General features: G+C 34.4%; 5 protein-coding genes, 1 long non-coding RNA gene and 1 other non-coding gene across 11 annotated transcripts; 5 read left to right on the top strand and 2 right to left on the bottom strand.

The window, feature by feature from the left end:
- Positions 1-8,602: 8,602 nt before the first annotated feature.
- Positions 8,603-9,680, top strand: LOC130939495 (glycine-rich cell wall structural protein 2-like). Its single transcript, XM_057867596.1, has 3 exons — positions 8,603-9,299; positions 9,385-9,445; positions 9,536-9,680. Exons 1-3 carry the CDS (start codon positions 8,603-8,605, stop codon positions 9,678-9,680), a joined length of 903 nt encoding a protein of 300 aa, XP_057723579.1.
- Positions 9,681-34,282: 24,602 nt separating this feature from the next.
- LOC130942586 (small nucleolar RNA R71) lies at positions 34,283-34,390 on the bottom strand. Its single transcript, XR_009071152.1, has one exon. It is a non-coding gene; the product is annotated as a small nucleolar RNA R71 (small nucleolar RNA).
- A 16,073-nt stretch (positions 34,391-50,463) lies between these two features.
- LOC130939494 (putative glycine-rich cell wall structural protein 1) lies at positions 50,464-51,517 on the top strand. Its single transcript, XM_057867595.1, has 3 exons — positions 50,464-51,136; positions 51,222-51,282; positions 51,373-51,517. The coding sequence occupies exons 1-3, from the start codon at positions 50,464-50,466 to the stop codon at positions 51,515-51,517; spliced, it is 879 nt and encodes a 292-aa protein (XP_057723578.1).
- A 2,358-nt stretch (positions 51,518-53,875) lies between these two features.
- On the top strand, positions 53,876-56,974 carry LOC130941667 (glucan endo-1,3-beta-glucosidase 2-like). The gene is made up of 4 exons (XM_057870227.1): positions 53,876-54,007; positions 54,831-56,084; positions 56,477-56,504; positions 56,599-56,974. The coding sequence occupies exons 1-4, from the start codon at positions 53,941-53,943 to the stop codon at positions 56,759-56,761; spliced, it is 1,512 nt and encodes a 503-aa protein (XP_057726210.1). The 5' UTR covers positions 53,876-53,940; the 3' UTR covers positions 56,762-56,974.
- Positions 56,975-57,724: 750 nt separating this feature from the next.
- On the top strand, positions 57,725-60,755 carry LOC130941245 (uncharacterized). Its single transcript, XR_009070593.1, has 2 exons — positions 57,725-57,831; positions 59,206-60,755. It is a non-coding gene; the product is annotated as an uncharacterized LOC130941245 (long non-coding RNA).
- Positions 59,017-61,467, bottom strand: LOC130941244 (GDSL esterase/lipase At5g37690). Of its 4 annotated transcripts, none has more exons than XM_057869672.1 (6): positions 61,161-61,467; positions 60,627-60,754; positions 60,399-60,525; positions 60,198-60,310; positions 59,496-59,733; positions 59,017-59,388 (listed from the first exon to the last, which is right to left on the bottom strand). In XM_057869672.1, exons 1-6 carry the CDS (start codon positions 61,408-61,410, stop codon positions 59,177-59,179), a joined length of 1,068 nt encoding a protein of 355 aa, XP_057725655.1. In that variant the 5' UTR covers positions 61,411-61,467; the 3' UTR covers positions 59,017-59,176. The 4 variants fall into 4 exon arrangements, with proteins under 4 accessions (XP_057725655.1, XP_057725656.1, XP_057725658.1 ...); XM_057869673.1 differs by having other exon boundaries at positions 59,496-59,745; positions 61,284-61,465; XM_057869675.1 differs by having other exon boundaries at positions 59,496-59,745; positions 61,305-61,465.
- A 4,388-nt stretch (positions 61,468-65,855) lies between these two features.
- Positions 65,856-69,694, top strand: LOC130940423 (DNA-directed RNA polymerases II and IV subunit 5A-like). 2 transcript variants are annotated; one of them, XM_057868554.1, is made up of 5 exons: positions 65,856-66,111; positions 67,338-67,419; positions 67,564-67,960; positions 68,982-69,095; positions 69,204-69,694. In XM_057868554.1, exons 3-5 carry the CDS (start codon positions 67,580-67,582, stop codon positions 69,327-69,329), a joined length of 621 nt encoding a protein of 206 aa, XP_057724537.1. In that variant the 5' UTR covers positions 65,856-66,111; positions 67,338-67,419; positions 67,564-67,579; the 3' UTR covers positions 69,330-69,694. The 2 variants fall into 2 exon arrangements, with proteins under 2 accessions (XP_057724537.1, XP_057724535.1); XM_057868552.1 differs by having other exon boundaries at positions 67,335-67,419.
- The last annotated feature ends 1,905 nt before the right edge of the window (positions 69,695-71,599 follow it).

Genomic DNA, 71,599 nt, shown 5'->3' with positions numbered 1-71,599 from the left:
CCCATGCATTATAAAGGGATTCATTATCCTCTTATTTAAAGCCTTGGATGTCCAGCCTTAGCTGTGTCATCCTTTTTGGAGGGTAAAATTGATTCAGAAATTTGTCTGATAACTGTCTCCATGTTTTTATGCTTGCTGTGGGTTGGTTATTCAACCACCTCTTAGCTTGATCTTTTACAGCAAATGGAAACAGTAATAGTCTGTAGACATCCTGATCCACCTCTTTATCATGTACTGTGTCAGTAATTTGTAAGAACTGTGCCAGAAACTCAGTAGGTTCTTCCTGTGGAAGACCGGAATACTGGCAATTTTGCTGTACCATGATAATGAGTTGAGGATTTAGCTCAAAGCTGCTTGCTTTGATGGGAGGTATACAGATGCTACTCCCATATGCAGTTGTAATGGGGTTAGCATATGACCCCAGAGTCCTTCTGGACTGCTCAATTCCACTTAGGTCCATGATAGAGAAAGGAAAATGATATGGATTGCCAGTAGATTATTATTTTTTTTATTTTTTTTTAGCCGAAAATATAAAATAAAATCAATGGAAAATAGAAAAAAAATTCAAAAACCAAAATAGAATAAAATCAAAGCAAATTGAAAACTAAATTAAAAAGATTTTGGAATTAGCAATTAAAAATATATGATTGAAAATTTGTTTTGAAAAGGATTTGATTTTTTTTTGAAATTAGGAGAGAGAAAAACAACAAAATGACACCAAACTTAGAATTTTTAAAAAAATCAACACAAATTTTCGAAAACCTAAAGGAAAACACAAAGAAGACACCAAACTTAGAAATTTTAAATATCAAAAAGGGACTAAGGACATGCAAATTCGAAAATTAAAAGAAAAACAAAAGCATGCAATTGACACCAAACTTAAAATATGAAACTACACTCAAATAAAAGACTCTAAACCAACAAAAATAAAACAGTCCTAATCTAAGCAACAAGATAAACCGTCAGTTGTCCAAACTCGAACAATCCCCGGCAACGGCGCCAAAAACTTGGTGCACGAAATTGAAATCACACTTTCGCAATCCCACACAACTAACCAGCAAGTGCACTGGGTCGTCCAAGTAATACCTTACGTGAGTAAGGGTCGATCCCACGGAGATTGTCGGCTTGAAGCAAGCTATGGTTATCTTGTAATTCTTAGTCAGGATATCAAAAATTATCAGGATTGATTGTGAAAAGCAAAAGAACATGAAATAAGTACTTGTTTTGCAGTAATGGAGAATAGGTTGAGGTTTTGGAGATGCTCTGTCTTCTGAACCTCTACTTTCCTACTGTCTTCTTCTTCAAACACGCAAGGATCCTTCCATGGCAAGCTGTATGTAGGGTTTCACCGTTGTCAATGGCTACCTCCCATCCTCTCAGTGAAAATGTTCAACGCGCTCTGTCACAGCACGGCTAATCATCTGTCGGTTCTCAATCGGGTCGGAATAGAATCCAGTGATTCTTTTGCGTCTGTCACTAACGCCTAACCCTCAGGAGTTTGAAGCTCGTCACAGTCATTCAATCCTTGAATCCTACTCAGAATACCACAGACAAGGTTTAGACCTTCCGGATTCTCTTGAATGCCGCCATCAATTCTAGCTTATACCACGAAGATTCCGATTAAAGAATCCAAGAGATATCTACTCAATCTAAGGTAGAACGGAGGTGGTTGTCAGGCACACGTTCATAGTTGAGAATGATGATGAGTGTCACGGATCATCACATTCATTAGGTTTAAGAACAAGTGATATCTTGGAATGGAAGCAAGCATGATTGAATGAAAAACAGTAATAATTGCACTAATCCATCAAGACACAGCAGAGCTCCTCACCCCCAACCATGGGGTTTAGAGACTCATGTTGTAGAAGATACAATGAGAAACGTGTAAAGTGTCATGAGGTACAGATACAATGTTAAAAGGTCCTATTAATAGTGAACTAGTAACCTAGGGTAAACAGAAATGAGTAAATGACGTAAAAATCCACTTCTGGGTCCACTTAGTGTGTGCTTGGGCTGAGCATTGAAGCTTTCATGTGTAGAGACTTTTTCTGGAGTTAAACGCCAGCTTTTATGCCAGTTTGGGCGTTTAACTCCAATTTTTATGCCACTTCCAGCGTTAAACGCTGGGAATTCTGAAGCTGATTTGCAACGCCAGTTTGGGCCATCAAATCTCGGGCAAAGTATGGACTATTATACATTTCTGGAAAGCCCAGGATGTCTACTTTCTAACGCCGTTGTGAGCGCGCCAATTGGGCTTTTGTAGCTCTAGAAAATCCACTTCGAGTGCAGGGAGGTCAGAATCCAACAGCATCTGCAGTCCTTTTAGCCTCTGAATCAGATTTTTCCTCAGATCCCTCAATTTTAGCCAGAAAATACCTGAAATCACAGAAAAACACACAAACTCATAGTAAAGCCCAGAAAAGTGAATTTTAACTAAAAACTAATAAAAATGTAATAAAAACTAACTAAAATATATTAAAAACATACTGAAAACAATGCCAAAAAGCGTATAAAATATCCACTCATCAGGGTCACATGATAAAAGAGGAGGACAGTGCATCTGAAGCATCTCTTAATATTATTGCATAGTGACGTAAGCACTTAGGTCATAGAGCACCAACAATGTAGCTGGTGCAAGAAATCAAACATTGACGTAAGCAATGACGTCATAAGAAGGGTAAGGATGGGAATTGTCCATCAAACTCAACCATTATAAATAGAGTGCTTAGGCAATTGTAGAAAGGTATCAGAAAACAGAAATCAGAAGGCTAAGAGTACTTATATGATAGGAGAGCAAGGAGGAAGTTGCCGAGGCGATTCTGTAGTCTGACAAAAGAATTCCCTTAGGAAAAAATAGTTTTAAACTCCCCTCTGGAGTTAATATCTATAATCTCCCCTCTGGAGATAAAAACATCTTATGTAAAATATACTAAATAAAGAAAGTTTTTCTCCAGAAAGGTACGCCTTTATCCTAATCTCTTAGTTATGAATTATTTAGAAAGCTTAGAATTAACGGAAGAATCTGATTATTATAGATTATCTGCCTTATTAGATAATGAAAAACAGGTTGTTCTAAAAACAGAATTAAATCTCAAATCAAATGAAAATTTTAATAAACAAAATCTTTTAAAAGAAGTTTTTAATAGAAAAAATATAATATACTATGGAAAAATTCAACTTGAAGCCCCTATAAAGATAAAATCCGCCAATGGAGAACTTGAAATAGCTTTGATAAATGATGAAGAATTGAATAAACAGATTGAGAAAATTAAGGATCAACAAAAAAGATCTAAAATTGGATGGATTCATATTAGTACTATACAAGTTTTAATCAAATCTACATATATGAAAGGAATTAATTCACCAATAAGCTTAGCAATCTGTGACAAAAGAATTACTGATGACCCAATAGATCAAATAATTGGAATTGTTCATGGAAACTTGGCAAACGTAAATGTTAAATTCAATGCCCATCTTGGATACGCTATACCTTTATCAACTGAAAATCTTGGAAGATCTATAAGTTTGGCTTATAAATTTCATAGAAAGAATCTAATGGAACAAGATGACGAACCATTTTCAATTACATATGCAATAAATTATGCTTTAACAAATAGCCATCATAGTATAATATTTAAAAACAGAGAAAGAATTTATGTTGATGAATTATTTCAGAAAAATGTAAAAATAGAAATACCAAGATATAAAGCTATTGAAAACCCAGTTCTATTATTAAAAGAACCATCAGGAAAATTAGTTTCATCGAATTTTCAAATAAGAAAATCCAAAATTAATAGCCCTTTAAGTTTATCTAAGTTAAAAATTAAAGAAGAAAATTCTGAAATAAAAGAACTAACAAAAAAGGTTGAAAAATTAAATGAAACCCTAAACACTAAATTATGACAATAAATAAAGAAGAAATATATGTAACTTATCAAGACAAGAAACAAGAGCTCTTTGAAAGAAAAAATCATTTGAATTATTTACAGTTTTCTGAAATAAATCAAAGAGCATTTGAAGCCCTAAAAATAATCTATGACAAGTTGAAAAGAGAAGTTGAAGAGTTAGAAAAATTAATAGAATCTCTAGAAAATAGTGATGAATCAATGATAGAGTTTGCAGAAATTTTAAAATAAATAATGAAGCATAAAAAGATTGAAAAACCAGAAAATAAAATAAAAAGAAAAAGGACGAGAAAATTAAAAAGTAAAATAAAGGAGTATAAAAAGGAATTAAATAATCTTCAGATTGAAATTGATGATCTTATAATAAAAAGGATAGAAATAAGAATAAATATAAACAAGTTAGATTTAAACTTAAAAAATTTATAAATGCCTGGAAAACCATATTATGACTTAAAAGAATTAAAGCTGTTGAAAGAAAAAATGGAGAATGAAATTGAAAAATTAAACAGATATTTAGAAACAAGAGAAAGTGTAGAAATAAAAGAAGTTATTGAGAATTTAAGAAATTATATTAAAGAAAAAGACAAACAGATAAAAGATTTTATATACAATTATCCATGCAAAAAAGAATATTATAAACTAAAACAAGATTGAAAAGTTATAAATCAAAATTATAAATATACATCAAGGACTAGTAATAAATGTAAGAGAAATAGTAGAAATGGTCAATACTTTAGATTATAAATTTGCAAATTGTTTTTATCAAAATCTTTTAAATAAAGCACCACCAATTGAATCCATACAAATTATAAACTTATTCAAAGTAAAATTTGAAGAGTTAATAGAAATTTCGAAAAAGAAATTAAAAGAAAAGTCGACGTTAAAAAATTGGTATCAGAGCCAAGTTAACGATTAAGGGTAACACTTTTTCTTTAAACAACACTTTTAGTGATACGCTTTTAAATCAATAAAACAAAAATCTGTAAATCTGTATAAAAATACATCTTTACGGTAGATGGACCTTAACTAAATTGATGTCCAAATGCATAATTATTCAAAATGGCATAATTTATATATTATTTATATTAGTTTTGTAGTTCATTCTTTATATTTGAATATAATATATTTAATTATTTGAAAAGTTTATATAAATATTATAATAATATAAAAATATAAATGTATACAAATTATAAAAATAATATCAGGATGATTTTAGTTCAATTAGAGGAGCGAGAATGATGTATCTCTGCCTACTCTACTTAGTCATCTTAATTTTTAAACAAAGAAAAAAATATTATGTTTTTATTATATTAAATACACACTCTCAGTATTGACTTTTAAAGTCCAAAACAACACATTTTCTTTTACTAATAGTATATCACTTTCTTAAACTTATTATTAACAATTCATTATTTTCAAATTATTTATTTATAATTTAAAAAATCAGACAAGATAATCGACCGATTCAACTGGAAATCGACGATGACCAATCCAATTTCAACAAAAAAACAAAATATTATAAAAAATTGGTCAAAGAGTCAATTAACACCTTTCATTCTAGAGACGTTATTATAAAAAGCGTCTTTAACTAAAATTATGTCGTCTAAACGTATAATTATTAAAAATAGCATAATTTATGTATTATTCATATTACTTTTGTAATTATTTTTTATATATAGTTGATTAAAATATATTTATATTATTTGAAAAGTTTATATAAATATTATTTTATAATATAAAAGTATACATGTATACAAACTATAGGAAGTATAAAAATAAAAATTGTTATAAAAACATTAAAAATAAGTTATTATGTATTATATTTTTGTATAAATATATATATTATTTAACTCAATTTTAATTATATTTATATTTTAATATATATTATATTATATATAAGAGAAATTATCCACATACAAGTATTTTTTATGGAGGTCACTCAGATAAAGATGTCTAAAACGTCTTTTTTTAAAGATGTTTCTATGTTATGTTTTAATTGGTTTCTGTATAATTTATTCGGTGTTCCTCATCACATATTATTAAATTCCTCAAGAGATTTTCTTTCCAAAACCAATAAAAAACATTTAATTTGGACTAAAACAAAAAAAAATAATAAATTAACTATTAGATTTTTTTAAAAGATTATTTACATAAAAAAATATATCACATTCATCAATATATATACATAAAACAAGCTCTTAAAATTTTTATAAATAAAAAATAATTAATTTTTATTCGTATAATATATAAAACAATTACTATATTATTATTATATTATAGGTTAAAATTTACTAATTGAAATTTTGTTTTTATTTTTAATATAAGCATTAGAAATAAATAAATTTTTTATAACAAGATGTAATGTAACAAAATATATATAATATTAATTAATTTTTAAAAAAATTCTAAAAAGATGGTTTTTTCTAATAAAGTGTTATTAAAAAATTAACATTATAAAAACTAATTTTAACCAATATGATATAATAGGTTATTAAATATATTTAATACAAAACACATTGAATATAAATTTTTATTGAGTTTAAATTTTAAATAATTTTTAATTGAATTTCGAATATTTTTATTTTAAAGAATTAGAATATTTTAACATCATTTTTTCGTATCTTTTTAATTGAGTCTTTGATTTTTTAAATTATAAACTTTATTTATAATTAAGAGTAATATTTTAACACCACCAATTAGTCACACATATAAAAATACAAGAACAATTCTATTGTTATAATTATAATCTAACTTTATAAGCAATACAATACAATAAAACTATATATAAGTAATATAACTAAATTTTATCTACATCTATAATCACATTTCATAAATAATATAATTAAATTATATTTATGTTTATAATTAAAATATGAATAAAAATACAAAAAAATATCAGGATGCTTAATTTTTTTCGTTCATAATTTTTTTATTATTTTTGTTGTGAAAATTTTAATTATTTTAATAATTAATTATTTTTAAAAAAAAGATAACTGAATAACACAAAAAAGTCTTATTAAGAGTAATTTATTTATATATGATTAAAAAATAATTGAATAATTATATACGATAAAAAATTAATATTATTAAAAAATAAAAATAAAATTTATTTTAAAATTAAAAATAAAGTTTATTTAAAAATAAAATTAAAAATCATGAGTTTTTTTCTTTTTTCCAAAATTTATCTACGAGTAATTCTATAAATATTTTATGATAAACAAAAATATTAAACTCGTACTAAAATTTATTCTAATAAAATTTATTTTTATTCTACTAAACGTAAAATAAATTATTGAAAAGAATTTTGTTTCCTCCATTAGAAAAGAATGATAAACTTCCATACTTCTATTATGTTATGGCAATAATTTGGCCTGTTATTTTTTAATGTACATAATAATAATAATAATAATAATAATAATAATAATAATAATAATAATAAAAAACAAGTATATCACAGTAAAAAAGGAAGTATGTCACCAAATAATTTATCATTCCGAATTATATATGAATCAAATTGATAATATGAGGGCTAATACTACAAAAATCGATAACAAGGTTAGGGACTTACAAAACCTTTCTTAAGATCATAGAAAAAAAAACCGTTTATATTTGTGTGATATATAAAACAATTATCATATTATTATTATTACCTTATATATATATATGAGCAAAAAAAGTCCAACTATTTTAAAGTAAAATTTTCTTTTAATATTTGATTAAATGTTCTTGTATTTAGTACTTTTTTTTTCACTTCCTATTTTTCACTTCCTTAATTTCAAAAATGTATAAAATTATTGTGTTAAATTGATTTGAAGTTAAATAAAAATATTGTATTGAATTTGTTTTAAAAAATATTATAGAACTAATTTTTTTTCAATAAATCAATATTTTAGACAAAAATTTAATTTTTATACTATTAAAATTTATAGCTTAGGATTTAAAATTTAATATTTAGAATTAAGGATGTTGGGGCAAAAAATAATTAATTTCGTTAGTGTCAGCATTGAACTTGTTTTAATATTAAATTAAAATAACTAACAAAACTACTGTTAGAAACTTTTTGACTATTTAATAAAAAAAAAAATGAATAGTCAAAATAAATGAGTAAGTCTCATATTAATTACCCCAGAAACAAAAGTTATTTATACTCTGACCATAACTTTCCCTTTTCATCCAAGGTGAGACTTTATACCTCTCAGAACTTATATATAGTGCACAATCATAATAATATTGCAGTAAAATCTAATAGAAGTCTCAATCCCGGTTCAATAATCTTAGGAGTGGAAGCTTAGGAGGGCAGTTTGTAAGTAGTGTTATGAAGACAAAATAACTGAAGTGAGGAATTTGGAAATAATAAAGAATTAAGAAAAGAAAGAAGACAGAGGAAGTTGGTTAGTTTGTTAAGCTTGGCGGGAAAGTTAGTTGGAGATATTTTATGATTGGTTATCGATGAGAATGAAGTAGTACTAGTATATAAGGTGGTAGTGGAGTCAGAGTGTGTGTATTTTGCGCTCTCTTGAAATAATTCTGATTTCTCTCTCTCTCTCTCTCTTCTCCAATTCATTCTCATTCCATTTCTTCCATCTTTCTCTGTTTCTTCAATCATGAGCGACCTTGGGGACAAGTATTTGGCGTTAGCAGCTGTGATTCTCGCTATTCTCCTCTGGAAAGGCTATCAAAAATTAAAGAGTTGGGCAATGCAACGGGAATTGGACCGGCGATGGGGCGGTGGCGGCAACCGCAACCGAGCAGGTCATCATCCACGCGGTGCTGATCTTGAGCAGGGAGCCCGAGGGGGCGGTGGCAACGGAGCAGGTCGAGGTGGCGGTGGCAACGGAGCAGGTCGAGGTGGCGATGGCAACGGAGCAGGTCGAGGTGACGATGGCAACGGAGCAGGTCAAGGTGGCGACGATGGCAACGGAGCAGGTCGAGGTGGAGGTGGCGATGGCAACGGAGCAGGCCGAGGTGGCGATGGCAACGGAGCAGGTCGAGGTGGCGGTGGCGATGGCAACGGATCAGGTGGCGGTGGCGACGGTAACGGAGCAGGCGGAGGTGGCGATGGCAACGGAGCAGGCGGAGGTGGCAATGGCAACGGAGCAGGTCGAGGTGGCGGTGGCGATGGCAACGGATCAGGTGGCGGTGGCGATGGTAACGGAGCAGGCGGAGGTGGCGATGGCAACGGAGCAGGCGGAGGTGGCAATGGCAACGGAGCAGGCCGAGGTGGCGATGGCGATGGCAACGGATCAGGTGGCGGTGGCGATGGCAACGGAGCAGGTGGAGGTGGCGATGGCAACGGAGCAGGTCATCATCCAGACGGTGCTGATCCTGAGCGGGCAGGCCAAGGTGGCGATGGCATTCAAGAAGCTGACTTATGCCACCATCAACTTCCCGATAGTGAGTGAATTTTTGCATGAAATTCTTGATTCCATTTAAGTTGCATGCTATACGTACATTGTGATGATAATTCTTGATTGAATAGGATCCTCAAATGAAGCTCCAAGAACTGCTCAAAAAGTAAAAGAAAGCGATGCAGCAGAAGAGTAAGTTGTTGGTGATATCAATTGACATGCTTCATGTTATTCCCTTGTGCCAACCAATTCCATATTCATTTTATGTTACTATTAATGCAGATACGAAGTGAGCGGCAAATTGAAGGCTAAGAGTGGTCTATACAATTTGACTGTTGTCCTTCTCAAGCTTTTGGCACGAAAGAAACCAAGTGATGATGAGCAGCAGGGCGTATCTTCTGAGCCTTTGTTGAATGCTGTTGTTTAATCACCCAACTACATTACATTCTTTTAGTCTACTCTTTCTATCTCTCTACGTGCACATTTAATTTCTTGCAAGAACTCCTCGTAAATAAGCACGCCTCCCATTATTGTTTACATACATTTTCTTCATAATACATGACGGTTTTTTTGAGCTATACTTGCTTCTTTTATATTTCTTTCATTTATTTACTGCTTCTTTGGTCTTTACATATGATGGATTATTATTGCCTTCTTACTGCAAAATACATGCATAAATGAAATTGTGTACATATCAAATAGAATGTGATTAATTCTTATGTATCTCTCTCGGATACGTGGGTTTGACTTTCGTTTTGTGTCAACATTGGACAGAGTTATTTTTTTCTTTCAAATCGATAATGGATAAAAAAAGGGACAATTATTTACTACGTCTAAGATGAACAAGTAAAAAAGGCAACACAAAAAATGAAATCCTGTATTTTATCCAATTAATCAGTAGCCACTACTAATTAGTAGGTACAAAACCCTGGAATAGCGGGTAGATAGATTGGATTGATGCTGTTCAATCCCAATCCATAATTATCTGCTAATGTGCCTCTTGGCCAGTCACAAAGGGTAGGGAAAATATTTTAGGTAGATAAATAAAAGGTGTCAGACACCCTCTCAATTTTTTTTTCTAATTAAATTTGATATGAACTTCATTAATTTAAAATTTAATTGTCTTACATATATATTTTTTTATTTTTTAAAACTCATTTTCTTTACTTTTATGTCTAAGTATACAAAAGATATGCATTAAAAAGTGATGCAAATAATACATCTCTAATTTTCCCCTCCTCTTATGCGAAGCTAAATCACTATATAATATTGGATGAATTACAGATTTATATCTCCCATTATTCTTGTTTCGGTTTGGCTAGAGTACAATTTGAATTAATAATGGTAATTTAGTAATGGTGCACAAAAGTAGCTGCACCTTAAAAAAAACCCACATTCAAATCACTAAAAATGTAAGATCTGTTCATAATAAATGTCATACGTAATAATAAAAATAGATTCATGTATGTAAAATTGTAGTAAGATAGTATCCTTATAGGGTGATGTTAGGTAACCAAAAAATAATTAAAATATAAAAATATCACATAAAAATTCTCATTCTTTTGATAAACAAGTGATATACATTTTTTTATTATTTATTTTCATTATCACTCATTATTTTATTTTACTGTATGTTTAGAGTCATTAATATTATTTCCAAAATCAATTTCAATTTCTCCCAAATTAAATTTCTAATATCTCTCAATCACATTAATATCTATTAAAATGCAATAATTCTTTGCAAAAATTATGAAAATTAAATTAAAAAATTTTAACAACTTCTACTATACAACTTATTTTACATATAGACTATTAAAAAATAAAACATAAAATATAAACAAAAATTTAAAAATAAAATTTTAAAAATAATTATTAATTCGTTATATTAAAATTAATAAACAAGCATAAATATAAATATTAAAATAATTAAAATCATGACCTATTAGTGCACATATGAGATAATTTAAAAAATACAATAAGATGTATAATTTAAAATTTGATAATATTAATTATAAAAATTTATTAATTATAGACATCATATAGGTATAAAATTATGAATATTATGAGTACAAATTATAGATGTTATTAACATGAAATAATGGATGTTATGTGTATGAATCTATGGATGTTATGAGTAAATTTATCAATTGAATAAATTAATTTAAGAATTTGATATTTTTTAAAATTCAATTATGATCAAATTTAAAAACATCTGTGTTAATTTTATAGTTACTTATGCAATAACTAGAAAATGATATGTGTATGGATGTAATATCTAATAAACATGAATTTAATTTATAGATGTTAGTTGTATGTAATTATGGATGTTATGTATATAAACGTATGAATGTTATGTGTATGAACTTAGTTAGTACAATATAATTATAAATACACATAAAAGCACACAAAAAAATTAAAACAGTTTTTATCATACCTCATCAAAGCTAGTGTAGTTTTTCATATTCTCGAAAATTGATTGACCGGCAATAACCTCGTCGAGTGAGTCCATCTGTTGTTCAAATTCTTCAACACTTTATACCCTAGGTACCGTATTAAGGTCGAATTCAAATGCCATATTATTTGTAATGATAAAGATGATTTCTTATAAAATTTTTTGACCTATTCTAATTGTGTTTGCAATGGTATTAGAGTTGTGAATTTTGAATGAAAATAATTGAATTAACAGAAACAAAATCATATTAGAGTATATTAGAGTAGCAGATTTTGTATCTCTCCATTGAATGATGATGAATGACTTAAAAAAATAGAAAATTAATTACAATAAAAAACGATAATAATAATAATAATAAAATAAAAAAGCATATATAATAATAATCAATTACAATTATTGAATTAATGTGATATTATCATATTTCTATTAGGCGAAAGAATAAAGCAAGAATTAATTACAATAATAAATCATAACCGTTATTAAATATTATTATTAATCTTTATATGAACATACCAAAAGAACTATATATGCTATTACGTGTGTCTTAGGATAATTAATGTCATATAATTATTTTTATTTTATTCTTAAATATAAAAATTAAATTATAAAAAAATATTAAGTATTAATTATAAAAATATCTAATAACAAAGAATATAAATAAAAGAAAGAATTCACGTTATTGTAACGGCTAGGATCACCTCCACATGCACTTAATCAATTATATATGAACAAAAATGTAATCATTGTTGGTTATTAACTTATTATATCAACTTATACTCCTTCGTTGTTTATTCAAGTCATTAATTCTCATTTTAGTGCATGTCTACTTAACATTTAAAAATAGTTAGAATCTTTCGCTAGAAATATTAAATTGATGTGAACCAATTTAATTTTTATATTTTAGTGAATAAAATGAGTCTCATCAATACAACTTTATTTAACAAAAATATTATGTAATAATATTTGTTAAAATTAATTTATTAATATATTTTTTATAATAATATGAGTAAACATTTAAAGATGTTTAGGAAAAAATTAAATAATAACATCTTTATCACCATTTCCATTACATTATTCTACATTTACACTCTTCTCACCTTCCTTTATGTTAGTATTTTGACAATACTTATAAATAAAAATGGATTCTTGCCCTAACTTAGAAGAGTGTTAGGTCAACAATTTTTGTGATTTGTAATCATCAAATAGTTTTTAATGATAATTTTAATGGTGTGAGATTAGTATGAAATTTTATCTAATGACTTACTTTTCTTTGTTAATTACATACTATCCAAAATTTAATAAAATTGCTGCTCCTAGACTTTTTCTAATGTTAATGAATGCAGCGCAATGAGTGGGAGATTGAGTGTTGTGCTTCACAAGCTTTTGGCAAGAAAGACATCGCCAAGTGGGCAGCAGAGCCTAGCTTCTGAACCTTTGTTACGTTGAATAATGCAAGACCTGCTGGTTAATTAAGCTACACGCTCTATATCTCTTTGTACCTACTCTATCTGCCTATCTGTACGTACATTTTAATTTCTTGCAAAAACTTGTTTACATACGTTTCATTCATTTGTTCATAATCCATAAGGGTTTTTGAGGTATACTTGCTTCTTTTATATTTTCTTTCATTCATTTACTCTTTTGATTTGCTGCTTGTTTGGTCTTACTCAAAACACATGCATAAATGAGATTGTGTAGATCAAATAGAATGTGATTGAAAAAAGAGAAATTATTGCAGTAGCAGCTTATACACTACATTATTCTGATCAATAATAACTAATTACAAAATATCTGTAACTAACTTCCCCGCCAAGCTTAACAAACTAACAAACTTTGCTGCCTTCTTACAAAGTAGGCTCTTAAGCTTCCACTATTAATACTATTCACGCTAAGTTCCCTGTGGAATAACTAATTAACGCTTTGATTCTCTTATCAGAACACTACATCATTTTCTCAAAATTTGTTTGGGAAGCGGGAAGCCCAAAGAGGGGACTTGTCTTTCATGTTTAAATTGATAGCCAAGTTATGTGCTCTTCCAAATCTAGCTATATTTTAAAATTATTTAATTGATGGGATAATAAAATTAAATTTTATAGGTTAAATCTCTTTTAATAATATATTTTCCACATATTAAAAAAAAAAAAGGTAAGAAATATCTTCCAACAAAAAATATAAAATATAATGAAGAGTACATTATCGGATAATATATATTATTGATTATGTTTGTAATGTAATTCTAAATTTCTTTATATATATATGCGCGTGCCAAGAATATTCTAAAATAAATCAAAAGATATTTTGGAATGAAATTAAATTATCATATTCGTTCGTTAAATCGTAAACTTGAATTTAAAACTTAAAATTGACTATGTAAAATAATGACTAAATTAATAAAGTGATTTTTACCATCTCTAAAATTAATGTACCTATCCAGTTTTTTAACCTAAATACTTTACACTCAGAATAATAACGTCAAAATTTTGACCCATGTATTTATTAGCAGTGGATTGATTAGCATGCTTGAACATGGCTAGAACCAATAATAAGATGCTTGTTTTCAATTGTAAAATTAATAGTAAAATCTTTGACACTCATCCAACAAGATCAATAAAACAAATGAATTATTTCTGTAACAAAACACATTAAAATATGAAATTAAAATATAAAATGATCAGATACTTATTCGTTTTTAGTATCTACCAGTAAATAAGTTTTTTTCTATCAAAATCGAGTCAGTCAACTAATTAATTAAGAGATCAAATAAGAATAATGCTATATATTTAAATTTTTTTATTAACTAAATTTAATAAAGTTAGTCTAACATAACTAAAATTAATTATGATTAACATTATTTTAAGTCTTATTATTTAATTTATTTGAACTTGATTTATAAATAGTTTTATTAGATAGATAATAACTTTTGTAAACAATAAAAAAAATAACCATCTAATTAAAAATAAAGAACATAATCATCTGCATACTTATTGAATTGAACATTCGACATATTTATTATTCACATTGTTTAGTATTTTCATTGTCTACCTATATTTTTCTTTTATAAAAAGAATTAAATGTGTAGCATTACTCGATCAAAAATACATATTTTTAATATTCAGTTATATTTGTCTTTTACTTTCTAATAATATAAAACAACTATATTATATATATGAACAAAAAGACAAATGAATATTTCTGTAACAAAACACATTAAAATATGAAACGATCACACACACATATATTCTCTCTAAAATAATATGTAAGTTATTTTTTTTGATGTATTATATTCTAATGGGAGTTATTTTTTTTGATGTATTATATTCTAATGGGTGTTTATTTATTTTACAAGTCATATAATCAAACTTGAGAAATAAATAAAAAGCAATATTATATTATCAATATAATAAATTTTTTTGAATAATTTATCAATAATATTTAAAAATATTAACTTAAAATATGATATTAAATTACTAATTAAATTAAAGGTATTGAATTGTGAACTAAAAATATTGATGAATAATATAAACTAAAATTGCTGAAATTTAAACATTTTTCATAAATAAATAAAAGATAAACATACATTGGAAGAAGGATACAGTATTGCAAGTTTATTGCTTGTAACTGCATGTATCTGAATAAAAACACGACAAAGTATTATTCATATTTCTATAATATATCTAACATAATCTAAGAATAACTAACGATACTGTTAACTTAATTAAAAAAACGAAGAAGAGAAATGCAGGATAAGCAATGAGAAGAAATAAAATAAGAATAAGGAAGAGCCAGGGAAGGAATTCAACAAAGTCGAGATTGTGGTTCAAAAGAAAAGAAAGAAAACGACTATGACATGTCACATTCGTTTTCAGGTGCATATTAGACTCTACGGCCACCGTCACTGCCAAGAGGACAGCCGCAAAAGCAAAAACCGCAGAAGTTGTAAACCAACCCCACCGAAGATACAAGTCAAATTTGGTTTTATTGTAAAAAGATAAGGCACGGGTAACTTCTGCTAAGAAGGCAGAGAACAAGAAGAAGAAGAAGGAAAATGTATAAAAAGTAACGACAATGTTGGTGCAACCAAAATTGATGTTGTTATGCGACTGTTTAGGGGTCCATAGCAAACCCATTAAAGCTCCCGAAGCCAAAAAAGTGTTCAACTTTACCATGCCCTTACAAGTTTTGGCAACTATAGAACTAAATGGAGAAGGAGAACTCATTTTTGTAAACCACATAACTAAATGCTCAACTCACTTGCTTTTAAACCTTAAGGTTTAGAACCATTCTCCTCCTCATCCGAGAATAATGCCGTGTAATAGATTGTAGTCATAACTAATTACTACGCTTTGTTTGGAACTACGACTAGGAAATAATAAAATGCTTTTAATTATTTTATAAAAAAATTAGTATAATTTATACCCACATCTTTACCATAAAAGATATCCACGCATAAATTATTATAGTTTATATATTTTTACTATCTTATATCAAAATTAAATAAACAATATATTGTTTCAGGTTTTGCTGCATTTTTTGTTTGTTTGTTATTTTTACCATAGTTATTTTTTTTTCTTTTTTTACTAAAGATAAGAAGATTCGAATTCGCGACTTCTTAAATGAGTATGAAGAGACTATACCATTTGAATTATAACTCATTGGTATAGTTATTTATTTGTTAAGTATTTAATTTGAGAATCTTTGATGATATACGCCTAAAAATATTAGCACCTAATAAGATTCTTTATTTTAATCTATTAAACATGAATACTTCGTTAAGTTATTATATGTTTAGGTATAGGACACATTTTAAATATAACTTATATTTGATATTCTTTCGATATATATTTAATTGTCTTAATAAAATTTAAAAATAATTTTTTAAATATACTTAAACACATTTAAATATAATTACGTATTAATATGTTTAATATTATTCATGACTAATATATTTGAATTAGTACGTACAAAAAATTATCTAACATAATTTATATAATTAAAAATATTTAAAAATTTAATTTATAATATCATATATTATTATAATCTATCTAAACATTTCTTTACATTATGTCTCATATTATGTTGTGTTGCATATCTCTCCGTCTATGTTAATATCTATGCATCTATCATAGATTTTAATTAACAAAATTTATTATTGTCTTATTTAATTTATTTTCTTTTATTTGTGAAGATATGTTACAATTATTATTATTATTATCCTCATCGTATTTAATTTACATTCCGAAACATTTCTTTATATACCATATTATCTATTTTTTTTTCTTTTGATGATCGTCATGATATATTAAAAATTTAAAACCTTGAGCTTCCTTTTATGAATAACTTTAGATACAGCTACGTACAATTGTCCATGTGTAAAGACAAATTTTTTAACACCAATTCGACATTTGATAATAATTGTCCTTAGCTCTTGTTAATTGACATAGCATAGAAAACTATGATAAAAAATTGTCTCCTTTAAAATCTGAATGGTATTCTATGATCAGATGGAGTTAGCGTCATACGTGGAATAAAAACTTTCTACTCCATATCATTTTCTATTAGGCTTCTTGCTTCAATGATGTGGTTCCCTAATTTAGTCACCACTAATCTATCTAGTACCATTACATAGACCTGCAAAGTAGTTTATATTCTTTAACAACATAATCAGGATCCCTACTTTTAGTGTTAACTCATGGTTAGAAATTCTGAAGCATCTGATGGTGTTAAAAAATTCTAGTGTATGTACTGATATCAATACATCATTGTTCGCCTTATTTTGACATGTTGTGTCAGAACTATAATAAATTTTGGCTTCTCTGAAATTCGGGCTCATCATGAAATGATTTATTTCATCCACCATTTGGAGTGTAGGTGCGAGAATGGCTTTATCCTTAATGTGTGCTATATTATTGGAACACCCAAACAATTCAGGGTATGTTGCTTTGCAAATTTCAAGTATAGGGTCATCCCACTTTTCAATAAGAATATCATCGAGAGTTTGAATCTTGTCTATCCCCTCAATCAATATTCCACATTTACCATCTCCTATTGCAAGACTCCATTCGGTAAATAATCTAAGATCATTGTTGCTCTCATCATCATCCTCAGCTCTAATTCTCACGTTCTTTGTTAGTGCCAAAAGCCTGCAACTTTCTCACAGATAAGATGAGTTTATTATTACCTTTACAATATCTTGTCTGCTGCCTTTAGGTATAACCGGTCACCCCCCAAATACATACAATAGTTTTTCCTCTGAATGTATAGGATATCTTCTGATAGAATTTTTCAACTCCTTTCCCATACATATTCTAGCCTTGTTATTGGGTTTGATATTAGAAGAGTTGCAAACAACTTTCTTAGGTATCTATCGGATCCCCAATGACTTGCTTTCTCGATGGCATCAATGTACTCTTTATCATCATTAAGAATACCTTTCGCATAACATGCATCTCTATAGGTGGGGTACATAACACCATTAATGATTCTAATATCCTCATAGCTTGTCAGGCCTCTAGAAAAATTTAACAATAATCGGGGATAGTAAATTTCATCGGATCTAGGAGGAACAAAGAATATCCATCCAATTACAGAATGCGATTTTCATGGGAACCATTTTCTCCATGTCAGATTCCAAACAAACTTAGAAGGAAACTCTGCATATGTTAGAGTGTGGGCTTCAATGTACTTCTTATTTGCTTCGAACCATCCTAGGAACATCGATTCTTTTACAGATGCTTTCCTGGCAATATCTTGTAGGTTTTCATGATCTTGGAAAACTACCGGTTGCTCGCCAGGCAAGTGAAAGCCCAAACATACAACTGATGGATCTATATAATGAATGTTGTAATCAAATATCCTCCATGCTGCTTCACACGAGGATATGTATCTACAGTCATAATATATACCGACTTCATCACACTTATCATTCTCCGCATCCGTTAGCACTGTTGTAGAACGAAGCAGTGACTCGATCATTCCCTTTGTTTACATACTTGAATATATAGATATATACTTGATTGGTTGCACTACTTTACATTAATGTGAGCGTCATACCTCAGTAATAATTTCCTGTTGTGTAGGACAACATATCTATTATCAAGTTCAATCCCAGATTTAATTATTGTCTTTCCATCCTCCCATCGTCTATCCATCCTCATCAATCGTTGTACTATCAACAAATCTCTTAAAAAAATGTCTTATGCACTTTCCATTTTTTATGCATGGTGAGTTCTATTTAATGGTTCGATTCCACATGGTCTGTGTATCATGTGTTTCTCTACAGCTTCATAGTATGTTGGATCAGCCTCATTATCTGGTATCTCAGCGCATATAATCCGATCAGTGTCTTCTGGGATTGGATATTTATCATCTCTATGTAAAAATACCAGAATATGCGCATATGGCAAGCCTCGCTTATGGAATTCAATTGTGTATACAACTAAAAGTATTTAAGAAATTTGTTAGTTAAATAAATGAACTTTTTGGGAGACAGAAAAGAGCTATGATGATATGTTACCTTGTGCCCTTCTAACATCCCTTTCAATAACCTTTCTTTATAAATTTTTCAATGTATGAAATATTAGATATAAAAAGATGAGTGATGAGCGGATAATTTATACACTTTTTGGCATTGATTTTAGTATATTTTTAGTATCTTTTAGTTAGTTTTTATTATATTTTTATTAGTTTTTAGTTAAAATTCACTTTTCTGGACTTTACTATGAGTTTGTGTGTTTTTCTGTGATTTTAGGTATTTTCTGGTTGAAATCGAGGGATCTGAGCAAAAATCTGATCCAGAGACTCAAAAGGACTGCAGATGCTGTTGGATTCTGACCTCCCTGCACTCGAAGTGGATTTTCTGGAGCTACAGAAGCCCAATTGGCGCGCTCTCAACGGCGTTGGAAAGTAGACATCCTGGGCTTTCCAGCAATATATGATAGTCCATACTTTGCCCAAGATTTGATGGCCCAAACCGGCGTTCAAAGTCACCTCAAGAAATTCCAGCGTTAAACGCCGGAACTGGCACCTAAATGGGAGTTAAACGCCCAAACTGGCACCAAAGCTGGCGTTTAACTCCAAGAGGAGTCTCTACACAAAAATGCTTCATTTGCTCAGCCCAAGCACACACCAAGTGGGCCCGGAAGTAGATTTTTATGTCATTTACTCATCTTTGTACACCTTAGGCTACTAGTTTTCTATAAGTAGGACCTTTTGCTATTGTATTTGATATCATCTTCTGATCTTTGGAACCTTTTCTTTAGATCTTTTGATCACTTTGGGAGGCTGGCCTCACGGCCATGCCTAGACCCTGTTCTTATGTATTTTCAACGGTGGAGTTTCTACACACCATAGATTAAGGTGTGGAGCTCTGCTGTACCTCGAGTATTAATGCAATTACTATTGTTCTTCTATTCAATTCCACTTGTTCTTTGTCCAAGATATCACTTGTTCTTCAACTTGATGAATGTGATGATCAGTGACACTCATCACCTTTCTCACCTATGAACAAGGTGACTGACAACCATTCTTGTTCTACAAGCATCTGAGGCTAGTGAATATCTCTTGGATTCTTTAATCAGAGTCTTCGTGGTATAGGCAAGAACTGATGGCGGCATTCAAGAGAATCCGGAAGGTCTAACCTTGTCTGTGGTATTCTGAGTAGGATTCAATGATTGAATGACTGTGACGTGCTTCAAACTCCTGAGGGCGGGGCGTTAGTGACAGACGCAAAAGAATCACTGGATTCTATTCCGGCCTGATTGAGAACCGACAGATGGATAGCCGATGCTGTGACAGAGCATCAGGGACGTATTTCCAATGAGAGGATGGGAGGTAGCCATTGACAACGGTGAAACCCTACACAAGCTTGCCATGGAAAGGAGTAAGAAGGATTGGATGAAGACAGTAGGAAAGCAGAGAGACGGAAGGGAAGGCATCTTCATTCGCTTATCTGAAGCTCTCACCAATGATATGCATAAGTATCTCTATCTTTATCTTTATGCTTTATTCATCATCTATACCCAATTGAGTTTGCCTGACTGAGATCTACAAGATGACCATAGCTTGCTTCATAGCAACAATCTCCGTGGGATCGACCCTTGCTCACGCAAGGTATTACTTGGACGACCCAGTGCACTTGCTGGTTAGTTGTGCGAAGTTGTGTTTATGCCATGGTATTGAGCACCAAGTCTTTGGAGCCATTATCGGGGATTATTCGAATATGGACAAAGTAGTGTTCATAATTTCGTGCACCAAGTTTTTGGCGCCGTTGCCGGGGATTGTTTGTGTATGGACAACTGACGGTTCATCTTGTTGCTTAGATTAGGTTTTTTTTTTTCGAAATTCTTGAAGATGAATTCTAGAGTTTCATGGTGATTTGTTGAAATCTGGCTGGCTGAGAAGCCATGTCTAATCTCATTGGACCGAGGTTTCAACTTATCATCACAGAAGCTTGTTGATTTTTATCAATCTTGCTTTTGGAGCAGTGATCTGCTAAGGCTTGGCTGGCTTTTGGCCATGTCTAGTGTTTTGGACCGAAGCTTTCTTTGAAAGCTTGGCTGGCTGTGAAGCCATGTCTAATTCCTGGACCGGAGTCTTAGACTAGCATTGCACTGATTCCTGGAATTCTCATTAAGAATTTTGATATCTTTTTCCACTTAATTTTCGAAAAGCACAAAAAAATTTTTTAAATCATAAAATCCAAAAAAATATTTGATGTCTCTTGCTTGAGTCTAGTGTCTCATCTTAAGTTTGGTGTCAATTGCATGCATGTGTCTTAAGGATCTTCAAGTAATTCTTGATGATTTCTTACTCTGATCTTTGAATTCTTTTGACTTGAGTGTTTATGTGTCTCATATAGTGTCAGTAGTATACAAACTGCTAAGTTTGGTGTCTTGCATGCATTGTTATTTGATTCTTGTTGCATTTTTTATTATTAAAAAAATCCAAAAATATTTTTAATTTGTGTCTTTTCAAGTCAATAATACAAAGAATTGAAGATTCAGAACATACTACAGAGGAATTATACAGAAAAAGCTGGGCATTCAAAAATGCCCAGTGAAGAAGACAGACTGGCATTTAAACGCCAGCCAGGGTACCTGGTTGGGCGTTTAACGCCCAAAAAGGGTGCATTTTGGGCGTTAAACGCCAGAATGGATACCATTCTGGGCGTTTAACGCCAGGATGGTGCTAAGGGGAAGATTTTGTTTTTCAAATCAATTTTTTCAAAGTTTTTCAAAATCAAATCTTTTTCAAATCATATCTTTTCAATCAAATGTTTTCAAAATTAATTTCTTTCTTTTTTCAAAGATACTTACTAACAATTGATGATTTGATTGAACATCTCAAGATTGTTGCCTTTTCTGTTGAGAAAGGTTTAATGTTTGAATCATATCTTTTCTTGTTAGGCAAGTCATCAATTTTTAAAATCAAATCTTTTTAAAATGTTTTTCAAATCATATCTTTTTAAAATTGTTTTCAAATCATATCTTTTCAATCATATCTTCTTAATTCCATTTTTTTCAAAATAAGTTTTCAATCAAATCTTTTTAACTTCTAATTTCAAATTTTTTTTTTCAAAAATCACTTGATTTCTTTCTTACTTTTATTTTCGAAAATCAATTAGTGTTTTTCAAAAATGTTTTCAAAATATTTTAATTAATTTTTGAAAAATTACTTCCCTCCTTCTCACATCCTTCTATTTATGGAGTACTACTCCTTCTTAATGCACAATTCGAACTTTATCTAATCAAGTTCGAATTCTCCTTCTTCTTTCTTCTATTTTTCTTTTCCTCTGACACCTCAAGGAATCTCTATACTGTGACATAGAGGATTCCATATTTTCTTGTTCTCTTCTCTTTCATATGAGCAGGAACAAAGACAAAGGCATTCTTGTTGAAGCTGATCCTGAACCTGAGAGGACCTTGAAGAGAAAACTAAGAGAAGCCAAAACACAACTCTCTTTAGAGGACCTGACCGAATTCTTCAAAGAAGAAGAACACATGGCAGCAGAAAACAACAATAATGCAAACAATGCAAGGAAGGTGCTGGGTGACTTTACTGCACCTACTCCCGACTTCTATGGGAGAAGCATCTCTATCCCTACCATTGGAGCAAACAACTTTGAGCTTAAACCTCAATTAGTTTCTCTAATGCAACAGAATTGCAAGTTCCATGGACTTCCAATGGAAGATCCTCATCAGTTCTTAGCTGAATTCTTACAAATCTGTGACACAGTCAAGACTAATGGGGTAGACCCTGAGGTCTATAGACTGATGCTATTCCCTTTTGCTGTAAGAGACAGAGCTAGAATATGGTTGGACTCTCAACCTAAAGAAAGCCTGGACTCTTGGGAAAAGCTAGTCAATGCCTTCTTGGCAAAGTTCTTTCCACCATAAAGATGGAGTAAGCTTAGAGTGGAAGTCCAAACCTTCAGAGAGAAGGATGGAGAATCCCTCTATGAAGCTTGGGAAAGATACAAACAATTGATCAGAAAATGTCCTTCTGACATGCTTTCTGAATGGAGCATCATAGGTATATTCTATGATGGTCTCTCTGAACTATCCAAGATGTCCTTGGATAGCTCTGCTGGAGGATCTCTTCATCTGAAGAAGACGCCTACAGAAGCTCAAGAGCTCATTGAAATGGTTGCAAATAACCAATTCATGTACACTTCTGAGAGAAATCCTGTGAACAATGGGACAAGTCAGAAAAAAGGAGTTCTTGAGATTGATGCCCTGAATGCCATACTGGCTCAGAACAAGATATTGACTCAACAAGTCAATTTGATTTCTCAAAGTCTGTCTGGAATGCAAAATGCACCAAGCAGTACTAAGGATGCTTCATCTGAGGAAGAAGCCTATGATCCTGAGAACCCTTCAATGGAAGAGGTGAATTACCTAGGAGAACCCTATGGAAACACCTATAATTCTTCATGGAGAAATCACCCACATGGAAGAATCAAGAGAAACCTCAACAAGGTTTCAACAACAACAATGGTGGAAGAAACAGGTTTAGCAATGGCAAGCCTTTTCCATCATCTTCTCAGCAACAGACAGAGAATTCTAAGCAGAACCCCTCTGACTTAGCAACCATGGTCTCTGATCTAATCAAAACCACTCAAAGTTTCATGACTGAAACAAGGTCCTCCATCAGGAATTTGGAGGCACAAGTGGGACAGCTGAGCAAGAAAGTTACTGAACTCCCTCCAAGTACTCTCCCAAGCAACACAGAAGAAAATCCAAAAGGAGAGTGCAAAGCCGTAAACATGGCCGAATTTGGAGAGGATGGAGAGGAAGTGGACGCCACTGAGGAAGACCTCAATGGGCGTGCACTGACCTCCACTGAGTTCCCTAATGAGGAACCATGGGAATCTGAGGCTCAAAATGAGACCATAGAGATTCCATTGGACTTACTTCTGCCTTTCATGAGCTCTGATGAGTATTCTTCCTCTGAAGAGGATGAGTATGTCACTGAAGAGTAAGTTGCTAAATACCTTGGAGCAATCATGAAGCTAAATGACAAGTTATTTGGAAATGAGACTTGGGAGGATGAATCTCCTTTGCTCACCAAAGAACTGGATGACTTGTCTAGGCAGAAATTACCTCAAAAGAGACAAGACCCTGGGAAGTTTTCCATACCTTGTACCATAGGCACCATGACCTTCAAGAAGGCTCTGTGTGACTTAGGGTCAAGTGTAAACCTCATGCCTCTCTCAGTAATGGAGAAGCTAAGGATCTTTGAGGTACAAGCTGCAAAAATCTCACTAGAGATAGCAGACAACTCAAGAAAACAAGCTTATGGACTTGTAGAGAATGTTTTGGTTAAGATTGAAGACCATTACATCCCTACTGATTTCATAGTCCTAGAGACTGGGAAATGCATGGATGAAACCATCATCCTTGGCAGACCTTTCCTAGCCACAGTAAAGGCTGTGATTGATGTTGATAGAGGTGAACTGATCATTCAAGTGAATGGAGAATCCTTTGTGTTTAAGGCTCAAGGATATCCCTCTGTCACCATAGAGATGAAGCATGAAGAGCTTCTCTCAAATCAGAGTCAAGAAGAGCCCCCACAGTCAAACTCTAAGTTTGGTGTTGAACCCCCACATTCAAACTCTACGTTTGGTGTTGGGAGGTTCCAACATTGCTCTGAGTATCTGTGAGGCTCCATGAGAGCCCTCTGTCAAGCTACTGACATTAAAGAAGCGCTTGTTGGGAGGCAACCCAATGATTATATTTTATATATTTCTCTTTGTTATTTTATGTCTTTTGTAGGTTGATGATCATAAGAAGTCACAAAATCCATTGAAAAAGCAAAAACAGAATGAAAAACAGGAAGAAAAACAGCACACCCTGGAGGAAGAACTCACTGGCGTTTAAACGCCAGTGAGGCTAGCAGTTGGGCGTTTAACGTCCAGTCTGGCACCATTCTGGGCGTTTAACGCCAGAAAGGGGCACCAGACTGGCGTTAAACGCCAGAAAAGGGCAAGAACCTGGCGTTAAACGCCAGGAATGGGCACCAGCCCGGCGTTTAACGCCAGAAATGCCTCAAAATGTGATTTTGAGCAACTAAGGGTGCAAGGATGACTTTTCCTTGACACCACAGGATCTGTGGACCCCACAGGACCCCCACCTACCCCACCACCACTCTCTCTCTTCTTCCCCCATTCACCAATCACCTCATTACCTCTTCCCCAAAACCCCTTTACCTATCAAATCCCATCTATCTCTTCACCACTCACATCCATCCTTCATAAAACCCCACCAACCTCACCCTTCAAATTCAAACCACTTTCCCTCCCAAACCCACCCATAATGGCCGAACCATATCACCCCCTCTACCCTATAAATACCCTTCTTCACTCCTTCATTTTCCCACAACCTTCAAAACACTTCTCCCCCTCTTTTGGCCGAATACACTAAGCCATTCCCTTCTCCCTTATTTCTTCTTCTTCTACTCTCTTCTTCCTTCTTTTGCTCGAGGACGAGCAAACCTTTAAGTTTGGTGTGGTAAAAGCGTTGCTTTTTCGTTTTTCCATAACCATTTATGGCATCCAAGGCCGGAGAAACCTCTAGAAAGAGGAAAGGGAAGGCAAAAGCTTCCACCTCCGAGTCATGGGAGATGGATAGATTCCTCTCAAGGGTGCATCAAGACCACTTCTATTAAGTTGTGGCCTTGAAAAAGGTGATCCCCGAGGTCCCCTTTTCACTCAAAAAGGGTGAATATCCGGAGATCCGCCATGAGATCCGAAGAAGAGGTTGGGAAGTGCTTACCAACCCCATTCAACAAGTCAGAATCTTGATGGTTCAAGAGTTCTATACCAATGCATGGATCACCAAGAACCATGATCAAAGTGTGAACCCGGATCCAAAGAATTATCTTACTATGGTTCGGGGGAAATACTTGGATTTTAGTCCGGAAAATGTAAGGTTAGCATTCAACTTGCCCATGATGCAAGGAGATGAACATCCTTACACTAGAAGGGTCAACTTTGATCAAAGGTTGGACCAAGTCCTCACAGTCATATGTGAAGAGGGCGCACAATGGAAGAGAGATTCAAGAGGCAAGCCGGTTCAATTGAGAAGGCATGACCTCAAACCCGTGGCTAGAGGATGGTTGGAGTTTATCCAACGCTCAATCATTCCCACTAGCAACCGGTCCGAAGTTACTCTAGACCGGGCCATCATGGTTCATAGCATCATGATTGGAGAAGAAGTGGAAGTTCATGAGGTTATAGCCCAAGAACTCTATAAAGTGGCGGACAAGTCTTCCACCTTGGCAAGGCTAGCCTTTCCTCATCTCATTTGTCACCTCTGTTATTCAGTTGGAGTTGACATAAAGGGAGACGCCCTTATTGATGAAGACAAGCCATTACCAAGAAAAGGATGGAGCACACAAGAGACCCCTCTCATCATGAGATCCCTGAGATGCCTCAAGGGATGCACTTTCCTCCACAAGACTATTGGGAGCAAGTAAACACCTCCCTAGGAGAATTGAGTTCCAACATGGGACAACTAAGGGTGGAGCACCAAGAGCACTCCATTCTCCTCCATGAAATTAGAGAAGACCAAAAGATCATGAGAGAAGAGCAACAAAGACAAGGAAGAGACATTGAGGAGCTCAAGCACTCCATAGGATCTAAAACAGGAAGAACAAGCCGCCATCACTAAGGTGGACCCGTTCTTTAATCTCCTTGTTCTTCATTTCCTTGTTTTTCGAAAATTATGCTTATGTTTATCCATGTTTGTGTCTTATGATCATTAGTGTCTTAGTGTTTATGCCTTAAAGTTATGAATGTCCTATGAATCCATCACCTTTCTTAAATAAAAACGTGCTTAATTGAAAAGGAAAAGAATTGCATGAATTTTAAATTTTATAACAGTTTAATTATTTTGATGTGGTGGCAACACTTTTGTCTTCTGAATGTATGCTTGAACAGTGCATATGTCTTTTGAATTTGTGATTCATGAATGTTGGCTCTTGAAAGAATGATGAAAAAAGAGACATGTTACTGAGGATCTGAAAAATCTTAAAAATGATTCTTGAAGCAAGAAAAAGCAGTGAATACAAAAAAAAAAAGAGAGAGAAGCAAGCGAAAAAAAAAAAAAGAGAAAAAGAGAAAGAAAAAGAAAGAAATAAAGTTGTGATCCAAGGCAATAAGAGTGTGCTTAAGAACCCTGGACACCTCTAATTGCGGACTTTAGCAAAGCTGAGTCACAATCTGAAAAGGTTCACCCAATTATGTGTCTGTGGCATGTATGTATCCGGTGGTAATACTGGAAGACAGAGTGCTTTGGGCCACGGCCAATACTCAATAAAGTAGCTGTGTTCAAGAATCATCATACTTAACTAGGAGAATCAATAACACTATCTGGATTCTGAGTTCCTAAAGAAGCCAATCATTCTGAGTTCCAAAGGATAAAGTGAGATGCCAAAACTATTCAGAGGCAAAAAGCTAAAAGCCCCGCTCATCTAATTAATACTGATCTTCATATATGTTTTTGGAGTTCATTGCATATTCTCTTCTTTTTATCTTATTTGATCTTCAGTTGCTTGGGGACAAGCAACAATTTAAGTTTGGTGTTGTGATGAGCGGATAATTTATACACTTTTTGGCATTGATTTTAGTATGTTTTTAGTATCTTTTAGTTAGTTTTTATTATATTTTTATTAGTTTTTAGTTAAAATTCACTTTTCTGGACTTTACTATGAGTTTGTGTGTTTTTCTGTGATTTCAGGTATTTTCTGGCTGAAATCGAGGGATCTGAGCAAAAATTTGATCCAGAGACTCAAAAGGACTGCAGATGCTGTTGGATTCTGACCTCCCTGCACTCGAAGTGGATTTTCTGGAGCTACAGAAGCCCAATTGGCGCGCTCTCAACGGCGTTGGAAAGTAGACATCCTGGGCTTTCCAGCAATATATGATAGTCCATACTTTGCCCAAGATTTGATGGCCCAAACCGGCGTTCAAAGTCACCTCAAGAAATTCCAGCGTTAAACGCCGGAACTGGCACCTAAATGGGAGTTAAACGCCCAAACTGGCACCAAAGCTGGCGTTTAACTCCAAGAGGAGTCTCTACATGAAAATGCTTCATTTGCTCAGCCCAAGCACACACCAAGTGGGCCCGGAAGTGGATTTTTATGTCATTTACTCATCTTTGTACACCTTAGGCTACTAGTTTTCTATAAGTAGGACCTTTTGCTATTGTATTTGATATCATCTTCTGATCTTTGGAACCTTTTCTTTAGATCTTTTGATCACTTTGGGAGGCTGGCCTCACGGCCATGCCTAGACCCTGTTCTTATGTATTTTCAACGGTGGAGTTTCTACACACCATAGATTAAGGTGTGGAGCTCTGCTGTACCTCGAGTATTAATGCAATTACTATTGTTCTTCTATTCAATTCCACTTGTTCTTTGTCCAAGATATCACTTGTTCTTCAACTTGATGAATGTGATGATCAGTGACACTCATCACCTTTCTCACCTATGAACAAGGTGACTGACAACCATTCTTGTTCTACAAGCATCTGAGGCTAGTGAATATCTCTTGGATTCTTTAATCAGAGTCTTCGTGGTATAGGCAAGAACTGATGGCGGCATTCAAGAGAATCCGGAAGGTCTAACCTTGTCTGTGGTATTCTGAGTAGGATTCAATGATTGAATGACTGTGACGTGCTTCAAACTCCTGAGGGCGGGGCGTTAGTGACAGACGCAAAAGAATCACTGGATTCTATTCCGGCCTGATTGAGAACCGACAGATGGATAGCCGATGCTGTGACAGAGCATCAGGGACGTATTTCCAATGAGAGGATGGGAGGTAGCCATTGACAACGGTGAAACCCTACACAAGCTTGCCATGGAAAGGAGTAAGAAGGATTGGATGAAGACAGTAGGAAAGCAGAGAGACGAAAGGGAAGGCATCTTCATTCGCTTATCTGAAGCTCTCACCAATGATATGCATAAGTATCTCTATCTTTATCTTTATGCTTTATTCATCATCTATACCCAATTGAGTTTGCCTGACTGAGATCTACAAGATGACCATAGCTTGCTTCATAGCAACAATCTCCGTGGGATCGACCCTTGCTCACGCAAGGTATTACTTGGACGACCCAGTGCACTTGCTGGTTAGTTGTGCGAAGTTGTGTTTATGCCATGGTATTGAGCACCAAGTCTTTGGAGCCATTACCGGGGATTATTCGAATATGGACAAAGTAGTGTTCACAATTTCGTGCACCAATGAGTTTGCCTTATAAAATAGTTACGAATTGATTTTGTAATGTGTTTGATATACATTTTTTGTCATAGCAGTGTAAGGCTGATTATCTAAATCCTGAAATACTATACAATTAGAAACCCTAAGATTATGAATGGTCAAATACAAATTTAAATCTTAATATACCAATTAATAGCAAGGTTGGAGATTTACTTGCAGTAACCCTTCCGAAAATTCTTTTTGTTTTTCTTATGTCTTGTATGAGCCGATCAAGTTTCACTTTCAAATCTCTACAAATTAAACAACATCTGGTTTGTCTTCGGCATTAAGTCCCTATTCTTAAGAAAATCTTCTAGTTCTGGTCACTTAGGATTGCAAGTGAATGTCAAGAAGAGATCTAAATAGCCAATCACTCTACAAATAGCCATTGTATCTTGGTAATTTTGTATCATGTATCTCGGACCTCCTGTGAATGATGATGGTAGTATGATATGTTTTTCCCTTGATGAAGGCATTGTTTCACCTCTCAAGACAGCTTTTGCTAAACCCCTATACATCTCACACCTAAACTTGTCCTAATCCAAGCGAATATACATCAACCTTGAAGACTCAATAATTGAATATGCATCCACCAAGAATTGTTGAAATAGTCTCCTTGTATAAAGAAATGGCAATCCATCAGCTAACCTCTCTTGTACCCTAAAGGCAAATAATTCCTTCATTGAAACATGTTCGCGAGACTTTTTAGAAGAACTTGCCCTTTTATTTAGTGGTATATCTTCCTTGTAGCCATCTTCTTTGTAAAGAAATAATAAAGGATATTGTAATCCCAGGTATGCGGGGTTAAGTTGGTTTATTCTCTGTAGCCTTTTTCCCTCGTGTCTCGACCATAATATCCCTATTTGTTTTCTCGAGATCAAAATCACCAACTATCAACACAGCTACTTCATTCATAGATGGGAGATTATACCTTCTACCATCTTTTCCAAGTTTGTCCAATAATCTTAACTTTACATTAGATTGGTTATTGATGAGCGGATAATTTATACGCTTTTTGGCATTGTTTTTAGTATGTTTTTAGTATGTTTTAGTTAGTTTTTATTATATTTTTATTAGTTTTTATTTAAAATTCACTTTTCTGGACTTTACTATGAGTTTGTGTGTTTTTCTGTGATTTCAGGTATTTTCTGGCTGAAATTGAGGGACCTGAGCAAAAATCTGATTCAGAGGCTAAAAAGGACTGCAGATGCTGTTGGATTCTGACCTCCCTGCACTCGAAGTGGATTTTCTGGAGCTACAGAAGTCCAATTGGTGCGCTCTCAATTGCGTTGGAAAGTAGACATTCTGAGCTATCCATCAATGTATAATAGTTCATACTTTTCCCGAGATTTGATGGCCCAAATAGGCGTTCCAAGTCAGCTCAAGAATTCTAGCGTAAAACGCCGGAACTGGCACAAGAATGGGAGTTAAATGCCCAAACTGGCACAAAAGCTGGCGTTTAACTCCAAGAAAAGTCTCTACACATGAAAGCTTCAATGCTCAGCCCAAGCACACACCAAGTGGGCCCGGAAGTAGATTTTTATGTCATTTACTCATCTTTGTAAATCCTAAGCTACTAGCTATCTACATATAGGACCTTTTACTATTGTATTCTCATCTTGGTAGCTATCTTTGAGTAGTCTTATGCTATCTTAGATCATGGGGCTGGCCTCACGGCCATGCCTAGACCTTGTTCTTATGTATTTTCAACGGTGGAGTTTCTACACACCATAGATTAAGGTGTGGAGCTCTGCTGTACCTCGAGTATTAATGCAATTACTATTGTTCTTCTATTCAATTCAGCTTATTCTTGTTCTAAGATATCACTTATTCCTCAACTTGATGAATGTGATGATCCGTGACACTCATCATCATTTTCACCTATGAACGTGTGCCTGACAACCACCTCCATTCTACCTTAGATTGAGTGAATATCTCTTAGATTCCTTAATCAGAATCTTCGTGGTATAAGCTGAAATTGATGGCGGCATTCAAGAGAATCCGGAAGGTCTAAACCTTGTCTGTGGTATTCTAAGTAGGATTTGAGGATTGAATGACTGTGACGAGCTTCAAACTCCTGAAGGCTGGGCGTTAGTGACAGACGCAAAAGAATCACTGGATTCTATTCCAACCTGATTGAGAACCGACAGATGATTAGCCGTGCTGTGACAGAGCGCATTGAACATTTTCACTGAGAGGACGGGACTGTAGCCACTGACAACGGTGATGCCCAACATACAGCTTGCCATGGAAAGGAGTAAGAAGGATTGGATGAAGACAGTAGGAAAGCAGAGAGACGGAAGGGACAAAGCATCTCCATACGCTTATCTGAAATTCTCACCAATGAATTACATAAGTATCTCTATCTTTACTTTATGTTTTATTCATATTTTAATCATTAATCCTCATTACCATTTGAATCTGCCTGACTGAGATTTACAAGATGACCATAGCTTGCTTCATACCAACAATCTCCGTGGGATCGACCCTTACTCGCGTAAGGTTTATTACTTGGACGACCCAGTACACTTGCTGGTTAGTTGTGCGAAGTTGTGATAAAGAGTTGAGATTGCAATTGAGCGTACCATGTTGATGGCGCCATTGATGATCACAATTTCGTGCACCAAGTTTTTGGCGCCTTTGCCAGGGATTGTTTGAGTTTGGATAAGTGACGGCTCATCTTGTTGCTTAGATTAGGTATTTTTCTTCAGAATTTTTAAGAATGAATTCTAGAGTTTCATGATGATCTGTTGAAGTCTGGCTGGCTGTGAAGCCATGTCTAATCTTATTGGACCGAGGTTTCAACTTATCAACACAAGAGCTTGTTGATTTCTATCAATTCTGCTGTTATGAGCAATGATTTGCTAAGGCTTGGCTGGCCATTGGCCATGTCTAGTGTTTTAGACCGGAGCTTTCTTTGAAAGCTTGGCTAGCTGTGAAGCCATGTCTAATTCCTGGACCGGAGTCTTAGACTAGCATTGCAATGATTCTTGGAATTCTCATTAAGAATTTTGAAACCTTTATTTTACTTCACCATATAATTTTCGAAAAATCTAAAAAAATTTATAAAATCATAAAAACCAAAAATATTTCTTGTTTGAGTCTAGTGTTTCATTTTAAGTTTGGTGTCAATTGCATGTTTCTGTTCTTCTTGCATTTTTCGAATTCATGCATGTGTCTTCATTGATCTTCAAGATGTTCTTGATGATTTCCTCAGATCTTTAAATTCTCTTGTCTTGAGTGTTTTGTTGTTTCTCATATGCATTCTCAATTTGTTAGTGTCAATAGTATACAAACTTCTAAGTTTGGTGTCTTGCATGCATTGTTTATTTGATTTTAGTTGCATTTTGGTTATTCCTCATCAAAAAAAAATTCAAAAAATTTTTATTTGTGTCTTTTGAAGTCAATAATACAGAGAATTGAAGATTCAGAACATTCAGCAGAGGAATTACACAGAAAAAGCTGGGCGTTCAAAACGCCCAGTGAAGAAGAAAAATTGGCGTTTAAACGCCAGCCAGAATACCTGGCTGGGCGTTTAACGCCCAAAAGAGTAGCATTTTGGGAGTTAAACGCCAGAATGGATACCATTCTGGGCGTTTAACGCCAGGATGGCACAAGAGGGAAGATTTTGTTTTTAATGCAAATTTTTTTTTAAGTTTTCATAATTTTTCAAAATCAAATCTTTTTCAAATCATATCTTTTCAATCATATATTTTCAAAATCAATTTCTTTCCACTTTCAAAAATACTTGCTAACAATTAATGATTTGATTCAACATTTTAGTAATGTTGCCTTTTCTGTTGAGAAAGGTATAATGTCTGAATCATATCTTTTAAATTTCTTGTTAGCCAAGTCATTGATTTTAAAAATCAAATCTTTTTTTAAATTGTTTTTCAATCATATCTTTTCAATCATATCTTCTTAATCACATCTTTTTCAAAATAGTTTTCAATCATATCTTTTTTATTTCTAATTTCAAAATCTTTTTCAAATTTCACTTAATTTCTTTCCTAATCTTAGTTTCCGAAAATCAATTACCATTTTTCAAAATTTCTTTTAATTAATTCACTTTAATTTTCGAAAATTTCTTCCCCTCTTCTCACATCCTTCTATTTATGGACTAACACTCCTCCTCAATGCACAATTCAAACTCTATCTCTCTTGATAAGGTCGAATTCTTCTACCTCTTCCTTCTATTTTTCTTTTTCTCTGACACCTCAAGGAATCTCTATACTGTGACATAGAGGATTCTATATTTTCTTGTTCTCTTCTCTTTCATATGAGCAGGAGCAAAGACAAAAGCATTCTTGTTGAGGCTGACCCTAAACCTGAAAGGACCTTGAAGCGAAAGCTAAGAGAAGCTAAAGCACAACTCTCTATAGAGGACCTAACAGAAATCTTCAAAGGAGAAGAACTCATGGCAGCCGAACACAACAACAATGCCAACAATGCAAGGAAGGTGCTGGGTGACTTTACTGCACCTACTCCCGACTTCTATGGGAGAAGCATCTCTATCCCTGCCATTGGAGCAAACAACTTTGAGCTTAAGCCTCAATTAGTTTCTCTAATGCAACAGAATTGCAAGTTCCATGGACTTCCATTGGAAGATCCTCATCAGTTTTTAGCTGAATTCTTGCAAATCTATGACACTGTCAAGACCAATGGGGTTAACCCTGAGGTCTACAGACTTATGCTATTCCCTTTTGCTGTAAGAGACAGAGCTAGGATATGGTTGGACTCACAACCTAAAGAAAGCCTGAACTCTTGGGAAAAGCTAGTCAATGCCTTCTTGGCAAAGTTCTTTCCACCTCAAAAATTGAGTAAGCTTAGAGTGGAAGTCCAAACCTTCAGACAGAAGAAAGGTGAATCCCTCTATGAAGCTTGGGAAAGATACAAACAATTGATCAGAAAGTGTCCTTCTGACATGCTTTCTGAATGGAGCATCATAGGTATCTTCTATAATGGTCTGTCTGAACTGTCCAAGATGTCATTGGACAGCTCTGCTGGAGGATCTCTTCATCTGAAGAAGACGCCTGCAGAAGCTCAAGAACTCATTGAAATGGTTGCAAATAACCAATTCATGTACACTTCTGAAAGGAATCCTGTGAACAATGGGACGAATCAGAAGAAATGAGTTCTTGAGATTGATACTCTAAATGCCATATTAGCTCAGAACAAAATATTGACTCAGCAAGTCAATATGATTTCTCAAAGTCTGTCTGGAATACAAGCTGCACCAGGCAGTACTAAGGACACTTCATCTAAAGAAGAAGCTTATGATCCTGAGAACCCATCAATGGAAGAGGTGAATTACATGGGAGAACCCTATGGAAACACCTATAATCCTTCATGGAGAAATCATCCAAATCTCTCATGGAAGGATCAACAGAGACCTCAACAAGGTTTCAACAACAATAATGGTGGAAGAAACAGGTTTAGCAATGGCAAGCCTTTTCCATCATCTTCTCAGCAACAGACAGAGAATTCTAAGCAGAGCCACTCTGACTTAGCAACCATGGTCTCTGATCTAATCAAAATCACTCAAAGTTTCATGACTGAAACAAGGTCCTCCATTAGAAACTTGGAGGCACAAGTGGGTCAGCTGAGTAAGAAAGTTACTGAACTCCCTCCTAGTACTCTTCCAAGCAATACAGAAGAGAATCCAAAAGGAGAGTGCAAGGCCATTAACGTGATCCACATGGCCAAACTTGGAGAGGAGAAAGAGGCAGTGATCGCCACTGAGGAAGACCTCAATGGACGTCCACTGGCCTCCAATGAGTTTCCTAATGAGGAACCATGGGAATCTGAGGCTCACACTGAGACCATAGAGATTCCATTGGATTTACTTCTGCCATTCATGAGCTCTGATGAGTATTCTTCCTCTGAAGAGGACGAAGATGTCACTGAAGAGCAAGTTGCTAAGTACCTTGGAGCAATCATGAAGCTAAATGACAAGTTATTTGGTAATGAGACTTGGGAGGATGAACCCCCTTTGCTCACCAAAGAACTGGATGACTTGACTAGGCAGAGATTACCTCAAAAGAGACAGGACCCTGGAAAGTTCTTAATACCTTGTACTATAGGCACCATGACCTTTGAAAAGGCTCTGTGTGACCTAGGGTCAAGCATAAACCTCATGCCTCTCTCTGTAATGGAGAAGCTAGGGATCTTTGAGGTGCAAGCTGCAAGAATCTCACTAGAGATGGCAGACAATTCAAGAAAATAGGCTTATGGACTTGTAGAGGATGTCTTGGTAAAGGTTGAAGACCATTACATCCCTGCTGATTTTATAGTCCTAGAGACTGGAAAGTGCATGGATGAATCCATCATCCTTGGCAGACCCTTCCTAGCCACAGCAAAGGCTGTGATTGATGTTGACAGAGGAGAATTGATCATTCAAGTGAATGAAGAATCCTTTGTGTTTAAGGCTCAAGGATATCCCTCTGTAACCATGGAGAGGAAGCATGAAGAGATTCTCTCAAAACAGAGTCAAACAGAGCCCCCACAGTCAAACTCTAAGTTTGGTGTTGGGAGGCCACAACCAAATTCTAAGTTTGGTGTTGAACCCCCACATTCAAACTCTAAGTTTGGTGTTGGGAGGTTCCAACATTGCTCTGAACATCTGTGAGGCTCCATGAGAGCCCACTGTCAAGCTACTGACATTAAAGAAGCGCTTGTTGGGAGGCAACCCAATGTTATATTTATCTATTTTCCTTTGTTATTTTATGTTTTTTATAGGTTGATGATCATGGGAAGTCACAAAATCAAGTGAAAAAGCAAAAACAGAACGAAAAACAGAAAGAAAAATAGCACACCCTAGAGGAAAATCTTGCTGGCGTTTAAACGCCAGTAAGGGCAGCAAATGGGCGTTTAACGCCCAGTCTGGCACCATTTTGGGTGTTTAACGCCAGAAAGGGGCACCAGACTGGCGTTTAACGCCAGAAAGGGGCAAGAAGCTGGCGTTAAACGCCAGAAATGGGCACCAGCCCGGCGTTTAATGCCAGGATTGGCAGAAGGAGCATTTTTGCTCGCCACTTGGTGCAGGGATGAGTTATCCTTGACACCTCAGGATCTGTGGACCCCACAAGATCCCCACCTACCCCACCACTCTCTCTCTTCTTCACCCATTCACCAATCACCGCAACACCTCTTCCCCAAAAATCCCTCACCTATCAAATCCCACCATTCTCTTCACCACTCACATCCATCCTTCATAAAACCCCACCTACCTCACCATACAAATTCAAACCACTTTCCCTCCCAAACACACCCATAATAGCCGAAACCTACCCCTCTCTCCACCCTTATATAAACCCTTCTTCACTCCTTCATTTTCACACAACCTACACACTACTTCTCCTACTTGGCCGAAATACAAAGCCACCTCTATCTCCTCTATTTCTTCTTCTTCTACTCTCTTCTTTCTTCTTTTGCTCGAGGACGAGCAAACCTTCTAAGTTTGGTGTGGTAAAAGCATTGCATTTTGTTTTTCCATAACCATTTATGGCATCTAAGGCCGGAGAAACCTCTAGAAAGAGGAAAGGGAAGGCAAAAGCTTCCACCTCCGAGTCATGGGAGATGGAGAGATTCATCTCAAGGGTGCATCAAGACTACTTCTATGAAGTTGTGGCCATGAAGAAGGTGATCCCCGAGGTCCCTTTCAAACTCAAAAAGAGTGAATATCCGGAGATCCGACATGAGATCCGAAGAAGAGGTTGGGAAGTTATTACCAACCCCATTCAACAAGTCAGAATCTTAATGGTTCAAGAGTTCTATGCTAATGCATGGATCACCAAGAACCATGATCAAAGTGTGAACCCGGACCCTAAGAATTGGCTTACAATGGTTCGGGGGAAATGCTTAGATTTTAGTCCAAAAAATGTAAGATTGGCATTCAACTTGCCCATAATGCAAGGAGATGAACACCCTTACACTAGAAGGGTCAACTTTGATCAAAGGTTGGACCAAGTCCTCATAGACATTTGTGAAGAGGGCGCTCAATGGAAGAGAGATTCAAGAGGGATGCCGGTTCAATTGAGAAGGCATGACCTCAAGCCCGTGGCTAGGGGATGGTTGGAGTTTATCCAACGCTCAATCATTCCCACTAGCAACCGGTCCGAAGTTACTATAGACCGGGCTATCATGATTCATAGTATCATGATTGGAGAGGAAGTAGAAGTTCATGAGGTTATATCCCAAGAACTTTATAAGGTGGCGGACAAGTCCTCTACCTTAGCAAGGTTAGCCTTCCCTCATCTTATTTGCCACCTCTGTAATTCAGTTGGAATTAACATAGAGGGAGACATCCTCATTGATGAGGACAAGCCCATCACTAAGAAAAGGATGGAGCAAACAAGAGATCCCACTCATCATGAAATCCCTGAGATGCCTCAAGGGATGCACTTTCCTCCACAAAACTATTGGGAGCAAATCAACACCTCCCTAGGAGAATTGAGTTCCAACAGGGGACAACTAAGGGTGGAGCACCAAGAACATTCCATCCTCCTCCATGAAATTAGAGAAGATCAAAGAATCATGAGAGAGGAGCAACAAAGGCAAGGAAGAGACATTGAGGAGCTCAAGCACTCCATAAGATCTTCAAGAGGAAGAACAAGCCGCCATCACTAAGGTGGACCCGTTCTTTAATCTCTTTGTTCTTTATTTTTTTGTTTTTCGAATTTTCATGCTTATGTTTATCTATGTTTATGTCTTATGATCATTAGTGTCTTAGTGTATATGCCTTAAAGTTATGAATGTCCTATGAATCCATCACCTTTCTTAAATGAAAAATGTTCTTAATTGAAAAAGAGAAGAATTGCATGAATTTCAAATTTTATAACAGATTAATTATTCTGATGTGGTGGTAATACTTTGACTTCTAAATGTATGCTTGAACAGTGCATATGTCTTTTGAATTTGTTGTTCATGAATGTTGGCTCTTGAAAGAATGATGGAAAAGGAGAAATATTACTGAGGATCTGAAAAATCATAAAAATGATTCTTGAAGCAAGAAAAAGCAGTGAATTCAGAAAAAAAAAGAGAGAGTATATGCGGAAAAAAAAAAGAAGAGAGAAAGCAAGCAGAAAAAGCCAATAGCCCTTTAAACCAAAAGGCAAGGGTAAAAATAAAGTTGTGATCCAAGGCAAAAAGAGTGTGCTTAAGAACCCTGGCACCTCTAATTGGGGACTCTAGCAAAGCTGAGTCACAATCTGAAAAGGTTCACCCAGTTATGTGTCTGTGGCATGTATGTATCCGGTGGTAATATTGGAAAACAGAGTGCTTTGGGCCACGGCCAAGACTCATAAAGTAGCTGTGTTCAAGAATCATCATACTTAACTAGGAGAATCAATAACACTATCCGGATTCTGAGTTCCTATAGAAGCCAATCATTCTGAACTTCAAAGGATAAAGTGAGATGCCAAAACTGTTCAGAGGCAAAAAGCTGAAAGCCACGCTCATCTAATTAATACTGATCTTCATAGATGTTTTTGGAGTTCATTGTATATTCTCTTCTTTTTATCCTATTTGATTTTCAGTTGCTTGGGGACAAGCAACAATTTAAGTTTGGTGTTGTGATGAGCGGATAATTTATACGCTTTTTGGCATTATTTTTAGTATATTTTTAGTATGTTTTAGTTAGTTTTTATTATATTTTTATTCGTTTTTATTTAAAATTCATTTTTCTGGACTTTACTATGAGTTTTTGTATTTTTCTATGATTTCAGGTATTTTCTGGCTGAAATTGAGGGACCTGAGCAAAAATCTGATTCAGAGGCTAAAAAGAGCTGCAGATGCTATTGGATTCTGACCTCCCTGCACTCGAAGTGAATTTTCTGGAGCTACAGAAGCCCAATTGGCGCTCTCTCAAATGCGTTGGAAAGTAGACATCCTGGACTTTCCAGCAACGTATAATAGTCCATACTTTGCCCGAGATTTGATGGCCCAAACAGGCGTTCCAAGTCAGCTCAAGAATTCTGGCGTAAAACGCCGGAACTGGCACAAGAATGGGAGTTAAACGCCCAAACTGGCACAAAAGCTGGCGTTTAACTCCAAGAAAAGTCTCTACACATGAAAGCTTCAATTCTCAGCCCAAGCACACACCAAGTGGGCCCGGAAGTGGATTTTTATGTCATTTACTCATCTTTGTAAACCCTAAGCTACTAGCTATCTACATATAGGACCTTTTACTATTGTATTCTCATCTTGGTAGCTATCTTTGAGTAGTCTTATGCTATCTTAGATCATGGGGCTGGCCTCACGGCCATGCCTAGACCTTGTTCTTATGTATTTTCAACGGTGGAGTTTCTACACACCATAGATTAAGGTGTGGAGCTCTGCTGTACCTCGAGTATTAATGCAATTACTATTGTTCTTCTATTCAATTCAGCTTATTCTTGTTCTAAGATATCACTTGTTCCTCAACTTGATGAATGTGATGATCCGTGACACTCATCATCATTCTCACCTATGAACGTGTGCCTGACAACCACCTCCGTTCTACCTTAGATTGAGTGAATATCTCTTAGATTCCTTAATCAGAATCTTCGTGGTATAAGCTGGAATTGATGGCGGTATTCAAGAGAATCCGGAAGGTCTAAACCTTGTCTGTGGTATTCTAAGTAGGATTCGAGGATTGAATGACTGTGACGAGCTTCAAACTCCTGAAGGCTGGGCGTTAGTGACAGACGCAAAAGAATCACTGGATTCTATTCCAACCTGATTGAGAACCGACAGATGATTAGCCGTGCTGTGACAGAGCACGTTGAACATTTTCACTGAGAGGACGGGACTGTAGCCACTGACAACGGTGATGCTCAACATACAGCTTGCCATGGAAAGGGGTAAGAAGGATTGGATGAAGACAGTAGGAAAGCAGAGAGACGGAAGGGACAAAGCATCTCCATACGCTTATCTGAAATTCTCACCAATGAATTACATAAGTATCTCTATCTTTACTTTATTTTTTATTCATATTTTAATCATTAATCCTCATTACCATTTGAATCTGCCTGACTGAGATTTACAAGATGACCATAGCTTGCTTCATACCAACAATCTCCGTGGGATCGACCCTTACTCGCGTAAGGTTTATTACTTGGACGACCTAGTACACTTGCTGGTTAGTTGTGCGAAGTTGTGATAAAGAGTTGAGATTGCAATTGAGCGTACCATGTTGATGGCGCCATTGATGATCACAATTTCGTGCACCAGTTATCAACTACTATTTTTTTTCCCAGCCACGCGGAATGCCTTGACTAAGAAATTTTGTTCATCTAGCATCAACCTCAAGTCCCCAACTATGTCTTCGTGAATCTTATTAGTTTCTTTTTCACTACATGACTTTATAAAGGAATACACCTTTAATTGTCAAGTAATCTGGTTAAACAATCTAAATCACGTGTTAATAAAAAAGTGTTTGTATTGTACATATATGACATATACCTTACTGCTGAAATGCGGTTTTGAATCTCATTATGTGTATCAAAAACATAAAGTTGTGTAAATTTCACCGTGTCCCCTTCTTGTGGTAAGATACTTCCTATCAAGTGGTAATTTTCGCCATATAACACAAATGTACATGGTCTTCTCCCAATAGCTCGAGCACGGTCAATCTTGGCACCCATAGAAGTGAATTGGAATATATTATTGTATGTCCTAATACTTTCACGAAAGTGCTTGCTTCTACTGTCATCACCAAACAACAAATCATATAGGACTTTAGGTGCATTTTATATTTGAGGGATTTGAACTTGGCCGCCTCTACAGCAAAGTGTGTATTTCGGGTGATTTGTGTTGTAGTGCTTGTCTATCCTCTCGTCATATAAAAAAGTGCATGGCAATATTCACACTCGTGCCTTGCATATCCCATGTGCCAATATTTTGCAAAATAGAATGAATAAAAGTTTTTGCATATATTACCAAACCCTAAGAATGATCTATTCCATTAAGAGTTTGGTTTTGTCGCCAAAACACTTTCGTTATACCTTCGTCTACTATTTGTGCCCGATTAGTAGATCTTCAATTGTTGCAGCATCCACTGCTGCCTGTAAATTTTTTATGTCAACTAAAATTTAGATAAAAACTCATTAACTAATTAAATTTTCTACCTTCCTTATTGTGTCCCTTTTCTGAGCAACTTGGTTGGTGGGCAAGGGATTTGCGTTTGATACTCTAGGCTTCTTCCTTTGTTGAGAAGGAAAAGGTGTAAAAAGTAACAATAATGTTGGTGCAATCAAAATTGATGTTGTTATGCGACTATTGGGAGTGTTTAGGGGTCTATAGCAAATCCATTAAAGCTCCCAAAGCGAAAATAGTGTTCAACTTTACCATGCCCTTACAAGTTTTGGCAACTACAGAACTAAATGGAGAAGGAGAACTCATTTTTGTAAACCACATAACTAAATGCTCAACTCACTTGTTTTTAAACCTTAGGGTTTAGAACCATTCTCCTCCTCATCCGAGAATAATTTCGTGTAATACATTCTAGTCGTAACTAATTACTACGCTTTGTTTGGAACTACAACTAGGAAACAATAAAATGCTTTTAATTATTTTATATAAAAAAATAGTATAATTTATACCTACATCTATCATACAGAGTTTGTATAGAGATCCATAAAAGATATCCACGAATAAATTGTTATTGTTTGTATGTCTTTAGCATCTTATATCAAAATTAAATAAACAATATATTGTCCCAGTAGGTTTTGTTGCATTTTTTTTGTTATTTTTATCGTAGTTGTTTTATTTGTTAAGTTTTTAATTTGAGGATGTTTGATGTTATACGTCCAAAAAGATTAGCCACCACTGTAGTAGAAGATGAAGCTCTAAGCAATCCACTCCCCTTCACGATCCTACTCAAGGTGCCACAGACAAGGCAGGTCTTCCGGATCAGGAAACGCTGCTTCTCAAACTCTAGCCTTAACGCCACAGAGACCTCACGTACCCATAGTCAATGAAATTTCATGTCACGTATCCAAAGTTGCTCAGATGCTCTATTGGAATCCGCAATGCAATCTTTAGCTTTAGTTCAACGCTATCCGGGTCAGGACTCGCACGAAACCCAAGTAGAACAAGGGTGATTGTCACGTGTCACCCTCAATTCATAAGATAAAGAACAAGGTTGCATAAGAGAATAGAATCAGACATATTGAGATAGAACAGTAATATTATTATTCCATAAAACTCAGGAGAGCTCCTAACCTTAACCTTAGGAGGTTAGTGACTCATACTATACACAAAACACTATGAAAGGTTCGAATGAGCAAAGATCTCTAACAAGGGTGATCTTTGTTGTATATATACTAATCTAATAACTAAGGATTACAGAAATATGATAGAATGGTCTTGTAGTGCAAAAATCCACTTCTGGGTCCTACTTTGTGAGTGTTTGGGCTGAGTTAAGAGTGTCTCCCACGAGCTTGCTCCCTTTTGGGCGTCCAGCGCCAGCTTTGGACTCCTGAATGGGCGTTGGATGCCAGCTACTCCACTTTGGGCGTTGGACGCCAGTAATAGGGCTGGTGGCTGGCATTGAACGCCAGTTTTAGGCCTTCATTTTCGAAGTAAAGTATAGAATATTATATATTTCTGAAAAGCCCTGAATGTTAGCTTTCTATAGGCGTTGAGAGCCCACCATTTAGACTTCTGTAGCTCCAGAAAAGCTCCTTCGAGTGCATGAAGGTCGGATCCTGACAGCATCTGCAGTGCTTTCTCTGTCTGTGAATCAGACTTTTGCTCAAGCTCCTCAATTTCAGCAAAAAATACCTGAAATCACCATAAAACACACAAACTCAAAGTAGAATCTAAAAATGTGAATTTTGCACTAAAGAATATCAAAATAAAATAATATCCAATATATCAAAAAATAATAATCTTGAAATGATACTTTAAACCATAGTTGTCAGAACCGAACCGGTGATCGAACCGGTCAGGCTACTGGGTTACTGGGTCACTGGTTGAACCGGTTAACCCGGTCCCACATAAGTAAAATGTATAAAATAGCTAAAAACTTAAAAATTAACAGTTAAAAAATATATCTCCAATAATATTTTAATAAACATTAAATCTCAAATCTTAAAAATAAGTAGTAATACGAGAATAAACATAAAATTTAGTATTATTAGTCTATTACATGAGCAACTCAATTTAACATAATGAAAATAATAATTCATGGATTATATCCAAGGAGTAACTTCAAAGTCTGGATATCTTTCTTCATCTCACAAATCTGGAGCTACATCTTGATTGGTTTCATTCTGATTTGTATTTTCCACAGAAGTATTATTAGCTTCACCATCATCTTGATCGTCTTCCAGATTCAATTCATCTAGCATTTCAATAATGTTTCACAAATCATAATCAATAATAAGGCAAAATATTTGGTTAAAGCATTACAAAATCATCCCTAACAACAACATACCCAAATCATCTAAAGCTGATTGAAGAGACATATTTGCAAGATCATTCCGTAAAGCATCAACTTCTTCAGGAGTTAAAAATGGTGGTGAATCTTCCATTATCCATTCCGAATGATCCTCAAATGCATCAAGACAAATTGGATCATAACTTTGCTTTCTCATTCGGTTCCTATGTTATCAATTAACTTGATTAATCTTATTATGACTAAAAATTTTAAATAATGCCTTCAAGAAAGAATAATAAAAAGTACCTTTGTTGTAGCCTTAAGTTGTAATGAACATAAACAAGATCATTAAGCTTTTGATGCTCTAACCGATTCCTTTTCTTTGAGTGAATGTGTTCGAAAATGCTCCAGTTACGCTCACAACCTGAAGAACTGCAAGTTTGACTCAAAACACGAATTGCTAACTTTTGCAGGTTTGGTGTTCCACATCCATAAGATTTCCACCATTGATCTTAACATAAAAAGAAAACAATCACAATCATAAAAATCAAATCTTAAACATATCCCACCATTGTTGTCGCATCTCATTACGTTCAATCTCATCAAATTCCCTTTCAACGTCATCACAAGCACCATAACTTTCTGCATATTCTTCTTGAGTTTTCCTTTTCTTGGTTCGAAGATCTTCAATGTTTTGGGAGAATTGGTGTCTCACCACAGCTGGCACCTTTCGACATGCCTCAATATCTCCACCTTTTCCAGCCAAATGATGCTTAACCCGGTTAATTCCTTCACCCCTAATAAGCTTCTCGCAATAAATACATACCAGAGCAGTTTTTCCTTTATCCAAAACTTGTTTACAATGGCCCCATGCAGGATCAGTTTTTCCTCTGTTACTATTTTTTGGGTTCCAATTGTTGGATCAGGAGTTGATCCTTGTTCCTGAGAAGTTGGTGTTGGTGTTTTTGATGGTGTATTTGATGAAGCCATCCTAAATTCCTAATCAACCAGGGTCTAGGACTAAATGACTAATCTCCAAGAATAATACACAACAACAATCCACTAACTACTAAGAATAATATCCAACAGCAACTAACAATGGATAATCAACAAACTGAAGTACTGAATAGAAATAAAAAAATCAAGAAACATGAGAGATCAAACAGAAAAACATGTGGAAGTGTTCATGTTCTCATCTGCCCACATACCAAAATCAAACAGAAATCAAACTATCAAATATATGTGAACCACCAATTAAAAAATTAACTTCAAACATATGTAAACTATCAAACATGTTTTCATCTGCCCGCATACCATAATCATTAATCAATTAACTTCAAAAAATTAAAAAATTAAAAATACTTACCTGCACAGCTGCACGGCTGGACCCTGGACCTGGAGGCATGGAGCAACGAGCGTCGAGCAGAGAAGAGGGAGACCTGGAGCGAGGAGGCGACTTCAATGTTCAATCTTCGATGGACGGGGTGAGTGGCGCACTGCTCTGGATGCGGTGGTGAGGTGAGTGCCGCGTGGTTGAAGGCTTGAAGCTAAACAGGGCGACGAGGTGGCTGAAAGCCTGAAGCTGAAGCAGAGTAGGCGAGTAGAAGGGGATGGAGTCATGGTGCCATGGTGATGGTGATGGTGGTCTCTCAACTCAAACCGTTTGGGAATGGGAAGGGAAAGTGGGAAACAGGGGAAGGGGATGGAGGCTAGGGTTACATCGTTGAAACGCAGCAACAGAGCATCTTTTGTCTCTTTTTTTTTTCTTTTTTTTTTTAAGAAACGACGTCGTTTTCCATCGCAGAAAAAAAAATTTTCAAACCGGTCCGGGTTAAACGAAATTTTTCGGTTCACCGGTTCTGATCAAACCCGTCCGGTTCAATACGGGTCTCGCCGGTTCAACTCCTTGTTTGATTCGATGCCTCACCCGGACCAGTTATGGTACCGGTTCGCCGATTTTTCGGTCCGACCGGCCGGGTCGGTCCGGTTCTGACAACACTGCTTTAAACAAACTAATTACAGAATTTTCAACAATAAAAAATTTAAAAATATTATTATATTTCCAAAATTTAATTTAAAAATTATTTTTAATTGAATAATATATTTATCCTTTAATTAGAATCTATCTATTTAATTATAATACTTTTAAAATTAAAAAATAAATTATTAATTAATAATATACTAATTTAAAAACAAATAGTTTTCACAATTATAATATAATTTGTATAATTTACGTTTACTATAATTAGTAATAAATTAGAATATTATATTTCTCCTAATAATATCATCATATATATTGCAAGCATTAATTAATTTAAAATATTAATACTTTAATAACATATAAATATTATTTTTTTATAATTATATAATAATATTCACATTCTTTTCGTAAGTATAGTTCTTTTAATATTAGAATAGAAATTATTAATTAATGGTATAATAAACATCAAAATAAAATTATATCCAATAGATCAATACATTAAAAAATAAAATCTCAAACTAATTACCTAAAACAAACTAATTCCCTTAAAAATAAATTATTATTAATAGACTAATTCCTTTAATTAGAATATATGTATTTAACTAATATTGTCTCAAGGCAGAAAGCTTAGTCTCAAGTCTGAGGGTGAAAATTCACCCTCATACTTGAGACTAAGCTTTCTGCCTTGCGACTAGCCTCTCTCACTCAAGATAAGGTTAGGTGATCTCTTTCTGTCTCCTTCTCAATTAGGTCCCACCAGGCTGTAAAAAGAAAGAGAGATAGAGGCGGCTATATAGCGGGAGTCGTTTCGGTTGTATGCCACGAGGTCCCTATGGACAAGGGGACAAGTGAATCATCGCTTTTGGGCGCCTGCAGACGGATATCGGTCGGGACCCGAGGATACCAGCCGATGATGAGCATGATGATGACCTATTATTCGTCGGCGGTCCGGCGCACCCCTACTAAGGTGGCTATTTCTACCTTCCTATAATCCCTTTTACTTGAATCCATTCTTAGTGTTACCTGACGCCTTTTCTTATCCGTTTGGATCTTGGTCTATGATGGCCTTTTTATTGATTTTGACGATTGGATCTCTCTATGAATGGAAAAGGGGTGCTTCGGATCGGGAGTAATGAAAGGGGTGATCTCGTAGTTCTTGGTCTGTGAAGATATGTTGTTAGGTGCTCCATTTTTTCTATTGAGGTTGAACCTAAACCTGTGCTCGAGGGACAGCTGTTCATACACAGATAAGGGATGTATGGATTCTCGAGAAGAAGGGAGCCTCGGTGGTCCCCCCATTATACACAAGCCGTCCGGATCCCACGAGTGAATCGAAAGTTGGATCTCACTCGAATCGCCCCATCTATCCTCTACTCCTAAATTGAAAATAGAGAAAATCAAGATATGGATATATGATAGAATTAATAAGAAAAGCGTCAAGTAACACTAAGAATGGATTCAAGTAAAAAGGATTGTAGGAAGGCAGAAATAGCCCCTTCGTAAACTTCATTCATCAAAAGGATACTCAAGTAGCTATGACTGTTGTAAAAAATATCTCTGAAGAGTTCCAGAAAAATAAATTATTAATTAATGATATAATAATTTGATCTTTAGTTTAAGAACAAATAATTATGCATAATTGTAGTACTATAATAATTTGATATAATAACTTGATCTTTAGTTTAAGAACAAGAAAATTCGTCTGTAATTATCGACAGAAAATTCGTCAAAAAGTTCGACGTTTTAGGAAAATGGAGGGGAGAATTTACCGAGAAAAAATCTGTCGGTAACTGGTAAAAATTCGTCGGTAATTTTTTGACGGAAAAAAATCCGTTGGTAAATAATTTCTGACAAGGTTTTTATAGAAGGACAAAATCCATTGGTAACCAAAAATTCGTCTGTAATATAGATCAAATCTGTCTGTAAATCTATTTGTATTTAGTAATTTTCTAGTTGTGAATATAATTTGTATTATTTATATGTAATATAATTAATATAAATTAAAATATTATCTTTTTTCTAATAATATAATTATATATATTCCTGTTGTTAATTGATTTGAAATATTAATATATATATATATATATATATATATATATATATATATATATATATTTTAATGAGTAAACTACCATTTCTACCCATAAAAGTTGAAAATGCTGACATATCTACTTATAGAAGATAAAAATTACCATTTGTATCCATAAAAATTGACTTTCACAAGCAAAATTATCAAAACCCTAAATAATTACATAAAATCTCCAAATTACCCCCCTTCTCTTCTCTCACGCACGCACACATCCTCACTCACTATCTGCAGCACCTAAACCACCACTGCCGTAGCATCATCTCCCTTCTTACTTTGTCTTTCTCTCTCTCTCTTTCACTCACTCACTTTTCCTCTCTCACCTCTTGAACATTAACATAGCCCATCCACTATCTTCTTCAAAATCACAAAAAAGAACAAACTCAGATCAAATTGAAGAATAGAACATGTATAAATTCAAAATACAATCCTAATTTCTTAGAACCTTCCCCAAAAATTGTCAATTTCTCAAATTCAAGATCACTATTTTCGTTACAAATAACACAGAACATTAATTCGATTTTGGCGACGCTGGGAGGAGATGACGAAAATGCATCGCTAGGAGGAGAAGAGAGCAGCGACACCGAGAGAAGGAGAAGACGAAGATATGACATTTGAAAAAGGAAGGAACTCAACATTGAAAAAGAAGTTGTGGTTGCATAAAATAGAGGACTCAAAATTGCTACTTCCTGAAGTCAAAAACCTCCCGAAGAAGAAGAAGAAAAGGAGGGGAGGAGAAGATGGAGCTCGCGACGGTAAAAGGAGGAACCACCATTAATGCACAGAGGAGAGAGAAGAACGACAGAGAAGAGAAAGACATCAATAGGGAAAGAAGAGGAAGGAGAAAAGTGCGAAGAGGGAGGAGAAAAAGAGAGAAGGACAATTGAAGAAGATAGAGAAGAAGGAAGAGAGAGAGAGTGTGGAAAGGGGAGGGTGGTGCAGCAGTGCTGGTTCACGATTTAGATGAAGAATTGAAGAGGATGAGACTCACCAAGGATAGTTTGGGAATTTTATGTAATTATTTAGGGTTTGGATAATTTTACTTGCAAAAGTCAATTTTTATGGCTACAAATGGTAGTTTTTATTTTTTATGGGTAGATATGTTAGCGTTTTCAACTTTTATAGATAAAAATGATAGTTTACTCTATTTTAATTTTAATAATATATAAATATTATCTTTCTCATAATAATATATTAATATCTATATTTATTAAATAACATTAGTTATTAATATTATATAATATATTAATACGCGTAAAGTATTATATAGAACACTGTATTTTAAAACATTTTTTTCTTATACATGTTTATTATTATTGACAAAGAAATACTATTATTATTTTAAATGATTTAATTTTTAATTATTGGTAGATTAAAAGTATATAAAAATTATATGACATATTATCATATTAGTAGTATTTTTCACTAAATTATATGGATATATTATTGATAAAATAAACTAATAAAAATATAAAATTAAAAATTAATAAATTAAATATTACATATCTAAATTAAATAAACTTAACTAATAAAATGAGATCAACTTTCAAATTCTTTTTGAAGCTAAAATCAAATTCTAATATTATAATTAAGTTATTTCAATAATATCTATAACATTTAATTCTAGACTTTAGATTCATATACATTAGAATCATTTTCATAATAATAACTAGTAAAAATAGTTTGATCAGATTCAATATGTAATTCATGCAAATTCAGACTTTTCTCTTTTTAAATAAATTCCATCATTTGTTAGTCATATAATACGACAAGACAAGAATAACCAAATTTAGTTCAATAATAAATTCAGCTTTTCTATGAAATATAACTTCATCAAAATTTTATTATGTTGGTTATAATATATAAGAAGATCTAACCATCTTTCAGCAAAATGAAGTTTATTGTTTCTACTGTATTGAACTCTTACATTCATATATAATTAACACCCCAATCAACAAAATAACTTGAGATGGAACATGATGGAAGTGATGCATTATAAATTATTACGGTAAAAAACAATTTTACTGCAAGGACAAAAAAAAAATAAATTAAGTAAAAACACTCATTATATAATTAAAAGAATAAAAGTAAGGTTGGGTTTATAAAAAAAGGATAAAATTTTAATTTATACTTTAAAAAAATTAATTTCATTAATAAAAAAAATTAAAGAATATATTATTATCGTATGAAAATAACAAAAGAAAATTCAGAAACAAAACAAAAAATTTTGACTCTAATTAACCTATAAATTTAATTTTACAAAATTATCCCCAGTTAAACGAGAGGCCAGTTTGTAAGCAGAGTTATGAAGACAAAATAATTGAAGCGAAGGAATTTGGAAATAATAAAGAATTAAGAAAAGAAAGAAGACAGAGGAAGTTGGTTAGTTTGTTAAGCTTGGCGGGAAAGTTAGTTGGAGATATTTTATGATTGGTTATTGATGAGAATGAAGTAGTACTAGTACGTATATAAGGTGGTAGTGGAGTCAGAGTGTGTGTATTTTGCGCTCTCTCTCTCTCTCTTCTCCAATTCATTCTCATTCCATTTCTTCCATCTTTCTCTGTTTCTTCAATCATGAGCGACCTTGGGGACAAGTATTTGGCGTTAGCAGCTGTGATTCTCGCTTATCTCCTCTGGGAAGGCTATCAAAAATTAAAGAGTTGGGCACGGCAACGGGAATTGGACCGGCGATGGGGCGGTGGCGGCAACCGCAACCGAGCAGGTCATCATCCACGCGGTGCTGAGCTTGAGCAGGGAGCCCGAGGGGGCGGTGGCAACGGAGCAGGTCGAGGGGGCGGTGGCAACGGAGCAGGTCGAGGTGGCGATGGCAACGGAGCAGGTCGAGGTGGCGATGGCAACGGAGCAGGTCGAGGTGACGATGGCAACGGAGAAGGCCGAGGTGGCGATGGTGACGGAGCAGGTCGAGGTGGCGGTGGCGATGGCAACGGAGCAGGCCGAGGTGGCGATGGCAACGGAGCAGGTCGAGGTGGCGGTGGCGATGGCAACGGATCAGGTGGCGGTGGCGATGGCAACGGAGCAGGCGGAGGTGGCGATGGCAACGGAGCAGGTCGAGGTGGCGGTGGCGATGGCAACGGATCAGGTGGCGGTGGCGATGGCAACGGAGCAGGTGGAGGTGGCGATGGCAACGGAGCAGGTCATCATCCAGACGGGGCTGATCCTGAGCGGGCAGGCCAAGGTGGCGATGGCATTCAAGAAGCTGACTTAGGCCACCATCAACTTCCCGATAGTGAGTGAATTTTTGCATGAAATTCTTGATACAATTTACGTTGCATGCTATACGTACATTGTGATGATAATTCTTGATTGAATAGGATCCTCAAATGAAGCTCCAAGAACTGCTCAAAAAGTAAAAGAAAGCGATGCAGCAGAAGAGTAAGTTGTTGGTGATATCAATTGACATGCTTCATGTTATTCCCTTGTGCCAACCAATTCCATATTCATTTTATGTTACTATTAATGCAGATACGAAGTGAGCGGCAAATTGAAGGCTAAGAGTGGTCTATACAATTTGACTGTTGTCCTTCTCAAGCTTTTGGCACGAAAGAAACCAAGTGATGATGAGCAGCAGGGCGTATCTTCTGAGCCTTTGTTGAATGCTGTTGTTTAATCACCCAACTACATTACATTCTTTTAGTCTACTCTTTCTATCTCTCTACGTGCACATTTAATTTCTTGCAAGAACTCCTCGTAAATAAGCACGCCTCCCATTATTGTTTACATACATTTTCTTCATAATACATGACGGTTTTTTTGAGCTATACTTGCTTCTTTTATATTTCTTTCATTTATTTACTGCTTCTTTGGTCTTTACATATGATGGATTATTATTGCCTTCTTACTGCAAAATACATGCATAAATGAAATTGTGTACATATCAAATAGAATGTGATTAATTCTTATGTATCTCTCTCGGATACGTGGGTTTGACTTTCGTTTTGTGTCAACATTGGACAGAGTTATTTTCTTCTTTCAAATCGATAATGGATAAAAAAAGGGACAATTATTTACTACGTCTAAGATGAACAAGTAAAAAAGGCAACACAAAAAATGAAATCCTGTATTTTATCCAATTAATCAGTAGCAACTACTAATTAGGAGGTACAAAACCCTGGAATAGCGGGTAGATAGATTGGATTGATGCTGTTCAATCCCAATCCATAACTATCTGCTAATGTGCCTCTTGGCCAGTCACAATGGGTAGGGAAAATGTTTTAGGTAGATAAATAAAAGGTGTCAGACACCCTCTCAATTTTTTTTCTAATTAAATTTGATATGAACTTCATTAATTTAATTGTCTTACATATATATTTTTTTATTTTTTTAAACTCGTTTTCTTTACTTTTATGTCTAAGTATACAAAAGATATGCATTAAAAAGTGATGCAAATAATACATCTCTAATTTTCCCCTCCTCTTATGCGAAGCTAAATCACTATATAATATTGGATGAATTACAGATTTATATCTCCCATTATTCTTGTTTCGGTTTGGCGAGAGTACAATTTGAATTAATAATGGTAATTTAGTAATGGTGCCCAAAAGTAGCTGCACCTTCATAAAAAAAACCCACATTCAAATCACTAAAAATGTAAGATCTGTTCATAATAAATGTCATATGTAATAATAACAATAGATTCATGTATGTAAAATTGTAGTAAGATAGTATCCTCATATTGGAGATGAAGGAGTGAGCACCTTCGTGGTTGTGGGTTAGTGAAAAAAGTCCCTCAAGTAGTTTTTTTAAACATGAAAATGATAAATATTTAAAAAAGTATTAAATTAACTAAAATAACAAATAGTTTTTTAACTATATTCTACATGCACAAATAATATAATTCTAGGGGTATCTTTTCGGTGTTTTCAAAAGCTCACAACGCATAACACAAATTCCAGGTCAGAGAGTTTGCATGCTCAGACACACAGTGAGAATGCTGCTACACAACAAAACAAAACAAAACAAAACAAAACAAAGCACAAATCAACTAGTTTCAAAAGAAAGAATTCACCGTATTGTAACGGCTAGGATATCACCTCCACATGCACTTACATCACATTAATCAATTATATATGAACAAAAATGTAATCATTGTTGGTTATTAACTTATTATATCAACTTATACTCCTTCGTTGCTTATTCAAGTCATTAATTCTCATTTTAGTGCATGTATAATTAAATTAACATTTAAAATAGTTAGAATCTTTCGTTAGAAATATTAAATTGATGTGAACCAATTTAACTTTTATATTTTAGTGAATAAAATGAGTATCATCAATACAACTTTATTTAACAAAAATATTATGTAATATTTGTTAAAATTAATTTATTAATATATTTTTTATAATAATATGCATAAACATATAAAGATGTTCAGAAAAAAAAAATTAAATAATAACATCTTTATCACCATTTCCATTACATTATTCTACATTTCAACATTTGCAACCTTTTCACCTCCCTTTATATTAACATTTTGACAATACTTATAAATAAAAATGGATTCTTGCCCTAATTATTAATTCAAACTTAATTATATAAAAGTTAAACATACAAACAATGCTTAACAAGTAAAGAATGTTGTCTAATTTCTACATATTCTTTTTCTCTTCTTCATATTACTATAAAATGAAAGAACCATGGATTAAATAAATGTTGGAAACAAAAAAAAAAAGTTGTTTTTGCCTTGTTCACTGGTTTTCTATTTTCTTTGCTTTGTTAACAGTGAAACTCTCTCAAACAGAGATGATTCCTTAGCCGTTGATTTGTTCTGACAAGCTTTCCACGTGTGATTTATGTCTTGATCTTGCAAACCCCATCTCTCTTATATTCTTTCTTTCTCCTACTACTTCTACTACTACAGCTTTACCCCACTTTCCTCTTTGCATTTACACCTTAATTTCCCTTCATTATTTTCTTCTTTTTTTTCTTCTCTCTACAGTCCCATTTCATTTACACTCCTTGTCCTTCTCTTTCTTTCTCTCTCATTCATTATTGAGTTTTTTCCCTTTGCTCCAGATTTCTCTGTTTGAATCTATGGCCGTGCATTCCCTTCTTTTGCTGCTTTTTGCAGTGTCTGTTCTTGTTGTTGCAGCTGATGAAGGTTTGTGTGCACACTCTTTATTATATAGCTTCTCTGTTTGTTGAGTTCTGTGTTATGAGTTTCCGTTTTCTGTTTTGTAAAGTTTATGCTTGCATTATGAATCATGAATCTTCTTCCATTCTCTCCTTTGGGTTTGTATTTCATCAAAGTAACATTGTTTTGGCATTGTTCAGAACTCAATGTGAAAACTAATGAAGTTGTTTGGAAGTTATTTACTGCATGTAGCATATTGCTGTTTTCTGTGAGATTCAAGGTTTGTAATCAGCTATAAGCTATAAAATAGCAGGCAGAAGACCCTTCAATAATTATTATTGTGTATATGTTATACTTATTTTGAATGTGATTAATAAACTTTGGCCAATTTTGGGTGTAAATAAAATTAAATTATAGTATATATAAAAAACAATTAGCTAGGCTTTTATTGATTCGAGTGTGGTCCATCTATGATATATTTAGATATATAAAATGGAGTAGGATGATGCTTCTATTTCAGTCACTTTCTTTCTTTGAGGGAACTATCCTAATGTTCAGAAATCATTGCAGTTATAACTAAGTCTTCAAAAGGGAGAAGTTTTTTTTTTTCAAAAGCTATTTTCCGGTGCCCGGAGAGTCAGCCGCATTTCACTGAATCGGATTAGTCAGATTTTTAGTAAAGGATTTAGATTTTAGATACTAGTGAGTGGTAATAAATAGGGAAATGATTTTAAAAAAGAGAAATTTTGTGCTAACTGTCAAGATTCTTTCTGCATATGCTTCTGGAGTTGTGTCATTTGAGTAGCTGAAGCTGAATCCTGTTGCTTTTCTTTTTTTCTTTTGGCTGCAGAACCATTTATTGGTGTGAATATTGGAACAGATCTATCAGATATGCCACACCCTACTCAAGTAGTAGCACTACTTAAAGCTCAGCAAATCCGACATGTTCGATTGTATGATGCTGACCAAGCTATGCTTGTCGCACTAGCAAAGACAGGCATTCAAGTTGTTATCACTGTCCCTAATGAAGAGCTCCTAGCAATTGGCCAATCGAATTCGACGGCTGCCAACTGGGTTTCACACAATGTTGTAGCCCATTATCCAGCAACCAACATCACAGCCATTTGTGTTGGTTCTGAAGTCTTAACTGCCCTTCCTAATGCAGCAAAAATACTTGTCAATGCTCTTAAGTACATTCATTCAGCTCTCGTTGCATCCAATCTTGATCGCCAAATCAAAGTCTCAACGCCCCTTTCCTCTTCAATCATCCTCGATTCATTTCCACCTTCGCAGGCTTTCTTTAACAAGTCACTGAATTCAGTTTTAGTCCCAATGCTTGATTTCTTGCAATCCACTGGTTCTTATCTCATGCTCAATATATACCCTTACTATGATTACATGCAATCAAATGGTGTAATTCCATTGGACTATGCACTCTTCAAGCCTTTGCCACCGAACAAAGAAGCCGTTGATTCCAATACCCTTTTGCATTACACCAATGTCTTTGATGCTATGGTTGATGCAGCATACTTTGCCATGCTTTTTCTAAATTACACTAACATTCCTGTAGTAGTAACTGAATCCGGATGGCCCTCGAAAGGTGGATCCAACGAGCCTGATGCAACAATTGACAATGCAAATACTTACAATAGCAATCTTATAAAGCATGTGCTGAACCAAACTGGAACTCCCAAGTATCCTGGAATTGCTGTTAGCACTTACATTTACGAGCTCTACAACGAGGATATGAAGCCGGGGCCATTGTCCGAGAAGAATTGGGGACTCTTCGATGCAAATGGTGCACCTATTTACATTTTACACTTGACTGGATCAGATGCACTCTTAGCAAATGATACCAGCAACCAAACTTTCTGCATTGCAAAGGAGGGTGCTGATCCGAAGATGTTGCAAGCTGCACTAGATTGGGCGTGTGGACCGGGCAAAGTGGAATGCTCTGCTATGCGGCAGGGACAACCATGCTATGAACCAGACAATGTGATTGCACATTCAACTTATGCTTTTGATAGTTACTATCATAAGATGGGAAAGACTCCTGAATCCTGTGACTTCAATGGAGTGGCTACTGTCTCCACCACGGATCCAAGTAAGCTGCTATATGCATTTTTTAGTTTAATTTAGCTTTGATTACCTTGGAAATCTCTATAGTTTAAAAGCTCTAATAAAGTTCTTTTATTGTGCACAAATTTTCAATTAGTCTCTATAGCTTAAACATGGATAGTTAATTGCTTATACTGTGCAGAATTTTTTTGTCAAAAACAGCGATTCGTCATCCAATATATAGGAACTTGATTAGGAAACGTCTATTCAAATGAACTTGATTAAAAAACGTTTATACTATATAGGGATTTGATTACAAATGTGTAAAACTATAGAAACCCAAATGAGAGATGAATGAATCTAGAGATCTCTAGAGTAATTTAACCTATTATTTAAGGCTTTGAAGTTTTAACATTTTGTGGTTTTCATTTATTGTAGGTCATGGTTCTTGTATATTTCCTGGAAGGTAAAGGCATTTATTTCTTTGATTCATTTTCAATATCCTTGCTTGCTTTGTGAAATTAGTATTACTTACAAGTGATTGGTTTTTGAATGTGCAGTTTGGGAAGAAATGCTACCTTTACCAATGTCACAGCACCATCAATGAATTCTACAGCTTCAGATTCCTCATCAGCCTACAATCCCCACAGCTCTGAGTTGAGAATTAGAAGCCTTCTATTAATGGTGATAGGATTCTTAATATGTGGAGTGGTTTTGCTATGAAGTGTGGTACATAATCTTGAAAATGTGTTTCTCATCCAAAAATTTTGTGATATATGAATGATGGTGCTACAAGGTTATATCATCTTTGGTAGCATTGTTCAAATTGATCCATTCAATTTTGTACAAAGAAACCAGTAAAGGGTTTGGACTAAGTGAGGATGCAAATATGCAATTGAAATCATCATTGTAATTCTTTCAAATTGGTCAATTATTATCAACCATTCACGGATCCTTTAGGTTGCTTTAAATCTTATTATGCATCTAAAATTCTACATATCACTTAAAATCAATTCATTAGATTATTTACTTACTGTTGTATATAATTTTGAAGTTGTAGTCTCCTATCTACTATCTCCCATGGCAACAATGCCGGCGTGAATTTAGCTCCTCCAATTCTTTTTGCCACTTCCAATAAGAGCGCTTAAGTAGGTTGAAAAATTATTTGTATTATTATACACACTAATTGATTAGTTAATTAAATGAGAATGTCAATGAAGGTATAATCTCTTTATACTTATAAGTTTCACTCTTAATTTAAAAAAAAAAAATTTTTACGACTACTATGATAAATATATAAAAGAATCGGTCACTGAATAGAACATATATTAAAATACAAAATAATAATATATACATAAATGTATATTAACTGATTTTAATAGTTAATTTTTAATGTGTGGATAATATTTTTGTTTTTCACTTTTTCTTATTCATATTATTATGAGTAAACTTTTCGGTTTGTCTTATTAGTGGGGTTTTTTTTGTTAGTGTAATAGTTGCCAAATGGCCAAAAATACTACAACTGTAAAATAAAGCTAATTCAGTTATATTACCAAAAAAAAAGCAAATTCAGTTATGAATTTTCCTTTCCACTTTTCGCAATTTCCGCGGACTGCAGCTTCCACACTCCTCCACTCTGCAATGGTAAAACCGTAATTTTATCAGTGAAATTCAAAACCCTATTCGCGTCGCAAAAGGGTTATATAAACACACTACGTCCCCTTCTTTTCGTCCCTCGCACAGATTTCATTATGTTTTGGTCCTCACATCTAATGGATTCTTTGTAGCATTAGGTTTTTCCCTTCTTCGATTCCATTTTCGTTTTCAGTTTCTGATTCAGATTTGAAATCTGCATCCACTATGATTCTCTATGTTAATTAACCATGGCATAGAGAATACGAAAGGATGCAAAATCAAATCGGTTCCTCTGGACTGGCATTTTCCCTAATTTATAATATGGATTCTGCTATTTCTCGTAGGATCCACAATTTTCATATTTTTCAATTCTAGGTTTTGATTTTCTGAGCTTTTAAACCGTTTTAATTATGTTAATTGTTGTTGTGATGCTCGATGATGGTTTTTTGCTTTAACCACACCGAATAGAAGCTAGTTTTGGGATTAGAACTCTATTAGTTAAGCTTCATGGATGTTTGGTGTTTGATTTTGCCTAATGAATCCGTTCTCTAACGGACGAGGTTTCGGAATGGGACCTCTTCTTTTAGGGTTTGGAAGAAGGTTTTGTTAAGCACACAATGCATTTTGGCTTAATTGATAGGGGGATTTTTCCATTTCAAATCTTCTCAAGTGGAAAGAAATTGTGCCTATACTACTGAGAGCAAGGAAGTTACTCCATCCCCGTTCGAATCAAATTTTCCTTGAATTAGCTCCTTGAATTGAGTAGAAACCATTTTTATTTTGGCTTTTGTTTTAATTGTTTTGTGATGCTCGATGATGATTGTTTTGCTTTAACCACACCGAATTGAAGCTGGATGGGGTTTTAAGCTTCTTTTCATTTGAGCTTATAAGTGCTTCTTGAGCTTGATTTTGCTTGATGATTTCTTTTTCTAATGGATGAGGTTTTGTTACCTTTCCTTTTAGAGATTGAAAGAGGGCTGTGTCAAGATCATGAAGCAGTTTGGGCTTAAATGGGAGAGGCCTTATCCATCTCATGTCTTCTTATGTGGAAAAAATTTGGCCTTTCAACTGAGAGCAATCTATAACTTCTTTACATTTAAATCAAACGTGTTCCCGGAATCTTTAAATGTCTTTGTTTATATTGGAAATTGAATGGATGATGGTGTTTGTAGTACTGATATACAAGTTACTATCTCTGTATTATGAATTTGTGTTTGTGTAACTATGACATTTAACCAACATTTCATTGGAAAAATCTGATAATTTCTGTTGTTAAATTTATCAAAAATTGGATATGCAATATGCCTATTATGTCATATACAGATAGACTCAAAGGTAACATATCTCTGTAACATTTTGATGATTATTGCAATGATTCCTTGATTGCACGTTGCTAATCTATGTTACAATGGACTATCTGATTGACTTAGACATATAGGGTGAAGTCTTGGTATAAAGGTGTGGTTCAATTCTGATATTAATGATGACTGATTGTAAAAAGATTTAGTCTGATGGTGCTGGTGCTGCTGCAGGAGCTGATGAAAAAAGAGTAGAGAAAAATTTTTCTGCAAGAACAACATTTGCCGCATCAGATGGATGGAATGCATCCCAAAATACGTAATCATTGCGGTTGCTGCACAGCTTTGAGTTTGGCAAGCATAATCCCCCAATGCTTGTGTCTACATTGCAACATGATGTATTTGAAACCTTAAAACCTGTGTGATGATGATATAGTATTAGACCATGTCTACCAAAATTTGAATGAAAGAATTTGCTTAGTATGAATATGTCTTAAGGATTTGATTTTAAGCTCTGAAATTACCATAGGTAGTGGGATTATTGATCAAGTCAAGAACTAATGGATAGGTGTCTGCAAATATGAGCTTTGAATTTGGAAGACGATGGTTGAGTGTGTTCAGTAGCTTTTGTACTTTAGAGTTGAATTCAAGGATCCACTCATTAACTCTCTTTAAACATTGACCTTTTCTGGATTTTACCCTCTGTGATGGAATGCAACCTAGTGGACCAACTCCATGGAAGACCATTTTTCTTGCTCCCAGCTGATATAGTCTCTAGAAATAAGCAAATTTATTTGACTATATTACAGGTTTTCACTAATATTGATAGGGGTGTTCAAAAATACCAGTAAACTGAAACTATAGTTTTTATGGTGTAGTTTAGTTTTAAACCAAATAAAATTGGTTTATAGGTTAAAACTAGTTTAACTAAATTGAAGAGAGAGAGGGAGAGAAAGAGAGAGGGGAGAGGAGAGAGAGAGAGAAAGAGAGAGAGAGAGAGAGAGGATGTAAAAATTAATTTTTTATAGGTCAAAATTAGTTTTAGTCTATAAATCAATTTCTGGTGACTAGCCTATAAATCAGTTAAATACTTTAATCTGATTATTAAAACTAGTTTTAATTTTATGAATTGGTTTAAATGGATGCACTGTATTATAAACTGCATTTTCCAGTTGAGAAGGATCTATAACTTAAATTAACAAAGTATTATGCAGTGTTTTTATTACCGAAAGTTGTTGATCCAAGGTTGAAATTAAGAGTTCTACAAATTCATCATGTGTGTATTGCTGGCCATCTGCTAGGAAAGGCTGCAAGAAATTATTGACGTAGTCATTGCTTCCTGGAAAAGTACAATTCATCGACTTTAGTATATGAGGTGGATAACTGAAGTTCTAAACATTGAAATCAATATTTATGCAAAAATATACCAATTCCAATGAAGTACATGGCATCATTGCAATGCTTGATTGCTGCTGCTTCACCTACTCTTGCCGTGATTACATCTTTGGTTCTCTTGAAGCTGTTTATTTGATCATCAAAGGATAATCTCTGAATCTAAAACATTTAATGTAGAAATAGGGGGAAAATGTTAGATAAGAAGCTACTAAGCTGTAAAATAATAAGAATCATGTAGGTTTAAAAATGTCTTTGCTTACAAAATAGAGTCCAGTATCATTGAGAATTCCTGCACCACCAGATGCATAATTTACTCCTTTAAGGAGGGCATCACTGTTTTGAGACACTGCAAGATAAGCTGGTGGTGATGGTATTCCAAGCTTTGCAGCTGCAAAATACCATAAAAGATAAAACAGAACAATTAAAAGAAATAAAATCCTGTATTTACTATTAGTTTTTTCAATATCCTGTTTGATAATTGTTTCTGAGTACAAAGATACTAGAAAAAGAGAAAAATATAAAAACAAACAAAATTCTCTATTCTAAAATAAAATTTGTTTTATGTCCATTCAAAAATTAGAAATACATTTAACTTTTATATACTCACAGTATAAAAGAGTTTTACCATATCCAATTATATATTATTGGCATGTTAGTAAAAATATTCATTACTTAAAAAATCACCTAGACATAATATTATGTGCATTATAATTAAATTCTTGTCTATAAACACATACTCAGGCATAAGCGAACGAAAATAACACTAAACAGAAGCATTAAGATGAAAAAAATACATATTAAATCGCCAATAGTCCTTCCATTTGTGAATCTTCCAGTGGCTTGGCCACCACTATAGTCAATCCCATACCATGGATAGTTAGACTTAGCTAATGAATATTGGAGAAAATTATTGTTACCAACATCTGTTAAGGAATCACCAAAAACATAAGTAACAAGTTGAGTCATTGCTGAAGAACCCATTGCTGCCAATGATGAGAAAACAAAGACAGCAAAAACCACCCTTAGCATTATCATTATCTTCATCTGTTTCCAACTTTATGTTCCTGAAAAGTGTGATTGTGCATCATCGGATTTTATAGTATTAGCATTACCATATTTCATTATATGAACTATTGTTTCACTCCTCCAAGTTTGCATGTTTGGTGATTATTTTCCAAACTACAAAGATTCTTGAGGAAATGATGGAGCCTCTCATAAGGAGTTGGCCAACTCAGAAGCTTGAGTCAGCAATATTATTATCTAATGGTCCACATGTTCCATAAATTGTTGATTACTAGTAATAAATATTGGATAAGAATCTTACATCACGTGTGTTAAGAAAAACAAATAACTACTACGCACGATTTTAGAGTTTAATTAGTACGTATTAACAGTGTAAAAAAATTATATTATCACCTAATTAAATATTTTTGTTTATATTTTGTATAGAATAATAAATTGTTAACTCGAATATTTTCATGGATGGGATATATGATAAATTATTAGATATTTGTTTAAGATTATTTTACAACTAACCAAGAATGCACAGAAATTAAATCTTATGACCTATTGAACGCTGAATATTTCAATGAGCCAAAGATTTTATATTTACCGTTTTTTTGGGGGGTTCAAAATTCACAGTGATAGTATGAAGTTTGAACAAATAAAATACTGGGGAAATCTTTGGTGGTTTGTCATTATGCGAATTGTGGTTGGTGAAGACAACTTGTGTTGTAAATTGTAATTTTGTTTTTATTCGGTTTGTAGAACTGTTTTGATTAACGTTTATAGTTTTTGCTTTGTTAAACATTTTGTTTTGATAGAAAGTTAAAAGAAGAAAAAATGGTTTTTTTTTTTTAATTTGTCAAAAGAAGAAAAACTGTTTATGTTATGACTACCTAAGTACCTATAGTTTTCGGTCCAAAAAAAAAGAATTCATTACCATAGTTTATTAGTCCACCCCCCCCCCCCCCCCAAAAAAAAAGATAAATAGGTTGATAATACATTTTCAAACGGTAATAAATCTTGTTAAAGTAAGCAAAAAGTTAAACACCCATATTAGGTGCATCTATCGTGATTGTGAAACCTTTGCTAGTTCCTTCACTCCAGCGGTGCTTGTGCTTATACTTTTGTTGTGATTTTTTCCCCAATTACTATACTTTCTCTGTGCAGTAAGTTAATTAAATTGACAAATAAAACGACAATATTGTTCACCAACTATATATATATGTACTTGGTAGGTAATGCTAAATTTCATAAAATTAGGTTTGACCTCCAAAGTTTTATTCAAGACGGGGTTGCTAAAATTGAATTTTATCGAGAGGCCACACAGTAGCTAGTAGGATTGAACTACTAAGGTAGTTGTCGGAAATTGGTTTTAATCCAAAATAAAGGAGCTTTCCTATAGGAAATATAGGCTGCTTGTTGCGTGAGGTGAAGATGTTTGTAAATTGAAGGAAAAATCGTAGTTGAGGAAGAGATAAAATGTCATGGTAAAGAAAACTTGTTTATGCCCCCACAAGGGAGCACAATGAGGTACATCAGGATCAAGCAATCTAATTGATAATTGAAATTGACAAATTGTACATGTCACACCCACTTTATAGGTCTTTGTGCAGGCAAACTACATTGTCAAAAAAAGAGCCAAAGCAGTGGCCCTTCATACTTGTTTGGCATCAAATTCGGCCATGGAGTAAGGCCCCTCCATGTGATAAATTCTAAGAGCTCACAAAGCTTAAACAAAGTGCTAGCTTCTATACCACAACTCTAATTAGTCTTGACTGAAATTCATGACTATGTGAACATTTTTGGACTTATGGTCTTACTGTGGGATAATGTGGACCAATTGGTCTAGGCTCCGTTTATTTACCAATGTATATAATTTGGGCTTTATTCTCATGTTCTTCCCTTTTTTTTTTTAATCTTCGTTTATAAGTACATTCAACATTCGTAATCATTTTAAGCTTGAAGGCTAGGGTTAGGGTTCTTGAGCCACACCCTGATACTGAAAGTGCTATCTATCTATGATGTTACAAAATCCCTAACCTCTCACTCTGATAAAAAAAAAAAAAAAAAAAAAAAAAAAAAAAAAAAAAAAGCTTGAAGGCTAAAAAACGTTTAAGGAAAACATTTTCGAATAAACACAAGGGCAGTAGAACTGTAGAAGTGCTCATTCACCAAAAGCAAACTAGTATAATTTCAATTCAATTCAATACCCAAAAAATAATAATAATTTCAATTCAATCTAATGGTAGATACTAATATTATCAACAAATCAGTATAAAATTGAAGCTCTTCACGTCGCAATGAACAAAAATGGGATTTAACTCCAACTGACTTCAGTTGCTTAAGAAAATAAAAGTAAAGGTAAAAGCACTTCATAAATTCTCAAGAATATATATTATAAATTTAATTCATTAAAAGGAATTTATAAATATAATTTATAGCAAGGTATTTAATATTATAAACAAATAAGTTAATGTATCATATTTTAACTCAATAAAATAGATATGATAAAATATTTGGTTTTACCAACGAATTATAGCTCAATTAACATAATTTTTTCATCCTCACCTAAAGATTTCGGCTTTGAGTCGCACTCTTAACTTTAAAATAAAAAAATCGAATTGGGTTCGAATATATTTTTACTCATAGTCATTAAACACGATTCGACTTGGTCGGTTCAACTGAAAATTCAGTTACTTATTTAGTTGTTCTGAGCCACCTTTCAAACTATTCAAGCATTGAACTCGGCAAAAATCGGTTCGACCCGTTTGATTTTTATTAAAATAAGTGACCGGTCGGTTTTCAAAATTCGGACCGGATCCTGTTTAATTTTTTTATTTTGAAAACGACGTCGTTTCCCATCCATCAAAAACCCTTTTGCCCTGGCCCCTCGATGTCTCCCTCCTCTGGTCACTCTCTCACTAAAGCACGAGCGATCTCATCTCTCTCCCTGTGGTTCTTTGGATCTCGCACAGTCACACTCAAGCTCTCTCCCTCTCTCGTCTCCGGTTTCTCTCACTGCTTTCAGTCTCGCACTGAAGCTGGTCGTCGCATTCTGTGTGAGTCATCACCGTCTTGCACTCAGTCGCGCTCGCGCGCCTTTCCTGCGCTCGTCATCGCCGGCAACAGAAGCAGTAGGTCCCGGGCTGGTCGTGGTTGTTGTCTTCTTGCTTCGAGTCTTGCCGTCAGCTTCCTCTCCGCTGTCAGCTTCCTTCGTGGAACCAGAAGCCCTAAACCCGATTTGGTGAGTTCCAACAAATTCTCCTGTTCTTTCTTTTTCTGTTTTGTTGCTGTAATTCATCAATGTACTTTGATTTTGTTGCTGAAAATATCACTGAACTAATTTTTTTGTTGCTAAAAATTATTCTGATGAATGTTATCTTGAATAATTTGTTACTGAAATTTGTAGCTGAAAATATAACTGAGCTATTTTTTTGTTGAAAATAATCACTGAGATGAATTTGTTACTAATTGTCGCAACTGGATCTTGAATTTGTTGCTGTCTCCCTCAAATAATTAATTAGCTAAATATTTTTGTTGCTGAAAGTCATCGCTGAGTGTAATTTGTTAGCGATTGAACCTTGAATTTGTTGCTGTGTTGCTGAATAATCATTTGGTTAAATTTTTTTGTTGCTAAAAATCATTAAAGTTGAATTTGTTACTGATTCATCGTTGTTGCTGTCTCCCTCAAATAATTAATTAGCTAAATATTTTTGTTGCTGAAAGTCATCGTTGAGTGTAATTTGTTAGCGATTGAACCTTGAATTTGTTGTTGTGTTGCCGAATAATCATTTGGTTAAATTTTTTGTTGCTAAAAATCATTAAAGTTGAATTTGTTACTGATTCATCGTTGAATCTTGAATTTGTTTGTCTTTTTGAAATAATCAGTTAACAAAAATTTTTTGTTGAAAATCATTAGAGTTGAATTTGTTGTTGAAAATTGTTGCTGAGATGAATTTTTCTATTCATTCTTTGGACTAGAATTTTAAAAATATCTTCCTCACAAACGTCATTAGAAATACCACTATCTCAAGAACAAGCATCATCAAATGAATTTTGTGCATCATCAAATGAATTTTGTTCTCTCTTGATTATTTAAATTGAAAAAATATTTTGTGTTATTGACTAATTCATTATTAATTTTGCATCATTAGTTATGTCCTATTAGTTATGTCCTAAGAATTGATAATTGATTTTTATTAATATGTTTATCAGTTGTAAAAACCGGATCAGACTGGCCGGTCCGATCAAAAAACCGATAAACCGGTTATTTGGTCGGTTTAGTTGAGTAAATTGACCGCATAAGGAACAAAACCGGATAGAACCATTTGAACCGGCCGGTTTTGGGTTAAAACCGGAGAACCGGCGGTTTTGTGAAACTCGTCCGGTTTGGATTTTTTTTTGTTTTTCCTTACCAAAAAACGACGTCGTTTTGTTTTTAAAAAAAAAAGAAAATGCCCAAACCCTAAACGGCTACCCCAATCCCCAATACCCTTCCCCTGACCCCTGGACCTAGGCTGGAGCTCTCGAAGCCTTTCTTCCTCACCTCATCACACCAACGATTTCGAGTCTCTTCTTCCCCTCATCACACCAACACTCTCTTCCTCGCAGTCCCTCTCAGTTTCGAAGACTCTCTTCCTCTGCTTCGTCTCCATTGCGTCTCCTCCGTCGCTGCTGCGGTGCTGCCCTCTGTCGCTGCTGCGGTGCTGCCTCTCCGTCGCCAGAATCTGCCTCATCCAAGTTGGTCTCCAAACTGTGAAATCTGTTCTCTGTTTTTTTGAATTATTTAGTTGGATTTTAATTTGATTAAGGGAGTGAATAACTGATAGGTTAATGGCAGATTATGTATATATTGTTGAACTAGTTAATGGCAGATTGTTGATTTTTTTTTTTTTTCTGATTTGTAGTGGTTATGGTTGTTTTTGTTGATGTAACATTGCTGGATATGGAAATATTGAATAGCTGAATAGATTTTCTGTTTATGTTAAATTTGTTGATTCTTGATTATGAAATTACTAAATTTGTTGAACTTTTGATTGTGCATCTGTTTAGTGTAGTGATTGCTGGATTGCTGGATTTTTTTTTATTAATTTTTGATTATGCCAATATGCCATTATGCCTGTTTGCTTTAGAAGAAGGATTGCTGGATTTTCTAGCAATTTTTATCGAAATTATTTGCTATTGAACTATTATGCCATTGTGCATCTGTTTAGTGTAGTGACTCTGTGTCTTTTTGTCGAATTATTTGCTGTTGAACTACTATGGTGTTGCTTTTAAATGTGTGTTGAATTGAATGGTTATTTTCAAGTTGAATGCAACCATTTTACTTGTGAGTTAAGTGCTTGTTATCCATTCATCAATTTCTCATGGCTATTTGTCCTAGTTAGGTACCAATGTTGCTCATAGTTTAAATCATTCGGCAAATTGAGGCTTGAAAACATGTCGGCAAAACTGGTTTTATGTCCAAAACAGATTTTAGTGAATGCATATATGGTTGCTTTTGTCTTGCCTAACAGGAACCCTTTGAATTGAACTGTTGGAAATAGGTTATGCTTCCAACATTGAACAATTGATGTGAATTTGTATTTTGTAATAGCTGTTGTTTTATACCTTTGCTATTATAGTTTTTATTTACGTGAAACCGGTTTTATCAGTTCAACCAGTAATTTATCGGTTGAACCAGTAAATCAGTAAACCAATAACCTGAACGATTTGATTACCGGTTCGGTTCTTACAAGTTATTGTTTATGAAGGCATGTATTTTAACTTTTAATTTTAATTTTAATTTTATTTTTATAAGTTTATATTTTTATTTTATTATGATTGGGTTAATTGGATGAACCGTAACTCACCGGTTGAACCATGATTGGTTCAATTATATTTTGATAACTATGTTATATGTATATACCTGGTCTGGCCTGGCCCGTGTACACACTTTTATAAATCCTTTCCTTCAAATGCAGAAGACGGGCAGCGGCTACTCTGTGTGAAGAACATCTCTACGAGGATCACCTTTCTTCCAACCCTTTCAACCTTTTATTATTTATCGTGAGTTTTGTTCTCAGAATCATAATTTTGAAGTGCGAATTTTTTCTTATCTCGTAAACGTGCATGTCTTCCGAATCAATCTGCCATTTGTTCACGTTATAATATGCCCTATATTTTATTGTTTGTTTGGTTTCTGGTGAACAGAGAAAGAAGAAAAAGGATGGTTCTATCGGAGGAGGAAATCAACAGGCTGTATAGAATTAGGAAGACGGTGATGCAGATGCTGAGGGACAGGGATTACCTTGTTGGGGACTTCGAGATCAAGATGAGTAGAGAAGAATTTAGAAGAAAATATGGCGAGAACATGAAGAGGGAAGACCTTGTCATCAACAAATCCAAGAAGGATAATTCTTCTGACCAGATCTATGTCTTCTTCCCCGAAGAAGCTAAAGTTGGTGTCAAGACCTTGAAGACCTACACCAATCGAATGAACTCCGAGAATGTTTTCAGGGCTATCTTGGTTTGTCAACAGAATTTAACACCATTTGCCCGCACTTGTATCAGTGAAGTTTCTCAAAAATTTCACTTGGAGGTTTTCCAGGTCTGTCTTTTACTATAAGTTTATAATGTACCTCTTGAGTCATATATTCAATTTCTACAATAGCTTGAAACATCTATGGAGATTCAATTTCTATTGATTGTAGGTATTAGGAGAGTGTAGTGAGCTTAAAGAAATGGAATGGAATGTGTTAGGGTTTAGGGTATTCATATGTGAAGAGATTGAGGGTGGAAGTGAGATTTGATTATAAGATAAATGTATAGTAACTTAGTTTCATCAAAGATCTAGTTTTCATCAATTGGACTATTATACCCTAGTATTCACTATTGACTATTGAGCCCAAGTTTAATAACGCATGATGGTTCAAGAATCGAAGCTATCCGTTCAACCAATTTTAGCAACAAAATAACCCACAATCAATAGAAACCCAATATTAATTAAAATAATTTCCAGCATTCCATTCTCTTTTTTTTATATAAAATATGGTTCCATCACTAACCCCAAATTAAGAAAACACAATTGAAAGTTTGATGGAGTAGGATGGAATCTTCTCTGTTATTTTATTACTAACCATTCCACTCTATTTCATTTTATCAAACCAAACAATGAAAACCAATTAAATCCCTTGGACTCTATTCCACTTCCCCTCAAATCACTAATCCAAACTACATTTATAAAAATAAAATTTGTTAGTTTTGGTGTTGAATTTAGAACATACTACTCATTAATAAACAACAGGATTTTATAGGGAGTCAGAGACTATTGTCATTGTGTTTAGTCTTGCAAGCTTGGAGATAATTAATACAGTTCGTAATGGTGGGAGCTGCTTAAGCTTCACATTTACCCGTATTCTTTTACATTTTTTTTTTTTGTGATTGGAAATTTTCACCAAGAGATATATGTGCAAAGGAAATAGTGTATTAATTATTTCTTTAGGTTGTCCTTTCAATGGTTAAGATTTTCTTTTTTTTTTCATTTTCTTTTGTATTATGTTAGTTTTGCTGCTAGAAATATGGTTGCTTCTCTTTGTCAATTACAACTTGTAAGAAACCTATTGATGCAGGAAGCAGAATTGCTGATCAACATAAAAGAACATGTTCTTGTCCCTGAGCATCAAGTACTTACTGATGCAGAGAAGAAAACTTTGATTGAGAGATATACTGTGAAAGAAACTCAAGTATGTTTAATTTTGACTTATATATTTAATTCTAGAATTGTACTACAAATCTTGCAACATATTAACATGTTACTTCAACCCTAATATTTTTGATGGGGTTTTCCTCAGCTTCCTAGGATTCAAGTTACTGATCCTGTTGCAAGATATTATGGATTGAAGCGTGGACAAGTTGTTAAGATAATCCGGCCAAGTGAGACTGCAGGCAGATATGTTACCTACCGATTTGTTGTATAAGAATTTCCTTCAACGTCCTGACTATATTTATGGTACCATATGCCCTCTATCGATAGATATTTATGAGAGCTTGAAGCATGGACAAGGATAAAGAACCGGCTTTTTCTTTTGGGTGTACTCTTTTAGCTATCAGTTAGAAGTTATTGTTGAACCTTAGTAGTCAAACTAAGACATTCTATACTGCGGTGGTTAGTTTCCAATGTTCCGCAAAACCCGTCTTTAACTGCACGAATTCTTTTGGTTGTGCGCTCTCGGTGGGTTATTCTGAATATCGGAAAATATGGTGACTCGGATTCCGCATAAAATGGCATCAGAATAGGATCCACTAATAACTTTTTTTAATTAAAATATTTTCTTTCAATTCATTATGTTTGTCATTTTAACTTGATCTTGTCATTATAACTTGGCTGTTAGGTAAAAAAATATTAGGATTTTCATGACTCAAACAATTATCACTTACGTTATTGCGCATAATCTGGTCTATGCCGGTAAATGATTAAAGTTACTAGACCAGGTTAAGAATGGTTGACAGGTGTTTGTACTACCAGATTCAGTACTTTGTATTAGAGATAAAAATAAGAAAAGAAAAAGATGTCAATGCTATTTTTTGTCATGTATTTTTTAAATTCTTAGGAAACATAATATTAATTTGTTTTGGAAGTAAATTATCATTTTTATCCACAAAAATTTAAAATGTTGATAAATTTATCTATGAGAAAATAAAACTGATTTTATACTTCAAAAAATATGTGTCAAACCTCAAAGTGGTCTTTAGATTTATGAAGTGCATTAATTTCGTCTTTGATTTTTCAATTACATTATTTATATCTTCAAATTGGTAAAAATACACTTATTTAGGATAGACGTGTACCAATAATTGATTTAGAACATATGCATAATTTATTAATTTTTAATTCCAAACTATTTATTCATGTAAATTAAAATTACCTTAATAATAATTAATTACAATTAATTATAGTTAATTTGGTTTAATCAATTAAATAAACGATAATGTTAGGAAGATAAAAGCGGCTAATCTTATTTTATTTAGCATTCATTAATTATTATTAAGATTAATGAATGTCAAATAACTTAAATTTTGACTGTTTTTGGATAATTTTTTCGTTACTAAATATTTTCATTAAATAAAATAAAAATATCATTGAATTTGTCTGAGTGCTACTTCGGATGGTGTAAACTGAAGGCTTTGACGATACCTTTGCGGCAATGGCATAAGGATAACTTTGGCGACATGGATAAGAGACTAAGGAGGTTTGAGGATGAGATCAGGAAGCTTGACAATATAGTTAGTGATGGCATCTATGATGGTACGACGGAGGTTAGAAGGAAGGCATTGGTGAGCTTTTGTGAAAAGTGGTATATTAGGAAGGAAATTCACTGGAAGCAGATGTCTCGGTCCAAACATGCTAGGAACATGGATAAGAATACCAGATGCTTTCATAACATTGCCTCGACTAGAAGAAGGAATAACAAGATAGAGCTCTGATGATTCATGGACAACTTGTGCGGAATCAGGCAAGAATAAAGGTGGCAATTAGGGGGTTTTATAAGGATCTGTATCGACAAGAATATACTACGAGGATTGGTGTTCGGGATGGTTTGGTGAAGCAGATTGATGGAGCTGAGGCTGAAGCTCTAAAGGTTTTGTCATCTATGGAGGAAATCAGGGAGGCAGTATGGGATTGTGAATCTTCTAAGGCCCCAGGTAGTGATGAATATAATATGAATTTCATTAAAAAATGCTGGGAGGAGATTGGTCAGGAGTTCAATGTAGCTGTGATGGGGTTCTTCCAAAGTACTAAGCTACCAACTGATGTGAATGTCACATGGGTGATGCTAGCTCCGAAATTTGTCGGGGCTAAGAAGATCAAGGATTTCCAGTCGATTAGTATGGTGGGATGTGTGTATAAGGTGATTTCGAAGATATTGGTGAGAAGGATGAGATCAGTTATGCCGGGCTTTGTAAGAGAGACTCAGAGTGCGTTCGTGAAGGGTAGAAAAATTCATGACGGCGCGCTCATAGCATGTCAGACGGTTCATTGGCTCAAGACGCGGCGAAAGAAAGCGACTATTATCAAGCTGGATTTTCAAAAAGCTTATGATAGAGTCAGATGGAGTTTTGTAGATATTGTGCTTCAGAAGATGGGGTTCGGCCAAAGATGGAGGACTTGGGTGAAGGAGTGTGTCAGTACGGCCACTATATCAGTCCTGGTTAATGGGTCACTATCCAAGCCGTTCAATATGGAGAG

Source organism: Arachis stenosperma, chromosome 7, assembly GCF_014773155.1.
Source record: "Arachis stenosperma cultivar V10309 chromosome 7, arast.V10309.gnm1.PFL2, whole genome shotgun sequence".
In the NCBI taxonomy this organism is placed as follows: Eukaryota; Viridiplantae; Streptophyta; class Magnoliopsida; order Fabales; family Fabaceae; genus Arachis; species Arachis stenosperma.
Note: the sequence above shows the minus strand (reverse complement) of the source record. Positions and strands in the feature narration are given on the sequence as shown.

Excerpts from the sequence above, each read along its gene's own strand:
- LOC130939495 (XM_057867596.1), top strand. The coding sequence starts at position 8,603 with ATGCAACGGGAATTGGACCGGCGATGGGGCGGTGGCGGCAACCGCAAC. Across the intron at positions 9,300-9,384 it reads CCACCATCAACTTCCCGATA|GATCCTCAAATGAAGCTCCA; the intron begins GTGAGTGAATTT and ends TTGATTGAATAG. Across the intron at positions 9,446-9,535 it reads GAAAGCGATGCAGCAGAAGA|ATACGAAGTGAGCGGCAAAT; the intron begins GTAAGTTGTTGG and ends CTATTAATGCAG.
- LOC130939494 (XM_057867595.1), top strand. The coding sequence starts at position 50,464 with ATGAGCGACCTTGGGGACAAGTATTTGGCGTTAGCAGCTGTGATTCTC. Across the intron at positions 51,137-51,221 it reads CCACCATCAACTTCCCGATA|GATCCTCAAATGAAGCTCCA; the intron begins GTGAGTGAATTT and ends TTGATTGAATAG. Across the intron at positions 51,283-51,372 it reads GAAAGCGATGCAGCAGAAGA|ATACGAAGTGAGCGGCAAAT; the intron begins GTAAGTTGTTGG and ends CTATTAATGCAG.
- LOC130941667 (XM_057870227.1), top strand. The coding sequence starts at position 53,941 with ATGGCCGTGCATTCCCTTCTTTTGCTGCTTTTTGCAGTGTCTGTTCTT. Across the intron at positions 56,085-56,476 it reads TGTCTCCACCACGGATCCAA|GTCATGGTTCTTGTATATTT; the intron begins GTAAGCTGCTAT and ends CATTTATTGTAG. Across the intron at positions 56,505-56,598 it reads TCTTGTATATTTCCTGGAAG|TTTGGGAAGAAATGCTACCT; the intron begins GTAAAGGCATTT and ends TTGAATGTGCAG.
- LOC130941244 (XM_057869671.1), bottom strand. The coding sequence starts at position 61,410 with ATGAAGATAATGATAATGCTAAGGGTGGTTTTTGCTGTCTTTGTTTTC. Across the intron at positions 60,755-61,160 it reads GACTATTGGCGATTTAATAT|CTGCAAAGCTTGGAATACCA; the intron begins GTATTTTTTTCA and ends GGTATTTTGCAG. Across the intron at positions 59,746-60,197 it reads CCTTGGATCAACAACTTTCG|AGACTATATCAGCTGGGAGC; the intron begins GTAATAAAAACA and ends GCTTATTTCTAG.
- LOC130940423 (XM_057868554.1), top strand. The coding sequence starts at position 67,580 with ATGGTTCTATCGGAGGAGGAAATCAACAGGCTGTATAGAATTAGGAAG. Across the intron at positions 67,961-68,981 it reads TTCACTTGGAGGTTTTCCAG|GAAGCAGAATTGCTGATCAA; the intron begins GTCTGTCTTTTA and ends CTATTGATGCAG. Across the intron at positions 69,096-69,203 it reads ATACTGTGAAAGAAACTCAA|CTTCCTAGGATTCAAGTTAC; the intron begins GTATGTTTAATT and ends GGTTTTCCTCAG.